Consider the following 72,089-nt stretch of genomic DNA (forward strand, 5'->3'; position numbering starts at 1 on the left):
GCAAAGCCAACTTTAACTGGAATGGGCACAGAATATGTCAACATGATAGGTTATAAACCTCAAGTCGTGTGCTAGTGAAGAACTTCAGGTTTTATTCTTGATTTGTTCTTGATACTTTCAAGACCTTTAAGACTCCCACTGTCCTCTTGACATATAAGACTCCCTTGTCAAACATCCGAGAGGTAGTGCGGATTCTAATCAAGACAAACACTTCACACAATTGGCCTTAGTTGGTCTTTGTTTTATCCAAAACATCACAACTTTCCAATTTCAAATGTACAAGAGTAGAAAACTTTTACTCTTACATTTCACAAGTGTTTTAAACCTTCTTTAAGACATGTCACTCAAGTTACAATCTTGGAGTATGACTCGAAGACTTGTATTGGAACGAAGTATGACTCATCTTGATTTAACCACTTCAACAATTCAAGTTCCTCTTCTTAGTCATAAGAATGCACTAAGATTTCCTTAGAGAACTAATTGTGCTATGGTTTCTTAATCATTAAGATGATCACAGAACTGATACTAAAGTACTCTCCCATCTTTTCAGATTTGAGAAACTTTTATCCTTCTGCCTAATTTGATTCTTCTTATTCGCTCTGCCTTACATTGGAACCTTTTTCCAATGTCTCAGAGTTACACTTAAGCTTGTAAGTATAATCATATTTATTGAGCTTTTGTAAACTATGACGAATAGTTTTATCAATCTTTTGTGGTGGACTTAATCAGTGCACAAGAATGTGTACTCGATCCCTTAGTCCTATTACTTGACTCACACATCCATGTGAACAAGTAATTAGTCTTAATTTTCCAATACTTGAAAGTTCTCATTCATCATGCTATACAACTTGCATGATTCCAAGTTCCGGTCTAATTGAAACTTGGGTGATGAGAATCTTTCTTTATTTGGTAATTTAGACATTACCACAAATGAAAGAATCAATTTCATATTTCCACTCTTGCTCTTAATGGAATCATATAAGCAACAATTTTTCCTCAAATGCCATTGTAAGGATATTTTAAAATAAATAAAATCAAAATTTTTCTTTTATTTTAAAACTTTGCGGAAAAACTTATCCTTACAATCCATATGAAAACTTGTTGTTATCTATTCCTAAGCAATATCTCATAACTCCTAAGAAGTAGCTCAAGAATCCGATCTTCAAACTATGCAATAGAAATCCATCTACGCCATCAGATTCAACATATTCTTTCTTTAAGTTTCTTCAATTTTCTTTGATTCTTAAAACATCACCATGTGACCCAGTCACATCATGTATCAAGAACCTCAGAATAGAAACTTAGCAGAGTTAGATAGTGGACTTTACCTGAAGTAGAGTCAAACTTATTGACATTAACATCCTTAGGTAAATTTGGCAGGTTCGCAACCAATGCCCCTTTCTTTGGCAATATAAACATATGGACCCTTTGATAATGGTACACGGGACTATCACAGACTTAGCTTTTCTCTTTACCATTTGGTCAACCGAGTTGACTATGGCCGATCCCTTTCCACTGGGAAGAGAGAGCTTTACTAGATATCCAATGTCATCATTGTCAATGTCCATAAAGTTTTAAGGAAGTTGATCTTAACAAAATAGATAAGATCATTAATGGTCTTGTCACAGTCTGTTTCATAGGTGTCCCAAAGGAACTCACTATGTGACTTAGAAAGTGATTGAACCACCAACTTTCTCAAGACTTTGACACCCAACTCTCCCGGCTTGTCAATATGTGACTACATCTCCAAGATGTGATCACACCTAGACCTTGCCTTGCCAATAGGGCTTGAGTGACCTTAAACTTTTCAAGAACTTGTGGGTTAGGGAGAATAATTTGAAGAGGTAAAGAAGTATGATATCCATGGGACATCAGCTTGTTTCAAGAGATTTAGGAAGATCATAAATGTCTAAACCAGACATGTTTTTGGGAGATATTCAAGATAGTTGATCTTAAGTCCTTAATATGACACCCAATATGAAATATTAAGGCTAGGAACCAAAAAACTAGTTTATAACTTAGAAGAGGTATGCCGTAATCCAAGCTATAAAATATTTGAAGGTAGGTGAATGACGATTCACCAATTTCCACCAAGATAAACGAAATGTATTATTAGGTTTTAATTGGTTTTTGAAACTCCTAGATCTTTGAGATTCATTGAACTGTTCAATGACATGTTTCAATCTCGAGTGTGCCCTTCAGGTTTTGTGACTGGGATGCCGAGGATCACAAAACAAGGTGTGAAGTAACCATGCAAATTACTTGGTACCCTTAAGTGTTTACCCCTCAATCGATGTGCCGGTTAACCACACACGCTCCATCGATGCTATGATAAACATTAAGTTACCCTTTGCCTACCTTGTTAAATACGAGTTAGTGTGCCGGTTAACCACACACGCTCCACTAACTGACTTAAACAAAGTGCAAAGTGTAATTTCATGGATTAACACCTTATTCACATTTTCCTAAGTAACTAAGATTGGGTATTATTAAGAGTTTAGTTACTTAGTATTTATCATTAATACTTTTAGTGAAGGGAGAATTATAGTCCTGTCAAACCCGTTCGGCTAACGACCCTCCACCAGTCAAGCAAGCGGTGGGTGAGAGTGGACACCCATTAAGTTGCCATTTTATAGGCAACAACCTTATACCCACCTTATAGACCGGCTTCATGAATGAGGCGTACTAGCGGTAAGACTGACTTTACTCTTATACATATATATATTATTAACTTATAATATTATAAAGTATAAGGGTTGAATTTTAACTTTTAAAATTCTAAGGGCTAACTTGGAATTAAAGAATTCATAAGAGAAAACTTTACAAATTGCAAAACTTGAGGGAAAGTTTTGAAACTATTCAAAACTAATTAATTCCATGATTTATGTGTTTAAAGTAGTTTTAATCCAAAAACTCTTCAAGTTCCATAACTTGAGGACAAGTTATGGAAGACTTTAAACTAATAAAAGAATTAACTTTTCTTTATTTTATAACTTATGGAATTAATTAAGGTTACACTTTTTTTTAATTTATTATTTAATGAAGAGACTCTTGAACCTCCATAACTTAAGGACAAGACTCTTCATCTTTTGTAACCATTGCCAACTTTTATGAGTTTTATGAAACTTAAATGTGACTTTTCATATAACTTGAGGACAAGTTACAAAAACACATTTTAGAATCACCTCTTAGATTAATTTGGATTGAAAACAACTATTTCACTCAACTTTCTATTAATCTAAGCAACTCATAAGAACAAGATAATTCAAATCAAACTTTTTCATGTAATTAGTCTAAACCTTAAACTAATACAAAACATGAATCTATTGACAATTATCTTTGAAATTGGATTAGCATGAACATTACCACATCAAAAACAAGTTTATAAGTTCAAAAACATCTTAGGATAATGTTCCTAGTCCAATTCCAACCAAAAAAGTCGAGTTTATGATGTCTGGGGGTCCAACTCGTCGAGTGCATGAACCAACTCGGCGAGTTGGATGCTTTTTGCCTTGGACTCGACGAGTCCATTCATGGACTCGGCGAGTCTGCTAGGCAGACATCATCAAAACTCGTTTTTTCAGCTCCTTTTGCAAGTATAACAAGAAAACAAGCCTCGGCTCTGATACCACTGTTGGGTTTTGAGCATTCTAACACTCCTAAGTGTACATGCAACCCTAAATACCTTGGATCTATGTTTTCTCTATTATACATACAAATATGAACATCCAAGGTATTATCCTAATCTAGCAAATAAAATAATGAATATAACAAGATAGAATACATACCTCTTTCATGTAGAAAGTCTTCATGAAGCTTGAGTGCCAAGTGCCCCAAGTGTGACACCTCAAATGGTTCACACAACACCAAACACACTTGGAATAACTTGAGAGAATTCTACACTTCATGAAAATCGGCTAGCCCTCTATTGCACATTCTAGTGTCATACTAGTGGCCGATTTTGTCAAGAATAAGATCTTTATATAGTGTTACAATTAGGGTAAATCATGACTTTCCATTTCCTTGGATCCATGGGTTCAAATACACCATGGAGCATCCATGGACCATCCTATGGGTTTTAGCCCAACTTGATTATCCATGGAGCATTAGCCCACTATACAAGTATGGGTGATTTACACAATCAACCCATATATTTAATTAGTCTTCTTTTGATCACTTAATTAATCCTAGATTAATTCTTGATCAATACTAATTAAATAATCTTATTATTCTTATTATTAATATACTAGAACTTATAATATATTAATAACCATAAGTGTCTTATTTCTCTCATTATAGTCTATCCAAATGCATGATGCCATGCAACCCAAATGGACCATGCCGGGTCGGGTCAAGTCTTACCAATTATAGTTATGGACTTAGACATTAATCCAACAGGAAGTGCCTAGTGGACGATTCAAAGGTAGTGCCGTTAGAGGATATACAGGTTGATGACAGCCTGAATTACATTGAGCGCCCAGTCGCAACCCTCGACAGGAAGTCGAAGGATTTGAGGAACAAGAAGGTGGAGCTAGTGAAGGTGCAATGGCAGCACCACAAGGGTTCGGAATGGACTTGGGAGCCGGTGGACGAGATGATGGAGCATTACCCCGAGCTGTTTCAGGATCGAGTAGCAGACTTCGAGGACGAAGTCTAAAATAAGTGGGGGAGATTTGTAGCACCTGGTTCCTGGTACGTAAATCTTATTTGAGTATTCTCTTTTTTTTTAGCCTTGGACTCGGTGAGTCATAGGTCCGACTCGCCGAGTAGATACGGGACCCGGGACATGTTTAAGTTGGCGACTCGGCGAGTCCATATCCTGGACTTGGCGAGTCACCGCTGTTGGATGAAACCCTAAGTTTCAGGGGTTTGCACCCTATTTAAACCTCATGTCCGCCCCAAAGCCAGCCCCCATTCACCTCAGAGCTCCCAACCCTCGTTCCAAAGCTTATTTCCTTGAGAGTTTGAAGCATTTTGTGTGTTCTTGAAGGATTTGAGAAGGAAGTGGAGTAGATCAAGAGGAAGGGAAGGAAGCCAAGCATCTTAGTGTTCTCTCAGTGATTTCTTTGAGGTATAACCCGTTTTCCCTCTGTTTTTATGCTTATTGCTTCATTAAGTCTTTCTTGAGCCCTTCCCCAAGCTTGTATGTGCAATATAATTCGTAATAAGTTGATTGGCCTTTAGATCTAGGCATGATTGAGCCCCAGGAGCTCAGATCTGTTGCCTTTATGGAACCATGTTGCTTGTTCACCTTAGATCTACCCTTTTGAGGCATTTTGAGCCCTAAATCCCTCATTGGTGAGTATCTACACGTAAAGTTGGAAACTTTACGTGTCATTCATGCTCTAGGAACCCAGATCTGTGAATAGCATGGACTGGAATCGAGAAAAATTGCGTATATAGTGATTGCATGGCGACGACTCGGCAAGTCGTTCATCTGACTCGGCGAGTCTGCTCGCGAGTCTCCGAGTTGTCCCCTTTTCGTTGTGTCGAGTGTGTGTGGTGAGTCATGGGGTGTGACTCAGTGAGTTGGAAGCCAAACTCATCCATGGAGGAACTCGGCGAGTCCATGCCCTGACTCGGCAAGTTCAAGGCAATCTCCTTAGATCAAGAACAGACTCGGCGAGTTGTTCATACAACTCAGCGAGTCGCAACATAAGTGTTCATCGGATGAAGATGAACTCGACGAGTTGTTCATACAACTCGGTGAGTCTCCGCATAGTGTTCTTCGAATGAAGATGAACTCGGCGAGTTGTTCATACAACTCGGCGAGTAGGATGAAGGACTTGAACCTCGGTTTAGAAGAAGAACTCGTCGGGTCAACGCCTAACTCGACGAGTAGGGACGGGATATAGGACATTCGATTGGATAGGGACTCGGCGAGTTGGAGAGCCAACTCGGCGAGTCGGGTCAACTAAAAATTGACTCTGGCTTTGACTTATGACATGATCAGGGGTAAAATGGTCATTTTACCCAATGGACAGTTAGCAGTGATTGATTGAGTTTGTTGTGGGAATTGCAGCCGAAGGATTTCCGGAGCAGTAGTAGGCAGTCAGTTCTCGACCAGATCAGCAGCTACTTCGAGGTGAGTTACCTTCCAGTAGCGGTGGGTCTACGGCCACAAATTTCGGCCCACCAGTAGGAATTGTATGTGGATGATCGTCTCCGTGATAATCATCTAGGGTTACTACTACTTGTTCCATGCTTATGTGTTAGTATGATGTGATGCTATGTGTTAGTGGTAGTAGGGGAGATAGTCCCCAAGATATCCGGTCGATAGGGCCGAAGGGGTAGTTATACCCAGCCATGCCAGATAGATTCTTATATTGTGGTACGTATTATGTGGTAGTAGTAGAGGGGAGAAGTAGTCTCCGGTACCCGGTCGAGAGGACCGAATGGGAGGCCAGCACCCAGATATGCTAGGCAGTATCCGGTCGAGAGGACCGAAGGGGAGGCCAGCACCCAGGTATGCTAGGCAATATCCGGTCGAGAGGACCGAAGGGGTAGGTCGGGCACCCAGATATGACTGACAATAGATGTATGTTATGTGATTATTATTGTATGTGGTATAGTGGGGGAACTCACTAAGCTTTGTGCTTATGTTTTTCAGTTGTTGTTTCAGGTACCTCTTTAGCCAAGGGGAAGGAGCAGGCCCGGTAGCAGCATATCACACACACTTTTGTTTCCGTAGTTACGAGTTTATTCTGGGATTGACACTCTGATATTTTGGTTGTTTAAATGTTGAGGATTTCAATTTGGTTTTCGATGTGAAATGGTTTAATTATACAATGTTTTAATTATTAATGATTTCCAAGTAATGTTTTTACAAACATTAGAAATAATTCATACACCAAAAGTCATATGCCTTAAGCCTTGGTCTATATGTCATAAGTCATAATACATAATAAATAATTCATACACCACATGTCATAAGCCCTAAGCATAATCCCTAAGACATAATACTTAATACATAAGCCTTAAATCATAAGACTTAAGCCATAAGCCATAAACCATAACCAATATGCTCTAAACTCTAACATATAAGCACTCCTTAAGCCACAGACCATAAAGTCATAAGCACTAAGCCTGAAGTCCTAAGTCATAAGCACTAAGCCTGAAGTCCCACCTATATCTACACCCAACACCACCCCTAAATGCTAAGTGTCACCACAACCAGACACCTCGACGTACAAACCTACACCAACACATCCCCACCCTACACACACACACACACTTCACCCCCACTCACACATATAATCATATCCCCACCAACATTCCTTATATCCACTCCAACCCGCCCATACATATACCTACTTCACCATACTCCCACCTATACCCATATACGCATCCACACCTAGACTCACACATTTCATTAATGTTTTTTTTATTTATTAGTTGCAAATTATTAGAAATATAGTTTTAAATTTATACATCATATGCCAAAAATAGTATACTTTTTGTTAATTGTTTTATAATAGCATATTTATGTCACAAACTCATATACACATATACATACCCACATACATATTTACATACATATACAAAAAACAACAACAACAACAACAATAATAATAATAATAATAATAATAATAATAATAATAATATTAATAATAATAAAGTTAATAATAATAATAACTAGAATTTAAAAAATTAAAATGTTGACATTTATTTTTAATTCAGTTGGATATTTCCAACATACTCCGCTCCCCCAAACTTTGGCTATAGTTTAGATTTCAAAGTTCCCCCAAAAATTTGACTAATCTCTCACCACCCGCCAATTGATATCAGTTCCCGCTCACACCGAACTTCAATGTATGCTTCACATATTCTATGTTGTGTTTCATATTCAACTACGGCCTGGTTCGTCGTTCTATGCACCACCATCGGTCTAACGCCTCACCACCGCTCAACCAAAGCTTCGCCTTGCTGGCAACCTTCACTGATCCACCTCGCCTTTGTTGTCATCGATTGAGGAAGGCATTAGCGCAACATTCAGTCCCAAAAAAGGAAAAAAAAATCAAATTTGAATACCTAAAATCAAAATCAGTTACACCTAAATCCATTTTTTTAGTGTTTTTATGGTTATAGTTGAAGCTTTATAAGATTTATTGGGATTCTGTTTCTAGATTTGCAATTTGGAATCCATTGATCCAAAAAAGTTAATTACATCTAGTGGTCTGTTGGTACGAGCATCTATTTTCATTTGTAAATTATAGTTACTTCAGTATCGCATATCAACTGTTTGATGATTTGTCCAAATGAAAATTTAGATCACTAATAATGAAGTGTTGGTCAAACTTAGTGCTATGTTCCACCTATTTAACCAATTGTAGCATTGCTTTATGATTTGTTTTTCGGAGAACTAATCATTTATGGCATTGCACCTTAGTGTTATTTGGAAAACTAGCCAATTGTACCAGTGGATTTTGAGTTTTTTTTTAACCAACCCAATTTTAGCATTGCACTTTGTGTTTCCTTTTTAAGATCATATCACTCATCTCTTACCACTAACACCACCATCACCACGAGAAGATCTAAAATCTTCAATCAGTTTGATGACCAACAACATTGACAACAATGATAATTCTTTCTATTTAGGTTATCAGGAGAATCATTAGAGCATGTACAATACCCCTATGGAATGCCACTACCCTACAACATATGTGAAAGAACCGATGCTAATGTTTGGAAGTGGTGGGGAGGGTCATAAAGTGTGCACAACTGGTTCCTCCTCTGAAGCATGGAGTTCTTTGAGTCAAACTAGTTATGAAAATTTCAATAAAGATCATTATCACAAGAAACAACAACATCAGATCAAACAGGAAGAATTTACTCTTCAGGTTTTTAAAGATCACAACCAGAGTTTCATCATTAACCACGACTACACTAATCAGAAACAAAAATTTTATAATTTAAATAACTTTGAAAGTGGTCTTGAGGAAGTGGAATAACTCATTGGTGACACAAACAGCAACAACAACATCAGTTAGATGTTCCATGATGATGATGGATACAAAACAACAGATGGTCATAGGGAGATATGTTATCGTTACTAATGGGTACATTTGTAATTAAGGGAAAAGAAACAGAAGATATACTTTAAGATAGTTTTTGGGGTTTGTGTTGATTGTAGTGGAAATCAATGTAAAAAAATCACAAAAAGAAAGAAAGTTCTTTCTTTGTTTTCAGTATCTTTCTGTGTGATAGTACATGTACTAGCCTTTCTTTTTGTTTAATAAAGGCCTTACATTTATAATATTTTTTGTAAATACATTTATGTTTTATTTTGAATTTTTAATTAAATAGGTTAACCAATAAAAATACTAAATATTTAATATATAAATTATACACTTACGAGCTGTTAAAGAGTTTATCTAATATTCGTATCAATATGATGCATATGGTATTCTTCAACTAAATTGATTTGGCTTGGAGAGACAGATTTCAATTGGTTATATTTGTGAAAGAAAAAAAAACAAGGTATTGAAGATTTGTGGCCCATAATGTATAAAAATAATTGTTTGTAAATTTATGATGTATGTTTATAATATTTATAGTTTTCGTTAGAGCTTGCAAAAAAGGATAGTTGCATAAAAAAGAAGAATATGTTTCTTGAAAGTTTGTTTTAGTGTGCATGCTAGTCATTAAAAATAAACTTTAACTATTGGTTTTGTACATGACATCACTCCAAAATAGGTCCCAACAGTTAAACTGTAATATAACCAAAACTCATTTGATAGGCAATTCCAACAATCTTCAAACAAAAAAAATGACATTTTTTATTGCAAAAAACCATCCCAAAGTCTAATCATATGTAATGCAATTTGGGTGGGACTCAATGACTCTATAGAAGTCAAATCGTTGACTTGTCAACAAAGGGTATTTTGGTGTTATTTATTTTTGTTAACCACATTCTTAATCAAGTTCAAAATATATTAATAAGTCACCAGTAAATACTTACAACAACACATTTTCGTTTTATGATGACTATTCTTTAAACATATAGTAGCACGAAAACAATGACCATTATATAACCATAGTCATACATTCAACGATCATACTATAATTATATTGATCACAAATTATTTTTCTTTTATAACTAGATTTACCTATAGACACACATAATAATTTTAACTATAACCAAATTCCACTTACACTCACAATTTTTTTCAAGACAATTCATCATATTTTGACACACATAATAAAAGGTACATGACCATAAATAACCAATACTAACTTGTTTTCTTTTCTTGTGTTAACTAAGTACAACTAGTTTAGAACCCCCTATAGACACACAAATATTTAGTGTGACCATATGTATCACATTTTAACTATTTTGTCTGTTATGTGGCTAAAAAGGCACCAGGTTATAGACACACATACAACTGACACATGTCATAATACGCTTATCTACTGTCTTTCATAAAAAATGTATGACAATCGTAATCGATACATATGGCTACTTGTGACCTATGGCCTCAGTGTTCGAGTGTGACTAATATTTGTCACATTTGGTATAATTAAGTGTGGTTAAAGTTTTGATCATCTATATAATGGCCACATAAACTAATTTAAATGTATCCAAAAACAGTCTCTAAATTTTTTTAGTGACCTTTGGTCACACTTTTAATAAAAACTGTCACAGGCCGTTTTTCGGAAAGTGTGATCGTAGGTCTTTTTTGTACTAGTGATACAACATACAATGAAATGAAGAGAATGGGACGAGTAAAATACCACTCACCTCTACCCTGCACTCCTTAAACCGCACTCAATGTGTGGTGTTTCAGGGGGTGTGGTTCACGTATCCTTCACTATCGACGCTACTACACCCTTCGGCCTTACATTGAGAAAATTGATGAATCGATGATATCTATAAATCAAAATGAGTTTAAATAAAGTAGATATTTATTTTTTGAAATATCATGATAGGTTTAGGTTTGTAAAGAATTTATAAGTTGAATATTATAGCAACTGTATTATAAAAGTAACAAATTAATTTTTTGAATAACACTTGTCATTTTCATTTAAAATACGACTTTTGACAAGCCATCCATTCCAAATTTTCAATATGATTGCGATCAAGAAATTAAGCTTGAAAATAGACAAGTGTTTTCGGGAACATGTTCAGTCGAAGTGGCTGATTCGTAAGGGGGGAGGAGGGAACTTGGGCAACTGTCCATGGCTGATTCGTAAGGGGGGAGGAGGGAACTTGGGCAACCGTCCATGGCTGATTCGTAAGGGGGGAGGAGGGAACCTGGGCAACCGTCCATGGCCCAATTGGATTGGAGGCCCCAAATTAATGTTGATTGTTAACAGGAAGTTCATAAGCTTCATAATTATATTGAAGTGTCAAAATTGATGCATCAGTAGACGATAATTTGTCAAACGGGTGAGCGAAGTGGCAAAGCTAAAGTAAATCCCTCATGGTACTGTGACTTTATTTCTCTCACTCTGAGTTTTTTGATTTATAGTTGTTCATTTTATCAACCGATTTTCTAATCTGTCTATGATGTGGGTTCTAATTTCTAATTTCCTAAAGTTCTATAAGTTCTAATTATTGGTGATTTTTGTGTCACTGGGCATTTTATGTAAGTGGAATTGACATGTGAGCTAAGGGGCTTATTGTTTCTACTATATATTATATGTTTGATGAATGCAAAGTGCATGCATATATAAGATCGAATTATAAGCCAGTAAGACAAAAAAGCAGGGGTCAAGGGGGCGGCGCCCCTTTGCACGGTCCTAAGGGCATCCCCCCTAGCGGGGTCCAAGGGACAGAGCCCCTGGCAGTGGTTTGGGACTGTGCCCCAAAATGTTTTCGAAAATTTGAATTAGTTTTATTATGGAAAAACCGAATTCTAGTAGTGATTACGGTAAGATTGACAAATCTTAACAGTTTTGGAAACCATTAATTTCGAGATTTCCCTAACTAATTTAGAAGATTAAACCTTAATCTTTCATGCATATATACGACTCCTCTTTTGAGTAGTATATAGAACCCTTCTCAGCTCTTCTTCTTCTTGAACAAACTTATAACTCTTTGACAATTTGGCTTGTGTTTTTTTACCTAGATACACAAGTGTCGTTTTAGATTATCCTAGATCGAATGTCCTATAAGTCAGACATAGGGTGGAAATATCAATTCGAAAAGTGAACTTACACGATCCATAAGGAATTTGGTTCTCCACAATCACCCTACATTTTACTCCCCAACACTAAATAATGATTTATGAAATATAAAGTTCTAAAGTTTGATTCTCAACTAAAATTGATTGTTCGGTATCTTTAACATTATTCTATCTCTAAGTCTAAATATATGGTAAGTGAAATATATTAATCACTTAATTTTTATTCTCTCGTCTCTTTGATTTTTAGGTGTATAACATCTGAATCTTGAGGTACATTTTATTTATTTAAGTTTGGTTGTTTGGAGTTTCCACGACATGGTGGAGGCACCACCACGACACGACGAGGCTAATGGCGTAGCCAGGAATTTATTTTATAGTAGGCCAAATAATTTACAAAATACGAACGAGATATGGAATCTGTAGTTTTGAATGGGACGGGTCATATCACAACCTTAGTTCCTTTTATTTAACAAAGTTATATATATATATATATATATATATATATATATATATATATATATATATATATACTTAAATTTTGGTGGGGTAGGCCAAGGCACACCTTTGCCTCAATGTGGCTACGCCTCTAGGCAAGACACTTCTGGACGTGAACTTCATTTAATTCGCCATAGCGTGACCGCCATCTGGTGAATTAAACCCTATTTTTTTGAGTTTGCACCCTATTTAAAGGAATTAAGAGGCTAGGGTTTGTCCATCCTCAGCCTCCATGGACCATAACCCTCCTAAGCTCTAAATAAACTCTAATTTCTTTCCTCCATTGTTGAAGCTCATTTGGTGCTTTTGGAAGATCTTGAACGAAGAAGGAAGAAGAAGTGAGCCAAGATCTAGAAAACAAGTTTTCATTCCTCATTCTAGCATATTTTTTGACCTATGTAAATGTACATAACTTGACCTTTATGTTGTTAGGTTGCTAGATCCTTAGTTTTGTCCCATATTCTTCTTGTTCTTGTTAGTTGGGATTGTGAGACCCCATAAAGTTTGCAACTTTATGAATCTCTAGGACGTTTGGAGTGGTTGATGTTTTGGATCTAAAGTATGGTTGGATTTTGAGCCATGCATGAGATTTTTTTTTATCATAATCCTTATTTTGACCTAATAAGAGTTCAAGACATGCATTGGACATGCATGTTTATAAAGCACCAACTTTTATGTTAGTTTTGGTGTTGGAAACTCTTTTGGAGTTGATGAACTAACAACTTTAGAGATTAAGTGCTTAATGGTTAAGTTCATGTCATGTTTTGCCTATATTGGACCTCGGGTTTGAGATCTTGATCTCTTGAGAGGTCGTAAGGGATAAAGTTGGAAACTTTATACATTAGACCACAGGAAGGACTAGATCTAAACTTTGGTGTTATTGAGATCGAAGAAAATAGCTTAACCCATTAAGTTGTTAAGAACCCAATGCCTACGACGTGACATCCTGATCGCCACAGTGTGATAACTTGGGTGGATCGACTGTTTTGTCGTTTTTAGGCCACGATGTGGTCACAGGTTAGCCACAACATGGCAGTTGGCTGAAGTCAACTTTGACTGTTGACTTTTTTGCTTGAGTTGACTTTTGGTCAAACTCTTAGTTTTGGAAGGTGGGTTAAGGGTTTACCTTGTGTGACTGTCCAGGTGGTGTATAACATGTGTATTTCATCAGTGAAAGCAGTAGTTGTTGATTATCGTCTGAGAGGTGAGTCTTCTCACTGTACTCGTGGGTCGAAGGCACCAATGTCATCCCACTGGATTGTGTTATGTAGGATGCTAGTTATCTTTGTGATACTTTCATGGAAGACCGTAGGGGTAGCCCGTGACATTTGTGTGAAAGACCATGGGGTAGCCTATGACACTTATACGTAAGACCTTGGGATAGCCAAGGAACTACAATGGAAGACCATGGGGGCAGCCCATGGCAATGGTATGAAAGATCATGAGGGTAGCCCATGACACTTGTATGAAAGACCATGGAGGTAGCCCATGTCAATGTATGTATGGTATATGATATTTTGGGGGACTCATTAAGCTTTGTGCTTATTGTTTTGTTGTTTAACACTTTCAAGTACTTCCAATTCGAGAGGGAAGGGATCGACTTGATCGCATAACATCCCCTTATGATTTATGCATCAATGATCATATTACTCTTATGTTTTTGATACATTTGTTTGATGGTGGATTTGAGACACATGATGTATGGTTTCGACAATTTTAAATAAAAAAATTTATCATTATTTTGGGATGTTACAAGTTGATTCACGTTAGGCTTAATTTAAGAAATGATGAAAAATATTGAAAAGGCAAATGTAATGTGGGAGATACACCATGTGCATGATATGGGTGGATTGTTTATGAATGTTGGTTTCATTTCAACTATTTATTTAATGAGTATGTAATTATTTATAGTTTTGTGGTTATCATGATTTCTGTTACATAATCACTTGCTAAAAAGGATGAAATTTTATTAGTTTAAAGGGTATTAAGTGGTGATTCGTTACGAGGTTTTTGAATTTGGTATGATTTTCAGGATTTTGTTTAATAGATGTTGTTTTTTATTCAATTTCTAGACTATAAGTTGTAATTCAATATGGATATCTATAATTGGTTGTATGATTGTGTTTTTGTTTTACCTATAAATATAATGTGAAATTAGGTTTATGATTAAGTAGCTCGAAGTTGTTCAGGATCCTAATTTGGCCCTAATTGCATGGGTATAAAAGCTAGTAACTTTGTATAATCAAGATCTTAAATCCCCCATTTAACATCGTGATTTTCACCATGCAAGCTTTATTTATTTTGATGAACATTTAACAAAAAATTGCAACGAAAGTCTTTTAGACATTATTTCAAAAACAATTACTCATGTTACCTTAATTCCAAAAACAACCCAAAAGAATCAGTTTAAGTTTTAATGAACCAAAACGATCAAATGACCACCATAACAATTCCAAATGGTATTAACTAAACATAAAAAGGAACAATTTACCTAATAAGCTTGTAACATCCCAATACAAGGCTAGTAACATCCCAAAATAATGATAAATACAAGGAAAACATGACAAACAAAAACAAGAAACAAGTGTCAGCAATTGTTTAGTGAGCCAACAAGTTATATAGTGTCAAAGTGAAAACATACAACCCCCCTAACAGGTCAAAGATTTGAATTTTCAACACACAACAAGTTTTCAGCTTTACAAAGTACATATCATCGCATACAATTATTATACATTGCTTTAACGTTGCATTATATATTTTACTTGTGTTTTTCAATTTTGTAATTACTTGTCCTAACTCCTCATTATAATTATTTAATAATAATAGTTCATCGCTATAATTACACACTCTGGCTCTTTGTAATTACTATTATTATTTCCACTGCTCGTAGGTCCCTACGTCAATAATTGAGTTTCTACATCGCTCAACCCTAAAAGGATACCCAATTCACTAGTAGCATGTTTAACTTGATTGATTCATGAGGTGAGGCGCAACTCTCACCGAGACATGGTCGTCTTGTTTCGTAATGTTTGCTACTTTGATACTGATGGGTTTTAGCCATAAGGACATCCTATGTGCTCATGCAAACCCTAATGCTTGGACTAGGTTTCTCTATTGTACATGCAATTCATCCAAGACTTTAAACCCTAGATTTAGCATACAAGTAATCAAATTAACTTATGAATGGGGTTTAGATCTTACCTTGATTGTTATGTAGCAATAACAATCTCAAATCCTCCTTATAATGACTTTAGAAAGCTTAGAGTCACAAATGTCACTCCTCTAATGGTTCACAAACACCAATAGCAAGAGGATGAAGAATAAGGAGAGAGGAGGCTACCCAAAACGTGTGGAAACCCTAAGGAACAAGTTGACCACGTTTTTGAGTCTCAAGGGTCCTTTAAATAGTGAGGCTATTAGGGTTATCTAACAAGGAAACCCTAGTTTGGATGCTTAAACCCTAAGCAACCCATGGACTCCCTCCTTAGAGGCCTAGGACGATTTCTAATGGGTTTCCCCATAGAATTCGTCCACCCCTCTAATATAGAGTCCATTAGCCCAATATCCAACTATCACACAATTGACAGTTCTAGTCCCTTAAGTTTAATTAATGTCTTTTTTCCACAAACTTAATTCTTATTAATTCTTGACTAATATTAATTAAACAATACGATTTCTCCTTTAATATATTATTCTCATAATATATTAATAAATCATAATTAATCCTCTCTATCCATAATTCATCATATCAAGTTGCTTTGGTGAAGGCAACCCAAAAGGACCATGCACCATCGGGTCAAGTACATACCAAAATAGTTATGGACTTAGACACTAATCCAACAGTCTCCCACTTGGATAAGTCTAATAACTATTATGCGTATGACTTCATATCCTGATCTGCAATCGTAGCTTTCAAAAGCTGCTGTCAACTATGATCTTATCAAATACGCGTGTCCTTTTGATAAGGGATCATATATTCCTCCATTCTAGATATCGTATAGATATAAGACATGAATTCTAATCATTCTCTCTATACTATTTCCCGACTTCCGATTTATGACGATTGAGAACATACTACAATTGAACTATCAATTTAGTCCCGGCTTGGCCAAGCACTTAGGTGCCATCACTAAATCATCGAGGGGCCCAAAGATATCGCTTTTATCCTACTTTGGATAAAAGGAACGGATAAACTTTGACTCAATGCTCGCTTGCACTCACTTACCAAATTACACACAACAATATGTTTTATAACACCAAGTTATTGGTGCGTTTACATATTATCAATGTGCAACCGATTCGCAAGATACAACTCACACATCTCGGTTTTAAGAATATAAGATATTATCGTCTCACTAATCACTTGTGATAAAATCCATGAAGTGATTCAAGTGAGCGTGGGTTTAATCAAATGCTCAAATCATATTCGTAAGCACTCATGAACGTTGCAGTAAACATTTGCTTATGTCTAATACACTTTAGACAATCCACACCCCAATTCATGACAGTCTTCATTCATACCTACTTCCAACATATGAACGACTGTGGCCCGTTCGAATAATTTGACTGTTCTGAACCAATTAAATTATTCAGGAAGTCAAAACATGCAAAGTGAAACACAAGAATAATACTAATCCTAAAACACCTTTTATTTATCACCATATCGATTACTCATTATTTGTTGTTTCGGTTAATCAACTTCTTACTTGAATTATTACAACACTTGTCCCATGCTCTTAGCATGCACACAATGTTTACCTATGGTTCTTACTTTGTGAAATAGATCAAATGAACTCATTTCCAATCATACTCATTTCATGTACAACTCCCAATCTCTATCACAAGTGTAAGAATATCAAATTCTTGTTACTTATAGAATATGCTAGATTCTAACATTTTATGCAATGATCCTTTCGTAATGTCATAGCACAAAAATCACAATGACTACTGCCAATAAAATTACATAGTTTCTATTTGAGATTGTTACAATACAATTCCATAGACATGATGTCTCTCACTCAAAGTACATTCCTTTGAACATCCTTTTGCATAAAATTTTCTAATCTAGACATAGACTCTCAATATCCAACTCCCAATATGGAAACATTTCCATATTTTCCATATGACAACTCATTCTTAATAGATTCTTATCTATTCGTAATAATGTCGATATGGTCCATCCAATATCATACTTCCAACTATTCACAAGCGACCAATCCTCAGCGAGCTTTGGATCATCCTTTGATAGTTGTTTAATTATCTTAGTCAAAACCGATTCTTGTCCTTTTTCCCTCTAAATGCGCTAGACATTTGGAAAATTTTAGAATGGTCAAATATTATAGCATTTTCAATCAATCCTATACCCAAAGCGTATGGGACACGATGCATAATGTCTTACATAAAGATACGATACTTTATCAATCTTTTTCTATAATATTTTATGTGTCACGTTCTCACAATTTGAACTATGAAGAGGGATGCCATAATCATAATCGAAAATTGAGAATGCACTATGTATCCTTGACTAAATTTATTAACATTCCACAACCTAAGCCTTTAGATTTGAAATGAAGCATAATATTCTCTCCCTTAATTATAGCAAAACAACTTTTCAACCCTTACGACTTAGCAAAGTACAACTCTTGTTTCTATAATTAATATTGCTAACTTGCAATACTTGCCTTAATAATCATACAAGCACAACATTTATGCTCCCACTATGATGATTATTATCACATAAACATAACTCTTATGCTCCCACTAGCTTTGACATGTATTCAGAAATAACTTAACTTCCAAAATACAATTCCTATTGAATTTCTTAAGTTCATATTTCTAATGCTTTGATAATCCTTTATCTAAGCTTCTCAAACTTATACACCTTTGCCTTAGATAGTTCATATGTGTGTCTAAGCAATTCAGACTAATTGCCAAGTCTCACAATTCGAATCATGGAAAGGGATACTGTAACCATAATCGAATTCGAGAATACAATATTCACAATCATTATCTCCTTAAAATCTTTCTCAGTGAAAGCATTTCCTTACAGTCATTTTCATGAAGGAGGAAATCTTATGACACTTAGATTTTAATGGTGTATGTGTTCCTATCCATGTGAATTTGTCAAAACCAAAGTTTATGACAAATCCAAATTCATATGGACCGAACTTTCTCAATCCTGATTTCTTGCCTTATGGTAACACGAGTGCCCACCATGTCTTCCAAGTAGTTAAGCAGCTCACCCTTTCCTATCAATGTACTTTCCATTGATCATGGTGCTTGCCTTTTATGCGCTCAAATGAGAACTCATAGAACTCATATGCAAAATTAACTCAATTGAAACGGCCACAGAAACAAGATAGTGTCAACACGATAGGTTGTAAACCTCAACTCGTGTGCTAGTGATGATCGATAAGGTTTATTCTTGATCTATTCTTGAAACCTTTCAAGACCATTAAGACTCCCACTGACTCCTTGACATATAAGGTTCTCTTGTTAATAAACATTTATCGACAAACAAATATTCAAAAGTTAGTGTAGCTTTTATCAAGACAAAACACTTCACAAAATTGGTCCTAGTTGGTCTTTGTCTTATCCAAGACATCACAACTTTCCAATTTCAAATGTGCGAGAATAAGAAAACCTTTTTCCAAATTCTACATTTGATGAATGTTATAAACCTTCTTAAGACTTGTCACTCAATGTCACAATCTTAACTCTAAGACTTGTTTTGGAACGAAGTATGATTGACTTCTTGACTTAACCATTTCTTCAATTCTTGATTCCTCTTCTCAGACATACAATTGTACTAAGACTCACTTAGAGGATCAATTGAGATATGGTTCTTAATCATTAAGACCTATCATAAAACATAATAAAAGGCATTCTCCCTTCTTCTTAGAATAGATAAACTTTTATCTTTCTGACTACTTGATTCTTCTTATTCGTTATGCTATTGATTTAAACTCTTTCAATCAATTCAGAATTACACTTAATCTTATAAGCATAATCATATTTACTAAACCTTTAGTAAATCATGACGAATATCTTTGTTACTATTATGGTGGACTTGATTAACACACAACCTTGTGTACTCAATCTCCTAGTCCTTCACTTGACACTTTGTCAACGAATTAGTCTAATTTCCAAATATGAAATTTCTCATTCATCATGCAACCAAGTTGCATGATTCCAAGTTTCTGTCCAATTGAAACTTGGGCGATGAGAAACTCTCTCTATTTGGTAAATTCTTGACATTTCCACAAATAACATAATTAAGAATCAACTCCATTATTGCTAATAATAGAAACATTCAAACATCAATTTTTTCATACACGCCATTGCAAGGATAAATAAATAATATAAAATCAAAATTTATTTTATTGCGGAAAAATTTGTCCTTACAATGCAATTCATTGAAAAACTATGCTAATACATATTTCTTAGCACTCTTATTCTAACTCTAAGTAGTAGCTCAAGAATCTAATCTTCAAGTGATGCGATCGAAATCCATTTCTTCACGATTAGATTCAGCTTACTTCTTCCCTTAAGCTTCCTTTCTTTTCTTCAATCCTACAAAACATCAATTGTAATCTTATCACATTATGTATTAAGAATCTAGAATAGGAACTTAAAAGAGTTAGTTAATGGAATTTACCTAAAGCAGAGCCATACGTTTTGACTCTCCAATCTCTTAGATCTCTTAGGTAAATAGGGCAGCTTCATCTCCAATGCCCCTTCTCTTGGCAATAAAAGCAAATTGACTCTTTTGGAACAGCACACGGAGCTACTTCTGACTTTGTCTTTCTCTTATGATCAAACTTTTCGATCATGGCATGCCTTTGGTTGCCATTGCCTATATCCATAGAGGTCTGGAAGGCCGATCCACCAATCAACTTTGCTTTTCCAATGCGCCAAATCATCGCTGATTCAGCAACAATAAGCATGTAGGTGAGATCTATAAGGGTCACGTCCTGGTTCATCATATATTACTCTCTTATGAACTCACTATACGAGTCAGGAAGTGACTGAAGAACCCAGTCAACAGCCAGCTCCTCACAGACAACGGGTCCCAGCGTTCTTAACCTATCAATGTGTGACTTCATCTCTAGGACGTGTGCACACACCGACTTTCCTTCTTCATGTTTACTTACCAAAAGGGCTTGAGTGAGCTTGAACTCTTCAAGTCTTCGAACTTGTGGGTTAGGAAGAATAATTGGAGGAGGTGGAGGAAGTGAAGCATGATCTCTTGTTCCTCGATCGAATCGTGGAATATCATCTTCATGTGGAAAGCTTGTTCTACGGGATCTGGGAAGACTATAGTTGTCGTACTTTGACATCTACAAAACGGGAGAAAACAAATTCAAGTTAGTTGATTGATTGAGTCCTTAATAAATCACCCAAATGAGATATTAAGGCTAGGACCCAACACAATACGCTACAACCTAGAAAAGGGATGCCGTAATCTAGTTACATATTATTTGAAGGTAGGTAAATGACGATTTACCAATTTCCACCATGAAAAACGAAAAGGAAATTTAGGTTTTAAATCTATTAAAATTCCTAGATCCTTTGAGATTCATTGAACTTTTCAATGACATGTTTAAATCTCGATATGCCCCTCGATTTGTGACTGGGATGCCAAGGATCACAAAACAGGGTGTGAATAACCATGCAAACTTACGTGGTGCCCCCACATGTTACAGTCACCTATTCGATGTGCCGGTTAACCACACACGCTCCACCAAACTATGAAAAACATTGACTCACCCTTTGCTACCTTTTCTTAGAACCATTTAGTGTGCCGGTTAACCACACACACTCCACTAACGTCTTCGCAAGGGTACAAAGTGTAACTTCATGGAATTGCATCAATTCACTTTTGCCTAAAGTAACTAAGATTGGGAATTTTGTAAAGGCATTTAGTTACTTTTGTACTTCATTATACTTATAATGGAAGGTTTCTGTCATATCCTACCCGTTCGACTAACGACCCTCCACTAGTCAAGAGTACGGTGGGTAAGAGTGGATACCCATTCAATCGCCATTTTATAGGCAATTTCCTTAAACATCCCTTATAGACCAGCTTCGTGAATGAGGCCTACTAACGGTAAGACTGACTTTTACTCATACATATATATAATGTTAGACTTTTAATGTTATATATAGTATAAGGTGTATTTTACACTTTTAAAATACTAGGTGGTCAATTTTAACAATTATACTTTTAATTCAATTAAATTGTGAACCAAAACTTTATGGATTTATTAAACCTCTTTTAATTATACACTTTAATTAATCAATAAAACCATAAGGGTGTGATTTGAACTTTTCAAAACAATACTAGGGTTTTAGAATTTAACATTTCTAAATTAAACTTTTAATCAACTTTTAAATTCCAAAACTTGAGGTCAAGTTTTGAAACATTTCAAAACATTTGGGTTTAGAATTTAAATATTTCAATATCAAACTTTTTAATCAAAAATTTAAATTCCAAGACTTGAGGGCAAGTTTGAAACTTTTCAAAACACAAAGGATCAAATAGCAAATAATTTAAATTAAACAATTAATTTAATGATTATCTAAATTTGACCTAAAATCAATTTCTTGCAAGATAAGTTACCCAATTAATACAAATAATCAAAATTTAATCATATAAGGAAGTTATTATCTAATCAATTGGTAATTATCTTTTGTTCAATCAAGGATATACTCAAAAATATGTTTAAAATCGGATTTTAATGACCAAAACAGTTAAGGCGAGTATCCATGAGTAAAACAACAAGAAATCTCGAAACTGCCTCCTTCTGACGCTCGAACTCGCCGAGTCCCTCTATGGACTCGCCGAGTCCATATTGGAACTCGTCGAGTTCAGCAATCAGGGAGCCAAAAAAACGATTTTGCAACAAGAATGAATATGATAGGCATCAATACAATAGAAACCAATCAAGGCTCTGATACCACTGATGGGTTTTAGCCATAAGGACATCCTATGTGCTCATGCAAACCCTAATGCTTGGATCTAGGTTTCTCTATTGTACATGCAATTCATCCAAGACTTTAAACCCTAGATCTAACATAAAACTAATCAAATTAACTTATGAATGGGGTTTAGATCTTACCTTGATTGTTATGTAGCAATAACAATCTCAAATCCTCCTTGTAATGACTTTAGAAAGCTTAGAGTCACAAATGTCACTCCTCTAATGGTTCACAAACACCAAGAGCAAGAGGATGAAGAATAAGGAGAGAGGAGGCTACCCAAAACGTGTGGAAACCCTAAGGAACAAGTTGACCACGTTTTTGAGTCTCAAGGGTCCTTTAAATAGTGAGGCTATTAGGGTTATCTAACAAGGAAACCCTAATTTGGATGCTTAAGCCCTAAGCAACCCATGGACTCCCTCCTTAGAGGCCTAGGACGATTTTTAATGGGTTTCCCCATATAATTCATCCACCCCTCTAATATGGAGTCCATTAGCCCAATATTCAACTATCACACAATTGACAGTTCTAGTCCCTTAAGTTTAATTAATGTCTTTTAGCCACAAACTTAATTCTTATTAATTCTTGACTAATATTAATTAAACAATATGATTTCTCCTTTAATATATTATTCTCATAATATATTAATAAATCATAATTAATCCTCTCTATCCATAATTCATCATATCAAGTTGCTTTGGTGAAGGCAACCCAAAAGGACCATGCACCATCGGGTCAAGTACATACCAAAATAGTTATGGACTTAGACACTAATCCAACAGATATTGTGTAATACAAGTCTTTCATGATGTCATTAAGGATTGATACAAACTATGTCGAATCCAACCATGACACACCTCCCATATCTCGTGTGATGTTTACGTCATCTTTTCTTGTAAAGCCAACACCACTCTATTTTACATATCCTTGGTAAACCATGTGTCGAATTGATCTGATAGAGAAAACATTCGACTGACTTTCCTCGTATAACCAACATTAACTGACTTCCCTCGTAGATTCAACATTACTTGGTTGCCCTCGTAGATCACACCATTACCTGGATTTCCTCATGGAGCTAACATTACTCCTCGGGTATCTTACGACACTTAGGCAGTTGCATAATCCAGATAAGGTATGCACCTACTTAAGGTCACTACCATCTCCTTTTTATGGATATTCCCCCTTACTTTTAATTATTTATAATTATATATAAAAAAGCCATTTTCATTTCATATTATTATATATAATGTCAATGTTTAATTATTACATAATACATCACTAGAATATGATTTCCCTGACATATTTGACAATACGCCCTAAATAATTATTTCATAGTAGAGCATCAACTTTTCCAGCACATATATCATACATAAACATGGACACACATCACAACATATCCAATTTGGATGAACTGGTCGTTTAGTCTATCTAGCATGGGTTTAACATCACCTAGCATATCATATCATCATAGATATCATCTAGCATACATAGCACCCTAAAGTTCATACCACAACCACATAACATATTTCTAGCACATAACATAAACATTCCATATCACACACAAGTTATACTAATTCGGATCAATCGATTCGTTGTCAAGAATTGCATATTATCGACCTTGTACTAAGGTTGTAAAAAGATTGATTTGTCTCTAATCCAAGTGTAGTGAGTTAGGAACATAGGAAATCAACACTTCAACAAACAAATCAAACACCCTAAAAGACGATATAACAACAGACAGGAAAAAAAACGACACCAAAACAGCAAAATAACATTGTTATGTTCCTCAAGAATGTCACATATAGAAAGAAGCACATCAGACCCGATCAACGATCGCGAAAACCATAAACACCAAAAACCTGTAAGCGTGTCGTGACTCTATCATGGCGTGTCGCTCCTGGTCGTTAAAACCATTCTCTAGACTTTCAATCTTTATTGTTCTATACCAAACCTATTCCTACTTTGTGGTTAGTTCAACCTCAAGAACCCATCTTAGGATTGTTGGATTGATTGGGGAGTTCGTGATGGCATCAGGGCACTAAAACAACACCAAAACCCCACACACAAGCCAAGACTACCACCTACATAACTTCTAATGAATTGGAAACAAAAGTAAGAGATGAGGGAGTGATTCATACCTCCTAGAAAATTTGTGATGATGCAAGGAGCAAGGTAGGACAGAAAGAATCGAGCAACACACCAAGAATCCACCAACAATGACCCCTGCCACTCTTCAACTTATTACAATACTAAAGATAAAAAGGCACCAGAGAACTCTCCCTCACTCTAGGATGTGTTGGATGCAAATAGGATGGAAATCTCATATTTTAGGGTTAGCTACATTAAATCACCCCATAACTTCCTCATTTGGCTCTTGAAGTATCATAAAATGCCTCATAAGCCCATGTACATAACCAAACTTCATTTTATTACACTTGACCCCAAAACGAACTTTAAATCAATGTAAAATCTAGTTTAAGATTAAAAATTAACAAAACCCTAACCCTCAATAATGGAAGGAAAACTCAGGACGCTACAAGCATCCCCTCCTTAAAAGGATTTCATCGCAAAATCAATTGCCAACACGAACATGCGAGGATAACAAACCTTCAAGTCCACTTTAACCTCCCAAGTCATTTCGACTCATGCTTGATCTTCCATTGGACCTTAATGAGCTTGACTCATTTCTTCTACAACTGCTTGATCATACTATCCAATATAACTATCGACTCTTCTACCAGGCGCTTCGTCTCATTGACTCACAACTTGTCTAATTGTAAGGCAATTAATCCTAACTTGCCTCATTTTCCAAAAAGAATAATTCCTCTCTAAGATGAGACTTTTAGCATCGCTTTCTCACCCACCTCTAAGGTCTTTGATCAAAACTCCATGACATAAAACTCTACCAGACGTGGCGGAGGTACACTTAACAAATATTCAGGGAGAATGATACGTATTTTATGTACTAAGTAATAAACCTACTAATCTAGACTAACTAATACACGATAGGCATTGTACCTAATTGAATAACAGGATAGTTTGGGTAAGCATGGTATCGAACACAAGGAAGGGAAACAACAGTTAAATTACTACTAGATGTTAACTAATTTAAACAATTAATAAAATAGGGTGGTTTTATAGTTTTGAATGTCTAGAAACTTAAACACTACTTATCAAAAAATCATATTAATATTAGAGAAGAGAACAAAGAAACGAGTTAACCAAGAATTTAAAGAGTCTTTTGCTTAGATGTGATTCACTTGCTCCGATGGTTGATTTAGTGGAACGTGCAATGGATTGAGTTGTTTGTTGCTTACCGATTCCTAAGTTGATTAAACTTTATGATCAAAAGAATAATCCTCTAATAAAACTAATTCATTCATACATTGATCATGTGGATAAACAAATAAGATTACTAGTATTAAGTTTGAGTTAAGCTAGACTTGAAATAAGGATTGACATTAATGGATAATAACATCAATTCAACACATGAATGATCATCACATATTAGCTTCCACATTAATTTACCTATTTATCCCTATGTTTATGATCAAAACACTAGTCTTATAACTTTGATGGACACAAATTCATAAGATTCAAGTTTACCAAATAAGAATGATCATCTAATTCAGAAAAACACAGTAATAAACAAAAAAGTAGTTATCATTAACACAAAAGGGTCTTTGACAAGCTATCATAACAAATAAACAACTAGCAAGAATCCAAATCCACTTAATCAACACATAGCATGCAAGTTCATATACTCTAAACGAAAGTTAGGGTTTTTAGCCCATAACTACAATAGACAAACACATAAAAACGAAATCTACTTTGCTAAACATGATCAAAACAAAGTAAATAAGTAATTAAGAGTGATGTTGCCTTTAAATCTCATCAAAATCAAGCCTTCAATCGATCTTTGTGTACCAGAACCTCCAAGGAATGTTCATGTCCTCCTAAAGTCGATAATAACTTCCAACATTCATTAGGGTTGAATATATACGATTAAAATAACTGTTACCCCCCTAATTATGGGATGTATACCTATCTAAGTAAAGGTCTGATCGTAATCACAAAGATTACGGATCATATATATAAAACTACCGAATATAGAAAAGATCATCAAGAACATTATCTTCACGTTGACACTAATAAGGTCTTGTGTTGGCAGTGGCGCTGGTGGTGACGTTGGCGGTCTGTGTGTAATGTTTGATTTATCAGATCATAAGGTATGACCTTATGTTTATTACAAAATTTATTGTTGAAGCGATAAAATAAAATGTAAAAATAAAATATTATTTAGAATAAATAATCTTAACGAAAGTTGTAGTAATCGTGACGACAATTTTATGAGTATAAAGAATGCAAAAAATTGACTTCTAATGAGGAAGTTATGATTTTGTCAAAGTTTTGCATTTAGTCCTAGACAACAATGGAGAGCAATTGTTTGTTAGTCAAAACAATCTAAATGAAAGTTGATGTCCTCGTAAATACGAATTCGTTATTTGTCGATATGCAGAACGTCAAGAACAGAGTTCGTATGAAGAAGTTATGATTTATAATAACATATTTATGCAATAAAATAAAGTATAAATCATATATATATATATATATATATATATATATATATATATATATACACACACACACATACATACATATTTATAGGTCATCAAAAATGTATCGGCGATGTGGTCGATATAAGACTAATATTGAATACATTCAACATTAGTTTAGTACAAATATGTGACATCCCCAAAATCACGGCCAGAAAAGACCGATTTCATTTATGCTTTTTAAAATAATTTCAGAGTAAATCCTTTTGATTTAAAAGTGTTGCGGAATTTGTTCCCAAAACAAACATGATAAAATAATATTTATCAAAGCATTTCATCAAGAGATGCATTTTCATTATACAATCAAAACTCGGGATGTCATGTTCCAATACAGACCATAATGCATAAACGATAACATTACAAGTCATTCAACAAATATATACATATACAGACTTGTAAACAAAACAACTCGATGATTCATCCATCTTACGCCCTTGCGCCACTTCCTGTAATACAAATAAAACTGAGTGGGTCAGGCTTGGGAGCCTGGTGAGCATATAGGGTTTTCAACCCACAATAAATAAATTATATTTAATTTCACCAACCAATCACTATCCCGATTACCCATTCCCGTTATCCTCACTTTACGTCCCTAAAACAACATCTATTTCAAGGGACCTAATCAAGGATTTTCATCGGGACGGACATTACTGCTAAGGGGTTTCCTCAACAATAGATATCCTAAAGGCAACCATGAGGGGGATAGAGTACACCGGTGAACACATCGTTCATAATACCTACAGGTTATGAACCTGCTAGCGTTCCACTAGACTGTCTAGAAAGAGTCCGTGGTCGTTATCCATACTCCGCTGAATAACTAGATCAACAACAACAACAACATCGAGGCCTCTCATCTGTTTATTACACACCAACTATCTACTCATCTTCTACCCAACATATTAGTAGATAAAAATATATATTTTCATACATAGTTTAAAACCTGTATATCATTTTCATTCAATACATATTCCACATAACAGATGAGGCACACCCACATAACACGTATTTCATAGGAAATAAATCAGATCTATGAGATAGAAGAGAATGAATATACATTCGCACATATAACAACAAAATTATACACATAAACAACAATATACTTAATACACTCAAACCATACTTGTATTATTATCGTGTTTATGAAAGGTAGTATACACTCACTTGATCAGAAGATGATCGGACAACACTACGACTTGCAGAAGTAGTAATCCTCAGCAGATCTGGAAGATCTCTACAAAAATCGAACTTCTCGTGGGCTGAGCTTCGGCTCGGGAATCGCACTTCTTGGGATCTTCGGGATCTCGGGACTTGCTTCGGGGCTCGAGAATAATACCGGGGCTTTGGGGTATTTCTGGCACGCAAATCGTTGCAAAACGGGAGAGAGAAGAGAGAAAATAGCAATTGAGTCGGCTGCCTTCGGATCCTATTTATAGGAGGCTGGAGCCTCGGAGTACGCGGGGCGTACTGCAGTACGCGGGGTGTACTGCTCCGAAATCGTCACTGCTTACGTATCCGAAGTGCTCGAGTGCGAGTGTCGACATTCCTCGGTGTACGCGAGGTGAGTACGCGGGGCGTACTTCGGATGAGTTCGATGACTCCTCTTCGGATAATGCCGGATTTTCCAATTAAATTTAAATACAAATTATTTAATAAACTTCGGAAATTCATATATTTTTCATACGAACTCTGTTTTCGACTTTCTTTATATCCACGCGAAGGTGAGACTACGCTCTACAACTTTTGTTTAGACTTCGTTGGCTAATTTTAACTTTATTTTTATTATTTATTTTTAATAGGCCGGGACAGAAAAACTTCGTTATAAATTCATAACTTCTTCGTTTGACGTCCGTTCTCGCCTAACTTTTCATCGCTTCGATACCAACAACGAGACCTGCGATCCTCATTTAGATTGCTTCGGCTAAAAAACGCTCGATCTCAAATCGAGTATTTCAGGCTGCATACCGCTAAGTCGAATCTTCGATAAATCATAACTTCCTCATACGAAGTCAGATTTGGGCGTTCTATATATATATATATATTCGGAAACCTCGTTTCAACTACTACAACGTTATCCAAAGATATCAAGTTTATTTTACACTTAAATTTTGACGCTTATTTTTATTCTTAATTAATCAAACCACATAATTAAGCAATTAAGCACAAAACACATAATACTCAAATAATACACTCTTATTATTTCAAAACGGGTTACAAAGGTTAACCTAGACTATTACATTGCTAAAAATGGCAAGCCCGGAAACACAGGCGTTACAAAATATCATTACATCTATTTAAAATGGTACTATTAAGGGTCGTTTAAGTAATTATAAGGGTGCTTTTTTGAAATTTTGTTTACTATAAATAAGAGGCTATGGGCTCTGATATTTTTTGCACAGAGTCTCTTTCAAGATTCTTACTCTTCTTACCCTCGAGCATGCGGTTCCTCGTGATTCGACATCTCTTTTTGTAGTTTTAGTATAGTAACCTGAGCGTTGGAAGAATCTTCTAGAAGAAATATTCAACAATGAATTTCTACCCACAAAGTTTCTAAATTTTCGCTAGACGATCTCGTAAGGTTGTTTAAAAGGAATAGCTGAATTATTAGTCATGGAGCTAGCTTTCCTGTGGATCTTCCACCCAATCAAGTAAGTGCATAAGTACTTTCATGAGCATGATTTAATGATTATACCACATGACAATCTTAATACAAGTATTATTACTTAGAAAGCTTTAAGGTATATTGAATACTTACCGGTTAAATGATGTGTTATACATACACACACACATACACACACACACACACACACACACACACACATATATATATATATATATATATATATATATATATATATATATATATATAATAGACATGCATACCGGTAGGATGAAAAATATTTCGTAAATTAGGAAAAAGGTTTTGGAAATTAATTACATGCATCATAGAATTGTCTAGTGATAAAGAAAGACTTATAAGAAATGTTAGTTCAAAGTAAGTTAAAGAAGTACTTAGTTATACCATATGTCCCAATGATATTGCATTTACGGGAAATTTGTATTAAGAGTTGACTATTCATATTATAGTTAGGCCTAGTTATAAACTAAGATTTACAAGGTACGTTGAAATAGAAATAGGTTAAATAAGTGGGTAGTAATCATACAAGTTATGTATGCGAGGTTGGGACAGAGAGTAACACACTATTCTATAACTCTAATATGTGTCAAAATACGGATTATATACCAGACTTATTTGATAAGTTGGATATTTCGTAGACTCATTCTGGGGTGTGTGTAAGATTGGAACAGAGATGAGAGTTTTGTTTCCATTCCACTATCACGAGTCCGAGTGCGGGTTCCATACAAGCCATCTGCCGGAGTAAGATGACGAACACTGACCATTCTAGATAGTTCGGTGGAACACTAGCAAGTAGGGGTGTTGATTGAGTAATTTTTGGATTTCGGGTAATTTGGGTTTTTCATGTAAAAAAATAACTGTTGCCTGACCCAAATTAAATTCGGGTAATTTGTGTAGTGGGTCGGGTTTGGGTAATTCGGGTATTACCCGAAATATATACTTTTTTTTAATGGAACTTGAAATAAACTTAATGAAATAACTATGTCATGCTCTATTAGTCTTGTTTATATAAACAAACGAGGCATAAACGAAGTTCCTCAAACTTTGAACATTGAGATTTTTTAGTCAATAAGATATCAATATGTTAAAAAACAAATACTTAAGGATCTTAGTTTAAAAGTTTAAAATGTTTAAGATAATTGTATCCATAAGTTTTGTCATGTTCTAAAGTTTCGTCAAGATAATGAGTTTGTTAGCTGCAATAAAAACTATAATCTAGAAAACAGTTAAGTTTTAAAGAACATGGTGATATATAAACAATTGCTTTTAATATTGCTGGTGTCATACTATCATAATAAAAGAGATTCAAGTTTTACAATAATGACAGTTAGTTTAAGCGCGATTAAATACCTGCTACAAAGTACAAGCTCTACGAAAGAAAAAAAAATGAATTTTTAAAATAATTCGGGTAATTCGGGTATACCCGAAACCCAACAACCTTATCCTATACCCAATCTAAAAAAAATCAGGTTACCCGAAAAAATTAACCCGATACCCGAAAAAATCGGGCGGGTAATTCGGGTATCGGGTATTTTCAACAGGGCTACTAGCAAGCTCACTACGTGTAGGTGTTAATGAATCATGCTATCCGAGAATAAGGATTGTCTGTTTATTCGAGTACTCCATCCTTTTAGGGTTGCTTGAATGACTTAAACCGACCAAGGAACCCCATAGTTGTGTAGTCAAATAGTTTTTTTTTTAAATCATTCATCAAGCAAGGTGATTCTTTCACATGATTGTATATTAGGATTCGTGAGAATCGACTGGGCGGGGTATGTATGGGTACATTGTTTTATATATGTCCTCGTTAGGATTATATATCTATAGTGTTTGGTAACAATTGGTTTTGCAAGTTTATTGATTATGGATTATTATCATAATAACATCGTGGGATTGAAAACCCTATGTATCTCACCACGCTTCTCAACCTGACTCACTCAATTTATATACATCACATGTAGCGATGTTAAAACTGTTGTATGCTTGAATATGATGTTGAATGGTTTGAATAGAATACCTACAATATTGTTCAGGACCATTAGGTCTTTATGTTGTAACATATGTTGTGTATTGATTATGACATCCTTAGATTTTTTAATTTCGAAACAACATTTGGACTCAAGATATTTTAATAAAATGAGATAGTTTATGCAAAATGTTTTATTATATTGGGATATTTTGCAAACAAAGATATTATGAGCTTTAAAGCGTAAAGATTTTTTTTCGTTTTTGGAAAAAAGGGTATGTCACACGAACCATTTGAGATTTTTAGAAACTGAAGAATATTGTCTTTGAGTTTTCTTGAAATAGTGATCGAGAGTGGAGTTTGACCTATTATGTAGTTAAAATCGATGAAGCCTAAACCATATGTTGTATGTGATGATGTTTTTTTTTATAGTTACAATCTTTAAATACGGTAATTGTTTGGTTTCATCATCATCTTCATCCGGTGGGTTTGGTTTATCTTTAGATTTTTTTGATTCATTTGTTGGATGTATAAACATTGATGAGTGTGTGTTTTTAATCAAAAGTTGCTTCAGTTTTAGGTAAAAATGATTCATATTTCATGAGTGAGTATGTGTATATGTATTTAATCGGGAGATGGTTCTGATTTAATCCAACTACAATTTCATGCATAAGTTTATTAGAGTAAAAAGGCTCCAGATTAGGTGTTTATTGTATGATTTCGGTAAGAAGGATGAAAACAAAATCGAGTTAAGTCATATGTGTGGAATAGGGAAACCCAATATTTGATTTATAAAATAGATTCCAAGCTTCGATTATCTGAAATGGTTTCAATTGCAGGACCTTAGGTTCGATCTAAAGGACACTGGGATGAATGTTTCATATTTATTAATGGTGGAACAAAAATAAAGTGATAGAGTTTAGATTTTGTTTCAGGTTTCTTAATATGCATATTTCTCAGCTACTGTGTGTAATCGTGATAATAGAAACAAAAAAGGGAAGGGAAGAATCGATTGGGGAAATATATACAAAAGAAATAAAGAGAGGTCAAGAGGGATAAATTGATGGAACAAGATTTACAAAGAAGAGGGTGAGCTTAATATCTGATGTGTTTTCATTTAATCATGAACACAAGAAACGTAGTTTAGATTAGAGAGATTGATATGATTAAGATTGACGGAGGAGGCGAGACTGAGAGAGAGAGAGAGATGTGAGCCCATTTCTTTTCAATATTTACTTAATATTAAAAAATCTTTAAAAAAATAAGAAATAGTGGTATATTAGTTTTTTTTTAGTTTGGACATGGACCAAAACCGCAAACAACTTGCTTGAAAGGACCATTCATCCATTTTTTGTCAAGGTTTAGACCATTTTTCTGAAAAACTGCATACCATGTAATGCCCAAATTTCCGTACTAAGTACACACAAAAACTTATTTATTTATAAATGTATAAAACAATGTGGTGTACACTAACATACTGAAATACAAAAAGTTATCACCATGAATTGTACTGGTATAAAATACAAGATTTGTGTCACACCCCAAAACCAGACGGCGGAAACGTATGAGGGCTTGTGCGTGACCTCATCTTGAAATATCATTACAGTGAATATAATTGAAACATAACATCATCATCATCACACATGTAATATACCAACATTCATTGTTTACATCGAGTATTGTATTTGAATATTACATGCCAAAATAGTTAGAGTATGATGAAACAAAATATAACACAATATCCATTAGTTTGTTTCGTTCATTCTGCTTCAATGGTTTCCTGAAAATACAAGTTAATTTAAAAAGGTCAACATAAAAATGTTGGTGAGTTCATAAGCATGTTTGTGAAAATGATTTGTTTGACTTTGAAACCACCAGAAAATCTTATATTTTTTGAAAACTGTTTAGCATGTTTGTGTCAGATCTTGTATTAATGCATGTGTATTATTGTTTATGAGAATGTAAAGAGCATGTAAATAGAATGTTCCAAGACAACCCGATGTTGTTTATAAAAGAGAAAGCCACCATATCAACCCCCAAGGTTGAGTACCAATACGAGTATGTTTCCGAGTAATCCAAGAGAAAAGAGAATGGTCTTCCGTAAACTTCATAACGTTAAGTCCTCTAAGTGAGTCGTCATAACCATACTAAATAATGACAATTTCGCCTGTCTTGATGTTATTGGACACCGGTTTTGATTATAAGGTTTTTGTCACCCTAGACTGAGTTAGTCTAACTGTAGCGAACAACTCAAGTGTGGGGTGTCATCCCCGTATAGATCTATACACAAATCCTCGCTCTCCCTCCAAGAGACTCTGGTTATAACTACAGGCTACAGTCGTATACTTAATAGGTGCCAATCGACAAAACTCACTAGATCCTTAATCGAATTTACGCGAAGAAAAGTATAAACTCATTCCAGGCCCAACAAACCATGTAAGTGAACCACTAAGGCATCGCTAAACATGTAAATCATTTCAAGGCCCAGTTGGAATGAGATTATATAACATGGGCCCGAGATATATATGAAAGGACAACTAAAGCCCATTTCACATGTAAGGTATTTACATGCCCAAATAGCACATAAATAGTATCCAAGGTCCGTCGCACATGTTAATGGGTCAATGAGGCCTAATAAACATATAAGTAGTATACAAGACCTATCAAACATATAAATGGGCCACTAAGGCCCAATAACCTAGAACATGATTAAATTAATCCGTTTGTTAGTTTATCGTTGGTTTTGGTTCAAGTATTCACCAGATAGCATAAAAGCCCACTTTTTTTAAAAATGACGTTCTTGGCCCAATGAGCCAAAAATTTACAATTAAGGCCCAATTTTTGTAAGAATAACACTTAGTCTCCATTTTGTTCAAAACTTGTGTTGATGACTATTTTGTGGTAAAAATAACATTTTAAACCCATTTTTGTCAAAAATATTATTTTTGGCTTGATTTTTGTGAAAACACACATTTTTCTGGTTTTGGGCTTTTCTGACCTAGTTGTTGGAAAATTAATAGAAAAATCATCTTAAGTTGAAATTTGGATCCTTAAATTCTAGAAGTTTAGAAATGTTGTCTATTTTTCTCATAATTTTTAATGGCTTCTAACAAGTGTGAAATTGCTCACCTTCACAGGCTGGTCCGAAATTATTTCAAATCTGATAGGCAGTTTTGTAAAATTCGCCAAAAATTGTAGAAAAATCGTATGAAAACGTGAGAGTAGTCATTTTAAAGGTATAAAACTGAAGTTTTTGCATGTAAAACAATTTTGAAAAATATCATCATTTAGGTGGTCAAAAGATTGGACCAAAACTTTTCTGTGAAAGGCTGATTTTTTAGTTTAGTTTATAGATCTTGGAACACAACACTCATTTTTACTATTTTAAGTGTATAATTCCCAGATCTACTTGTTTATATGTATTAGATGTGATAACACATACTTTTCTCAGGATTTTCATGTAGATTTAAGTGATAAACTTCATGTTCTTAACATATTCCTAGGTTTATGAAGTAAACAACACATAACCACCAAATAAATCATGAAAAACACACATATTCATGCATACACACATAGATCTACACAACACAACTTGTAGTCCCCCCCAAAACATAGTAAAAATCGAAAATAGGGGGTATGAACTCACATTTGCTTGTTGTTCCTGGTTTTTGGTGAAGATGTGAAGAGATTTTGGTCCTAGCAAGCTTCTTGAACAACTTTAGAACTTAGATGGCTCAAGGATGATGATATTGGTGAAGGATCCTCTTGAAGCACTTCACAAATCTCGAAATTTGATGGAAGAAGGAATTGTTCTTGAGAGATTTGAGAGTGTTTGAAAAGTTGAAGATGTGTGTGTATACTTGCTCTTGGCCGTAAATAGAAGGAGAGATGGGAGAGGAAGGTAAAGATGGGATGGGTACTTGGATGCATGAGATGTATGAGTTATTTAGTGGGTAAATTGCATGGAAGTCCATTATACAATAATGAGGTGTCTAATGCTAGTTAATCCCCTTATTTTCCTTTTTTTTATTAAACATGGGCCGAGATTTGGGCTAGGAGGAAGCAGGGTGAATTAGTTTGGCTCAATTCTTTCTTTGGTTCGAAATTATGAAGCCCATAAAGAAAATTTTCGGCCCATTTGGCCTTTAGGGTAGTTCACGACCCAAATAGTATAAAGAATGGGTTTTATGGTCCATTAGGGTTAATTGGAGTTGTTATGGCCCAATAAGGCCCATTAAGGGTAAACTAATTTATTTTGGACCCAAAATGGCCCAAAATGCTAAGATTTATGGAAGTGGGTCCAATTAGAGCCCATTTAAGGGTCCTAAGCCCAAAATAGTCGATTCGGAAGCTTATTGGTCCATTTGGCCCAATAAGGAGATCCTAGTCCAATATGGACTTAAACCGAGATTCTTGGGGTTTTCAGACTATTTGTTGTACATGAGAGGTGCATTTTCATGAGCATAGAGTAGGAGATTCGCTTAGAGTACAAGTTATTGTACTAGGTGAATGATTACATGAGAGTAGATTTTCATAGCAAAAATACCAGTTGTGACAATTTGAGTCGGGCACTACAATCAACATAACCTGCAAGTCTGCAATACAATATTAATGAAAACATTGTAAGTTATAAAGCTTAATGGATAACTATTAAAACAACATAACAACATATATCATTAGATATTAAAACAACTTATTATAAACAAATAAACACCACATCAAATATGTTAATTAAACCATATATATTTGTTATTGTTTTATAACACCGTTAAGGTTAAGAAAAAAAATCATCACTACCATTATGCACTCCTTTGAATATACTTCATCCAAGTCAACACCCTAATTATCATCTGCTACTTATTTCACCAGACTATAACATATCATCCTCGATTATATAAATTAATATCACAATATACTTAATCTACATATTGTGCAACAAAACACATCAACAATAACCGATGTTAAAGTAGTGTTACTCACATGGTTATTTAGTAGGGCTAATTCATGCTTCGGTCTCTAGCTTCCGTTGTCACTTAGTTTTCTATATACTAACACCTATTCAACAAACAAAAAATTCCTCATAACATGTCACAACTTACTACAAGCTAAACTTCATGACTATTTGTCACCAAACTAATCAACTCTATAATATAGCTGCTAAATGTGACTTGAGCATTAGAAGTATTCTCATGGAGCATTTAGAGCACTTGGAACTAAATGGAGCACTTGGGGTTCATGGAGCATGTGACAAAGGAACGAATCATGTGAGAAAGGAATGGATCGTCCGACAAAGGAACAAATAAAGTGCCAAAGTAACGGATCATACAGAAAGGGGTTTAGAGCACCTGAAAGAGGTTTGGAGAACTTGGGAGTGATATGGAGCAACAAGGGGACCGTGTTGCGTCATCTAATGAAGGGATGGGCTAAGAAGGATGTTGTTGCTGTTGGATTAGTGTCTAAGTCCATAACTATTTTGGTATGTACTTGACCCGATGGTGCATGGTCCTTTTGGGTTGCCTTCACCAAAGCAACTTGATAGGATGAGTTATGGAGAGAAAGGATTAAATATGATTTATTAATATATTATGAGAATAATATATTATAGGAGAAATCATATTGTTTAATTAATATTAGTCAATAATTAATTGGTAATTAGTTTTGTGACTAAAAGAGATTAATTAAACTTAAGGGACTGGAATTGTAATTATAAGATAATTGCAATTTGGGCCATGGATTGCCTTATATAATAAGGTGGATGAATTCTATGGGGGAAGCCCATATGAAATCGTCCAAGGCCTTATGGAAAGGGCTCCATGGGTTGCTTAGGGCTTAAGCATCCAAATTAGGGTTTCCTTGTTAGATAACCCTAATTGCCTCCTATATATATGGATCCCTTATGACCCAAAAACGTGGCTAAGACTTGTTCTAGGGTTTCACATGTTTTTGGGCAGCCTCTAACCTCTCTCCTCTTCATCCTATTGCTTATGGTGTTTGTGAACCATTAGAGGAGTGACAATTGTGACTCTATGCTTTCTAAAGTCAATACAAGGAGGAATTGGATTGTTATTGCTACATAACAATCAAGGTAATATTATAAACCTATTCTCATGTTAATATGATTACTTGTATGCTAGAATTAGGGTTTATAGTCTTGGATAACTTGCATGCACAATAGAGAAACCTAGATCCAAGTATTAGGGTTTGTATGAGCACATAGGATGTTCTTAGGACCAAAACCCATCAGTTGCACCAAGGGTACTCCTTCTTGCGCCAAGGTACTCCCTCTTGAACCATGGGGTATCCTTCTTACACCATGTGATACTCTTTTTGCGTCATGGAGTATGTTGTTGCGTTAAGCATGGTCTTGTTGTGCCATGCATGTTATGGTTGTGCTAATATGGTGTTGTTATTCGAACCTATAAGTTTTTGTGTCACACTTGATGCCACTTCCGCTATCCATGTTCATGTTGCGCCATCATGGCGTAAGATGGACCATCTTGGTCCATGATACGCCAAGTATGCTATGAAGTCCTCTACGATGCTTAAGATTGTTCAAGGATGCTTTGAAGTTGGTATTGCTCAAGGATTACACCATGTTGTGCCACCATGATGGATGTTGGGCCATTAGTGTTCATGATGCACCACTTGTACAACATGATGATCTACTATGACACAAGGCGCTCCATTAAGTGTGTTGCTGATGCTCATGGGTTGTATGACATGGAAGAATGTTCTAGAAGATGCTTCATGGCAAAATATGATTCGTTGCCACCTATCATGGGCTTATGGGCCAATAGGCTTGGCTCATTGGGGTTTTAGGTCTTATCCCTCAAGCATAAATAGGGATGCATGCTAGGTCATTTTGTATTTTGAATTATAGAATGATAGGTGAATCTATGTGTAATTGTACTTTTAACCTCTGTTTGAGAGCTTTGAAATAAAAGAATACCCCCTTATGTCCGTGGACGCAGGTCACCTTGACCAAACCATGTAAATACTGTGTGTAGCGTTAGTCATATTTCTAGCAATTCCACAAGTTAGGGTTTATAACCCATATCAACCATTCGGTAGAACTCACTTTTTAGATTTACAACAAAGTTCATAATAACACTATATTATGACTTCTAACAACTAACTCGGGTTCCAACAACCCATCAAAATTATGTCGTAAAACACGAAAACATAATAATAGAACAAGAGGATACTTCAGCCCGGTCGACGACTCGTACCCTTGTGTTCTGGCACTGACTCTCCGAACATCACCCCAAGAACCATCTCCCTCTAGTTTTTTTTCTCTTTCTCTCCCTCTCTCTGATCTATATGTGTTCAAACCCTCTAAATGAACACAAGATCCTATTTATATGCACCAAAATTCTAATCAATCGTGCCACATGTACAAGGCCCTCGTACCATGACTAAGGCTACACATCTTTGTCATATGCCATGTGTCGTCTCCCGTTGCCACGTGTCTCACTCACTTAACACATGTCTCCTCCTATGAGCACGTGTCTAACATCAGATACCCCGTCAGATCGTGACAATAAACACTTGCGCCGCTACCTAGTCGTTGACTTCAATTGATCATAACTTCGACCATCACGCTACACCATCTACACAATCACATCATGACTTTCCAACAATAACAATCTACTTATAAATATATAATCGTATTTATCTCAAACGTATTTAGAAACATGTGTATAAAATATATAAATACGTATAATTATGTTTAATATATATATATATATATATATATATATATATATATATATATATGTGTGTGTGTGTATAAATACCTTTATGATAACATATGAATACATTCTTAAAATATATAAATGCATATAAATATGTATACACATATTTTTAAAATGAATAAATACGTACACATATTTTTATATATCTTTACAGACTTATTTATAGATTATGAAGTATCATTATATATTTTTAAAGATATAAGTGCGATTTTAAACATATAAATATGTTTTTTTGAACGGCGAAATATATTAAAAGCTAGCAAGAGGCTAGAAACAGTACAAAGAACAATTAAAAAAACATTACAAATTACAAGACAAAAATAGTAGAACAACATCAATCATTCAAATCCAAAGAATTCAACTTAGCCTTGTGCTTAATCCACTCGTAAGCCGTGAGTTGTATATCGGCTGCCGTCTTCAAAGGATTGCATTTAATCTTTTTGAAAATAACAAAATTATTGGCTCTCCAAATCACCCAAAACACCGAATAAATTAGACTCAATATCAGATTGCATTCCTTTTTTTTTTTCTTCAGAAGCAACGTAATTTAACTTGGTAAACCAACTCAATTATGTTTACAGGAATCAAGACAACACTCCAAGAATTGAACCATCTCCAAATAGCACCTGAAAAATAGCAATTAAAAAAGAGGTGATTAATGTATTCATCGGCTTCCAAGCAAAAGCGACACAAAATACAAGACAACTTTACCCCTCTTAAAATCATATTGCACGCAATAGGAACTCTATTCATGACCACCCTCCAAGCAAAACAATTTACTTTAATCGGCACCTAGTTAACCTAACTGAAAGCCGAATTTACTTCTTCCACCATCGAGTTTGCAATTAACAAACACAAGGAACTAACATAAAACAAACCTGAAGCATTTGGTTTCCAAACCCATTTGCCAGGAACTGCAGATAGCTTTACATTGAAAACAATATCACACAAGCTATCCAAGGCAGTCGATTCCTTTCCTCTTCGTGTTTGTCTTCTCCACTCCCACTGACCAGCAACCTCTTCTAGACCTCCAATCCTATCTGTCACCCTACAATTTTTATTAAACTAAATAGCATAAAGTTCTGGAAACGTATCTTTCAGAACCAAGTCTCCATGCCAATTGTCTATCCAGAAGTAAGTTATATTTCCAGCACCTAAGCGTCTCTCAAATAACGATTCCAAAGAAATATTCCAATTAGCAAACTCCATATTAATTCTGGAAATCGTCAACCACACCCCAGGGATACTATATATATATATATATATATATATATATATATATATATATATATATATATATATATACTATTCGATTTTTCTAGAATAATACATATTTTATATAATAAGTTAGGTTTTAAGACATACAGATTAATTTAGTTAGTGGTTAAGACTCTCTGTTTAAGAATTGAAGACCAGGAGTTTGAAATCCTCCAACCCCTTTTCTTCTTATTCTTGCATTTTTCTAATATATAAGCTATTTGTCAACAATATATTCATAAGTTTATATCCGAATCAGTGGCGGCTATATTGAGTGTATGATGTCGTGGGTTTGATTCCTCGCCTACATCTCTCTATGCATACAATGATTCTTTTTAGTAAGAAGTAACACCGACGTGGCAACCACATCTACGTCAACATGAAGACCCAGTCAACACATATGTGACATGTTGTAAAAGGTTAAAGGGAAAAAATGAACAAGTTTTCCAAAATATTAGGCATTAACAAACCTAAAAATCATTGTAGAGACAAAACCAATAAAAATTGTAAAAGTTAAGAACTTTTATATCAATAACCCATTTTAAAATTATATTTGAATTTATAGTTAAGTGTAATAAGGGAACTAAAGTGAAATATAAGTTAAATAAGATTAAAATAAAAGCGAATGAGGAAACTAAAAGGGTTTATATGAAAATTCTTAAGGTATCAATTAGTGAACGAAAGGAAGGTATGGTAGCTTTTGAACAAAGAGCGAAAGAGAGAGAGAATTATGTTCAAATATTTCTACTATCTATTGTGTGCATGTCCGATTGATTCTGGACCAATCATTTTAGTTATTTTAAGAAAGTAATTAATGCATATTAAATGTTGAGTATTTAATTAATACTCATTATATCTTCAACATGTAATATGCTTTAATTACTTTATTAAAATAACTAAAATGATTGGTCCATAATCAATCCTACATATATATATATATATATATATATATATATATATATATATATATATATATATATATATATATATATATATAGGGTTAAGTTCAAATGAGAACATTATTTAATGTGATAACGTGAGAACACTACTTTATGTTACTATTCTACTATGAATTTTGTATATACAACGATATGACATTATTCATCAACAAATATACTAACAATCACAAATTAATATTCACATTAAAATTTTGTATGTACAACTTTATGACATTATTCATCACCGAATATATGAACAATCACATATTTAACATTCACATTAGAATTTACTAAATTACTATATATATATATATATAAATTTTATACAAGAATAGCAATATAAAATTGAATATATTCATATTATAATTACTACAATACTACACATATTAAATCATAGTAGAATAGTAACATAAAGTAGTGTTCTCACGTTCTCACATTAAATAGTGTTTTCATTTGAACTTAATCATGTTATATATATATATATATATATATATATATATATATATATATATATATATATATATATATATATATATATCAGAGGCGACTCAACCAATTTGGGGGCTCTAAACAAACAAAAAAGTTGGGGCCCTTAAAGTAAGCAAACAGTTTCGAACATGTAACTTTTAGTTTTATAAACCAATGCTTTTACCACCACGCCAAACTTCAACTTGTCGTTATAACCCAAGAAATATATATATATATATATATATATATATATATATATATATATATATATATATATATATATATATATATAACTTTAAAATTGGGGCACTAAACCTTTGCTTAGTTTTGCAAAGGGTAAAGCGGACCCTGATATATATATATATATATATATATATATATATATATATATATATATATATATATATATATATATAGCTGGTTAATAATTGTTTTGATACTAATTAGTATAAATCCCCGCACATTGCGGATTTAAAACAGTTTAATGTGTCGGGAAATGATAACTTGTATGTTTGATGATCGTTGATTTGTTTTTTATGTTCTTTATTGGTTGTTTTGTAAAATGTTGGGGTAAAAAGGCAAAAAAAGGAAAATTTATTATTTTAGGAACTAAAACCGTCAAAACATGCAAAGAAATGTGAACAAAAGTGGATGACTAAGCAAATTGAGGTAAAAAAACGGAGAACGTTGATGAGTCAGCGACATAGTCGGAAGTCGACAAATGTTGGGTCGAAAATGAAAAAAAAATATTATTTAAGAGACTAAAACTCTTAAAACAAACAAAAAAATGTGACAAAAGTCTGAAATATAAAAACTTTACTATTTTTAAGGTCACTGGGAGTATATAATTACTTTGAAGATTTATTATTTAAAATAAAATGAAAAATCCATATAAACCATTTGTTAACGATTGTTTTAAAATCCATTACTAAACATCCACAAAAATTATTTGTTACCAAATGTCGTTAAGGCATTTAAACTAACGAAATAAAAACACAAAACAAATTAGAAATTCAAGTAGAAATCTCATATTCCCTTATAAATAAAAAACTTTTTGCCACTTGTCAATTTCTTATGTATTTGGACATATATAATTTTGTGGTTAATTCTTAAAAATTAATTTTCATTTGTCATTTTGTGGTAATTTTTGATTTTCTTAATTAACTTTCTAGTTTTTAGGTTATAGAAAGTAATTAATGTATTATTAATTTGTTTTCTTATATTTTCAAATTTTAATATGTTTCCTTTAATATATATATAATTCAAAATTGACATGTTTCTTTTAAAGTTTTTTGTTATTTTAGACAAAATGGTCTATATAAAAAAATAATCAAACTTTGTTGTTTTTTATTGACAAACTAAAAAATATATTATATGGTCAAAATATTATTATTTTTTTGTAGTTTGTTTTATTAATATAAATTGAATTATTTATTTATTCATTGTTTTGTTTGTATATATATTTTGAAATTTTATTTTAAAAAATACTTAATGTTTACACTTTGATATTTAATGTTTCTTTAAAAAACATATTTAAAGTTTATATCTTCATATATAATTTTTTTAATCAACCCGTATAATACATGAGTTTCACACCTAGTTTATAAAATACAATTAAACTTAAACAAGATTACTACAATCAACCCAAGTATTTTATTCATTCATCCAATATTGCAAATAACAACTAACTATCCTTATTAATAATAATAATAATAATAATAATAATAATAATAATAATAATATCGATACCAATTGCAAAACGAAGATGATAAAAAACCTCTTGTTGTTAGGAGCAGTTCATCTCACAATCAAAATATCAACACACTAAACACACTCTAATTAACATCAACTAAAATAACTAATCCATAAAGATAAAGGATGTAATAATAATAATAATAATAATAATAATAATACCTAATGCCGAAAGCTGACAAGCTGTTTTTTTTCTCCAGCACCCTCATAAGACCGATGGGCTTTTACTTTTATTCATTTGGGTTGTAGTAAAAAGATATGGGCTACCAAGCAAATCACAAACTGGGCTTTTTTATTGAAAAAATGGGCTGCTGGACAGCCTTATATGGTGCTATTAATGAGGCCAAAAACCCGACCAAACGACATCCAAATCCACTCATGTTCAGTGATCGAAGCAACGAGTTAGAAATTTACCTGTAAAATTTCAGCTCAACTGGACACCGTTTTCCTCTCCATCTGATCACTTGAAGAAGACCGTGTAATGCTCCAAAAATCCGACACCACGGTGTTTTTTTTTTGAAGACTTTTAAATACAAATATTTTTTATGAACACATCTTATTCCTCAGTTAGTATTTAGTTATTTACATCTTCAAAAACAAACACTTCCTAGTCTATGCTACTCGATCTTCTTCCCTCCATTTCTTTCTTGTTATTTGTTGCCTCCTATTTGTTCTTGATATGCACCGATAAGATCTTCTACTTTCGATTTGCTTCCCCTACTCCACCGTATTATGTATCTCCTCCCAAGGTCATATGATTTGTTATATATATATATATATATATATATATATATATATATATATATATATATATATCCCTATCTAATAAAAGAATATTTTTATTCTCCTTCTAACACGTGTTATCTTATTAGGCCTCCTAATTAATGCATATTTTATTCTTCTTTCGCCATGTGTCACCATAATATATCTCCTAATTAATGCATGTCATTTGTAAACCTATTGATTCTCCATTTTAAATTTCTCACTCTAATTACATTAAATTAATAACATTAGAATAAAAATTAAAATAATCTTAATACAAATTATAAAGTGATATAACTTTCACATATTTATTTAATTAAATTAATGATTAAAATTTATATAACTAAAAAAATCTCTTAATTAATAATTTATTTAAAATAATTGATTAATAATTTTTAGTTTTTATTTTAAAATTTTAATTAATTGTATAACCGTGGTTCCCACGGGTTATAAACTAATATATATATATATATATATATATATATATATATATATATATATATATATATATATATATATATATATATATATATATCCCTTAATAAATGAAGGTTTTCTGCCATGTGTCACCTTCTCATTCAATATGACACATGGCATTTTGATAATTTTTTCAATTAAGTTTATTTCCACTTGGCAAATTGTGGATTTTTTGCTATTCTATTAAATTAAAAAATATCATAAATTAATACTACTAAAAAAACGTATACCATCTCTGCGTCTTCTTATATACAAATAAAAAGGAAACATGAATATCCCTCACGGTTTTGTCAAAAAACACATTAAATCCAAATATCTCTTCGTAAATTACATACATAATTCTCGGAAATCACCACCCAAATTGATTTTTAATTGCAGAAACTTAACAAATTTCAATTCATTCTATTATTCATATTCATATCCTTTCCAAATTCAATTTTGAAAAATATATACAGCTACAATCTCCTTCATATGTCGACTTTTATTGAGAGATTGAAGATTTACAGCATCACCACGTTCATCATCATAGTTCATTATCGACAATATCTTCATCAGGTTAGCAAATTTAATTATCGGTACAATTAGTGTTCTGTGGATTATGATTTGATTCTTTTTTATTTGAATATTTGAAGATTTCATGTTTTAAACTTCTCCTTTCCATGATAATATCGAATTGTAGAGATTTATGTACTAAATATTTACTCATGTTTCACTGCATATAAGCTGTTTGATTAAATGTCTCAAAGATTTTTTTTTTTTTTTTTTAGTTTTACTTGCTGAATTCGAATTCATTTGGTTTTTCTTCAAACATTTAGTTTTTCATTATCAAAATCGACTACAGAAACATCTTTACAACATTGACAAATCATTATGGTTTAATGATTACCTTAGTTTGCAAAGCAGTTTATTGTTGAATCAATGCAAATTTTGTGTATTTTTTTTTTTATCTTTTTCCTGCATTTTTTTTTTATCTTTTTGTTTGAATCTTTGAAAGTGGATGGGATTTAGATCTTTTGTCGAAGTTAAAAACTTATCTGTTTAAGATCCTATCTCAAGTATTGTTATTATTTTTTTGTTTCTCTACTTTTTTTTTTATCAACATAAATAATGGGTACTGTTATGTTCGGATAACAAATTATATTTTCTGTTCGAAATTGATCAATCTTTTCATAGAGTAGTTTGTTGAAGATTTTAACATATTCTTTGTTCCTTTTTCCATTTTTCAAAAAATTTCAAATGCTTTAGTTCAAGTTTATATAGATGCTAAATTAATACAGATGATCAAAGTTTAATTTGTTGAGAGATATTATAAGCTTTAATTTTAGAGTTTCAGTTGGATATATGTTTTTTTGGCAATAATCGAATCCAAACAGATAATAGGTTTTTTAAAAAGCATATATGATATGCAGAATTGCAGATACTTAGCCCTTAAACTAGGAATGGTTCAGTTTACTACATATGTAGAGGTTACTACATCTGTAGAAGAAAAACAGTCTCGTGATTCAAATAAACTGATATTTACATTATTTTCATGCTTTAAGAATCAAAACAGATATTTACATATCTACCATTTTATTAGATTTATATGTACAACGATATTGACTTCATGATTCTTTCCATTTATGACCTTTTTGTAAATAAATTTGTATAAAATTTGTGAAAAATGGAATCAAGGGCATAAATGTCCATTTTAGACCTGCATATGATATTGTATGTGAAAGGGAAATGTAACTACATTAATGGAAACTGAAATTTACCTAATTACCCTTTTATTATAAAAAATTGCGTTTATAGCAACCTACTTTCATTTAATAGCAGCCTACACATTATTTTGATGCTTTTTAAAATTATTTTTATCAATTATTTATAGTAGTTCTCTATTATATAACAACTTATCTTCGTTACTACATTTGGTTTACAGCGTAATGGAAAACACCAACGTTACCATGATCAGTGACTTGACACTTGCACAAGATGACTACACGATCAAGGTTCGAATCATTCGTCTGTGGAAACAGATTCGTATGATTGGAATGATATTGATGGACGAAAGGGTATTATGGATTTTTTTAGTTTTTTGTTTTAATATTATTACTTTATACATGTTAAGTTATAATTATTTTTATGTATAGTATAACTTATTATTATATTTTTTTCATCTATTTATAGGGCGCCAAAATTGAATGTAATGTGGATAAACCATTTTCATACCTACAAGGAAATAATTTGGAAGAATACGGTGATTACTACATTCAAAAACCCACAATAGGTTTAAATAATGGTGTTATAAAGTTTGTTGATGGTCCACATAAACTCTATTTCCAGTATAGCACTAAGGTTATTAAATGCAAAGACTTTTGTGGCCCCCGGAATTCCTTTGCTTTCATTGATTTCAAACAACTTCATTCTAATTCGATCCAAGCCAATTTGTCATTTGGTTAGTGTATTCCTAAAATGCCTTTGCTAATGGATTAACTTATCTAACTTTAATTTTTACACAATAACAGATACATCCTTACACTTTTCATTTTATATAATATAGATATTATAGGAAACGTTTTCCAATGTTTTCCATTGGAACCTCCAAAAGACAAACAGGAGCAGAAAATCACACTAAAAATGGAGGATTTAGAGTGAGTTTCGTTATTTATAAATATATTTAATATTGTAATGATGCTTTGTTTTTTAATTTTATTTCTTTTTACAGAGGACATGAAGTTTTTGTTACTCTATGGGGACGTTATGCAGATGAAATTGTTGCATATGTTTCAAAGCATCATGGTCATTTTGTAATGATTATTCAACTTGCTAAATTCAAGAATATCCGAGGTACGTATTACCATGATACTAATTTGTAATATTTCTATTATCAAAATCTTGGTTTTATGAAATTGTTAACATTCATACAAAAATTAAAATATCCATTTCAGAGCGTCCATATGTCAACAAAACCTACTTAGCTACAAAGCTTTTTATTGAGGACAACATTGACGAGATAACTGCTTTCAAAAAAAGGTTTCATGAATTTTCCAAATGATTTCTCATTTCAATTCAATATTTTATTAACTCTTGTTTATGATATATAATATTTATTAAAATTCTAAAAAAATAGTTTACAAGCAAGAAAAACCTCTTCGTGTTCTTCGGTCTCACGTGCATCGGGATCATCAATCATGTATTCACTACATGATGATTTTCTTCAAAAGAACTCCTTTTACAAAATATCCACTATTCACGAATTGAATGAGGTACATAATTCATCCCCTATTAATTTAATTAATCCAATACTATAATATTAATCAACCCCATATACACCTACTATCATAGGGAAATTGTGCGGTAATTCTTGGAACAATAAAGATGTTTGAAGATATGCGGACTTGGTACTATAATGCGTGTACAAAATGCAAGTCAAAGGTTATTTTAATGGATGTTCCAAATGAGGCGGTCAATGACTTGGACCGCTTTGAAGAGAAAAAGATGATGTTTTGTCCAAAAAAAGATTGCAAAGGCAAAGATGTTATTGCTGAACCAAGGTATGTAACAAATAAAAACTTAATATATTCTAATTCAATGATTTTAAATTTATTTTTAATGTTACAAATTTATGTTTATATATGTTCTTTTTAAGTTACATGATCAAAGTTCGAGTTCAAGGTTTAGTTGGAGTGGTCTTACAATGTTTGATCGTGAAGTAAGAAACCTTCTGAAAATATCTGCTGCTGAATTAATATCAAAATATGAAAGGGTATATGTATTTTATAATCAATACCATATTGCTAAATTAATGTTGTTTTTTAAACATTTATTTAATTCATATTGTTTACTACTAATTTTTTTAGTTCGACAACCCAAGTGACTTTCCAAATGAGTTGAACGCCATGCTCAATAAAAAATTGGCTTTTAAGATCGTTGTCAAGACTTTGAATTCCTCAAAATTTGGTCGTTATTACAACATTTCCAAGATAACAGATAATTTCGACATTATTGTTGCTTTGGAAAACATTGAGAAAAAGAATATCATTGAATAGGTAAAAATACACCATAATTTGATTACTTTACTACATAATATTTCATAGAATCCTTAATGTAACAATTTTTTTTACCCGTAATATTATAGGATATGGATAATGATTCTGTTAATGCAGTTGGCTCAGAATTTGCATCTCAAGACACAGTGGGTTGTAAGGTAATCAACACTTTTATGTTTATATATATATATATATATATATATATATATATATATATATATATATATATCATTTTCATTAATAATTTATCTTATTTTCGCTTTTTAATTTTAGGATGTTAATTCCCACACTGATGATAATACTCCTGTGTCAAATATTCCATCTGGTAATAGTACAAGTCCATCATCAGTAACCGCCACCAACAACCTCAATTCTCCACCTACAAGTGTCAAACGTAAACTCGTAGATATTTATGATCTTGATGATGATGTTTATGAATCTGCAACAAAACCTAATGCATCCTGTGTTGACAATGACAAAGCTGGAATAACAACCAAATTGTTGATTCCTAAGGTGGAAAAATGATCCTAAACAACAATCGTTCTTTGCTAATCATTGCTTTCTTTTAAGATATTTTTTTTTTATATTTCCTTCTTTTACTTGCATATTATTTTGGATTTCTAAATTTTGTGTTTGGTAAACTATGAATACTCATTTGTGTTATCTTTTACTTTTTTAATTGAATATCGGAATTGGGGTTTGGATGTTTCCTTGTGGTAGCTTCTACTAAACAGCAGTATTGTTTTCTTTGTGTTTGTTCATAACAATATATGGTTTGATCCATTTTGGTTTAATGATTACCTTATTTTGCAAAGCAGTTTATTGTTGAATCAATGCAAAGTTTATATATATATTTTTTATCTTTTTGCTGCATTTGTCCCTGATTATATAACTCTACTATTTGAATCCTTTTGTATGTTGAGGTGTTCTCATTTTGGCAATGAAAATATCTACAACGGTATTGACTTCATGATTATTTCCATTTATGACCTTTTTGTAAATAAATTTGTATAAAATCTGTGAAAAATGGAATCAAGGGCATAAATGTCCATTTTAGACCTGCATATGATATTGTATGTGAAAGGGAAATGTAACTACATTAATGGAAACTGAAATTTACCTAATTACCCTTTTATTATAAAAAATTGCGTTTATAGCAACCTACTTTCATTTAATAGCAGCCTACACATTATTTTGATGCTTTCAGAATCAAAACTCATATTTAAATATCTATCATTTTATTAAATTTATATGTATACTATAGCATCTAATTTCCTAATTATGTCATATTATATGTAAGCTATAAATTTAATATTTTTAATAAGTCACAGTGTCATCCTATACAATTTTACGTAATTTCCCTTTTATTAGCTTTATTAACAGAACTGTACTTATTGTCTTTGGCAAATCTTCACAACGGTATTTTATTAAATTTACGGTATGCAAATGAGGGAGAAAGAATGTTGAATTTCCGTGTATAAATACTTTTTTGTTTTGGTTTTTTCTCTGCCATCAAATTATAAAAATTATATCACATAATTTTGACCTAATAATCTACAAAATAACTCATATAATATTGCATATATAAACTGCAAAATTCTTAATATTACGAATTTAGACGTACAGTGTGTGTTAGTTCAAGGCTTTATGCGGCCCTTTTTTTCCAACATAACAAAAGAAAACTACAAACATGTGACAATATGTTTTTGATAATATATGATACATTCTTCATTTTCACTTTGCATCTTCATCCGGTTTAAATACAAAACAATACCCAACTAAATTACAACTTTATTTTACAAAATAATAATTCCATTACACCATATTAATTAAATTTACAGAGTATTTTCATATTGTACATAATAGAATTTCTTCTTTACAAATTTTTTTCATATTGTACATTATAAAATTGATGAATTTTCTTAGTTTGTGCACTGTGGTGATATGCATGCTACTTAGCCACGAAATCAGTCGCATCCTTTACAACATTCACAGCAAGATCCTGAGCATTATCAAAAAATAAAATTATCACCATTCATACGAAATTTAATTATATATTCTTCAAATTTTAATAATACTAATAAAAACCTTTGGAATTATCAACAATCACTCATCAAATTCTGCAATCGCCAGCTGTTTGCGGGACCCCAAAGTTGTAGCTAGGTACTCCAAAGTTGTAGCAAGGAAGGGGTGCAGTTGATGCTGCTTTATCTGTGTGGACATTTATGCCCTTGTAGCAAGGTACTCCAAATACACATGGCAGTAATCGTATGTGGAAATTTATTCCACATGGCATAAATACATACCTAAATCGACAAAGTTGGTTACCATTGTCTATAACTTATCAGTATAATTATTATACACATAACTAAATCGACATTATTACTCACAAACCCTAGAACAAAGCCCTTTAACCCAAATAAATTTAGCCATACCGACGGATTAGCACCATCCCACATATCTTGCTAACTTTATGGACCCTCCATTTATCATTTTATCATTAATAAAAAGCGAATCATACAACTATGCATCACAATCTCATGAAAATTAACTGAAAAAATCAAAACCAATTCGTGATTTTTAGAAACTAAATCTCTACAAATAAACCCAAAATAATGTTGTATTTTACTTTCTATTTACGCAATACTTCATAAAATATTAAGCCCTAACTTAACAATAATCGATGATCAGAAAATTTGAGAAGCTAATCTCGAAGAAAAAAGATGAAACCCTAATTAAACAAAAAATACCTTTTGTTTTCGTCAATGACATTGTTGCTGAACCCATCTCCGCTCCGATTAGTTTGTCGGCACCACCTCGGTGCTCAACATCATCCTGCAGTTTAGTACACTTCTGCTACACCTGACCAGTTCTTCCATTTCATTGTATCGGAGACGGCTTCCTCCTACCGTGTCTCCTCCCGTGTCTTTTATTTACAGGTGTTATTCTCATACTCTCATTTTCTCTCTGTTTTAGTATTTAATCATTTAATGTATTCCTTATAAAATAAAGCAATTGTAATCTATCGGTCAAAAAGCCTATTATCTATTGGAGTAAAATACTTTGAATAAATAATTTATACACGGAAATAAAATATAAATATTTTATTTATTTAGTTTGTATATGATGTTGGGTTGGTTTATTTCGCAATTAAAGCTGGGTGATAATTACGAGTATTTGCTTGCAACCCATTTATTATAATATATTAATTTTTTTTATCATTGTTATGTTATAGTTGCATTAAGTTCATTATTGACAGCCCGATTACATCACTAAAATTTTATAAGTCGTTTATTTTTATACGTCATTCAATTAAGACACATGTGACTTTGAATCCTAATATCGCCGTTGTCACCAACAGGGTCGTGAAATTACTGAAATTGTCACCGGTTAACAGCGTTGCTACCACCGGAGTGCTCATCAATCCCTCTATCCTCTTTGCCCTTGCCTAATTTGTGCTTTGTCGATTATTATTAGTAAAGTTTTTCTATCTTTCTCGATCTCATTATCACTCTGTATAACTATCTTTCTATTTCTATCTTTTTGTTGAATATTATGGTCAATATAATTTTTTATTACATAAATTGCTTTTTGTTCTTAAGCTACACAGACGATATGAATTCAAATGAGCATAAAGATAAACGAAGACATAGAAAATTATATTTGGAAAATAGAAGATCCAATCTTATGTCCACCACGTCAATTGGTAATTTTTTATATATAGCCCAATTTACTTTTATTTTCAATCATGTTTTATATTTGACTTATGTTGTGCAAATATTATTTTATATCTTATGATGTATTATATCACATAACTATCACATCATGTAATAACACATTCTTAATATTATATATACATTGTAGGTATTCCTCAACAACATTCACCCCGTTCAACCAATTCTACATATGTTCGCATCGATAATGAAAATGTCAATCCAAATATATCATATGCATATCAACATACGAATTTCCAATCTACTTCAACTTTTAATATTAAGAATCCATTGTCTGTTGCTGCCAAAGAGAACAGAAAACTTAGAAAATTATATTTGGATAAGAAAAGATCCAATCATTTATCCACAACGCCGTCTGGTATGTCTTTTTATTCCTATGACATCGGTTTTTATTGCATTTTAAACATATTTTATTTTATACACATTCCCCAAATTCTGAAATCCTATTGTCTTTTACCTATACTCTTCTATACATTACAATTTATATTTCATTAAGATATTGTTATAATTTCACACCTAATACCTAGCACGGTCAAAATTTATTTCAATTTTTTTTACATTGGTATTTCATAAATCCCTTATATAGTAGGTGTAATTATATGATTACATTTATTTTTTTTATAATTTTCTTATTTATCTTATCTTAAAATAAATGTTATGTGTACTATAACTTACATATTCTTTATTTTTTTACAGTCATTTCTAATATAACTACCAACATTCAAACACCATCATCAAACAAGTTGGCATATCATGGTGGTAACAATCAAAATGTCACCACAACTTCTTCATATGGATATCAACAAACACGTGTTCAATCTACTTCCAATATCTATATCGATAGTCCATTATCACACAACGCCAAAGACAAACGAAAAGAAAGGAAAAATTATTTGGATAAAAGAAAATCCAATCACATATCCACCATGCCAATCGGTATATCATATATATCATCTTACTTCTTTTATTTTATCTATCTATAGTTATTATAAATATTTTAATAAATATTATGTTCTTATATGTGTTTCTTTATTATTCCATAATTAATACATATTTATATTAACATATATTACAATTATAGGTAATAATGGTCGTCATCAAGAACGTTTTGAAGACGCTTCTAATTTTACTACAAGAACTCTGTTGTCCAACATTACCAATGGTATAACTACGCTTTTATCCAGCATATTGTTTCTTACTATATATGGTATACATATTATTATAATATGTATGCATTTTTATTTTTTCATTTTTATCAATTTACTTTATAAATTTAATACTAAATATCATACTTTTATTTTTAGTCAACGGAGAATGTTCAGTCTTGTGTCGTGACATGAGACCTATGACTTCATCTTCAATCACTCGAGACTATTCCAACAATTTATTGCGCAAAAATATAAATAAAAAAAGGAAGTTTCTAAATACTACTCACATACCCATTTTCGACCTAACGTCAGAAGAAGAGTTTCGTGATCAACAAATCCATAAACTAACTTTAACTTCAGGTGCCACAAAAGGTAACATTTAATTTAAATTTATCATCCACCTTTCTTTATAAACTATTACTCATCTAAACATTAATTTAGTTCAAACTTTATCATACATTTTTATTAAACAGATTACTTGGACCATGGTGATCAGACTTTTGTGTGTACGATGTGTCATGCACAGTTATGGAGGAATGAAGCACGTAAAGGCAATGCTTCTGGAAAGAAAACTTCTTTTTCCCTTTGTTGTGGCAATGGAAAGGTCGAGCTTCCTCAACTAAAAGAACCGCCTAAAAATTATGAAAATCTCTTTCGTGTTGTTGATCCAAAAGGAAAAAATTTCATGAAGAACATCCGTCGATTCAATTCGATGTTTTCCTTTACTTCAATGGGTGGAAAAGTTGATTCTTCAATTAACAAAGGCAATGCTCCATATGTTTTTAGACTTAGTGGTCAAAATTATCATTGCATGGGAAGTCTTCTACCTATAGATGGATCGAAACCAAAGTTTTCGCAATTATACATATATGATACTGAAAATGAAGTTTCAAATCGACAACAAGCGTTCATGTATTTCTTTATACGTTTTTTTTATAAACCATTAATTTTATATATTTCATATAATTATTAACTTTCTAAATTTTACTTATAACCGTTATTCTTAACAGTACACAAAAAGAAGGGTGCACATCAACTTCTCATTCTTTTGATATCGAAATTATACAGTTTTTGAAGGACATGTTGGATTCAACGAATGAGTTGGTTAAGTGTTATAGAATGGTCAGAGATTGTTTTGATGAAAATCCTCATATAGATGTAAAGTTACGTCTTATAGGAAGAAGGCAACAAGATGGAAGGACATATAACTTACCTTCTGCTTCTGAAGTTGCTGCTTTAATTGTTGGTGATATTGGTGATGCAATTGATAACAAAGATATCATCGTAACAACTAAATCAGGAAGTCTACAACGTATAAACGAATTACATCCTTCGTACCTTGCTCTTCAGTATCCACTACTATTTCCATAAGGGGATGATGGATATAGAGTTGACATCCCTCACAGAGATTTTGATGATTCAACGAATAGCAAACGTCGTAACTGTACAATGAGAGAATTCTTTTCTTATAGAATTCAAGACAGAGTTAATGTTTTTTCATTAATTCTTAATTCACGAAGGCTTTTTCAACAATTTTTGGTTGATGCTTATACGATGATTGAAACTGAGAGACTATATTACATACGTAGTCAACAAAAAGTTCTTAGATGTGAATCGTATGAAACATTATGAAACGTACAAAGTGATGGTCGTACTGATATTTCCAACATCGGAAAACGTGTTATCTTGCCTTCTTCATTTACGGGTGGTGCACGCTACATGATGCAAAACTATTTAGATGCCATGTCGCTTTGTAAGTGGTTTGGATACCCAGATTTTTTCATAACCGTAACATGCAATCCAAAGTGGCCTGAAATTAAAAGGTTTCTTGCTGACACCACACTTAATCCCGAAGATAGGCCTGATATCCTTTCCAGATTATTCAAAATCAAGTTGAATTCTTTGATTAAAGACTTAAAGAAAAAAGCGTTATTGGGTCGGGTCCAAGCAGGTACCTTATAATACAACAATACTTTTTATCATCATGTTTTTTATTATATTATAATATTATATTTATTTTAATAATTTACAGCTGTTTATACTGTGGAGTTTCAAAAGCGCGGTCTGCCTCATGCACATATATGTTTATTCATGCATTCTGATTACAAACTCCCAACTGTTGAACATATTGATCGAGTTATTTCGGCTGAAATTCCAAACAAAGAAAATGATCCAGAATTGTATGCACTTGTCAGTGAGTTTATGATGCATGGTCCATGTGGTTCTGATAATCCTAAATGCCCATGCATGATTGACAAAAAGTGTTCAAAAAATTTCCCAAAGTCATTCTTAGAAAATACCTCAGTCGATTCTGATGGTTATCCTATATATAGGAGACGTAATGATGGATCTTTTGTTGAAAAGTCTGGTGTTAGGTTAGACAACAGAAGTGTCGTTCCATATCATAAAGCCCTTTTGAAAAGATATCAGGCTCACATTAATGTTGAGTGGTGCAATCAAGCGGCTTCCATCAAATATTTGTTTAAATATATTAACAAGGGTCCTGATCGGGCTACTGTTGCAGTTGTTCAAAACAACGGAGATGATAATGATGATGTTTCTGTTGATGAAATACAAAACTACTATGATTGTAGGTATTTGTCTGCATGTGAAGCTTCATGGCGTATATTTGCATTTGATGTTCATTACAGATATCCTTCTGTTGTAAGGCTTCCATTCCATCTTCCTGGAAAACAAAATATTGTATATGGAGCAGACGATGATATTGAAGATGTCGTCAATAAACAATCGGTTTCTTCTTCGATGTTCTTATCTTGGATGAGCTGTAATGAACATAATGCTGATGCACGAAAACTTTCTTATGTTGAGTTTCCTACAAAATTTGTATGGAAACAGGAAGATCGTTGTTGGGAGCCAAGAAAACAAGGGTTTTCTATTGGAAGAATTCACACAGTCTCGCCTAATTTGGGTGAAACATATTTCTTGAGAATTCTTTTAAATAAAGTCAAAGGGCCAAAATCATTTGAAGATATTCGCAAGGTTAATGGACAAGTCTGTCCTACTTTTAGAGATGCATGTTATGCGCTTGGACTTTTAGAAGATGATAGAGAATATATTGATGCCATCGAGGAAGCAAGTCACTCAGGATCTGGTTATTATTTACGGTTTCTATTTGCAACTATGCTAAAGTCTAATAGTTTGTCTAGACCATATTATGTCTGGGAAAATACTTGGCAATACTTATCTGATGGAATTCTCTACAATCAACGAATAAGATTAAAGACTCCAGGTATTATTATTTTTTCCATTATTTACATTACACACGTTATTTATATATTTTTCATATGAATAATTATACAATTATTTTTAAATTAACTTTACTATTGTACAGGTTTATCACTTAATGATGATCAGATTAAAAACTTGACGCTATATGAGATTGAAAAAATTCTACTCCAAAATAGTTCAAGCCTAAGAGATTTTGTTGGGATGCCTTACCCTGATCATGATTTGGTATCTTCTACAAACAATCGTTTAATTACTGAGGAGTTAGATTTTGATATAACGATTCTACAAAAAGAATCTCATCAGCTACTTGAGTCATTAACAATTGAACAACGCTCAATTTTTGATGAAATCATGACAGCTGTTAAACAGAAAAAAGGAAGAGTGTTTTTTGTTTATGGCTATGGAGGTACTGGTAAAACTTTCCTTTGGAAGACTTTATCTGCATCTTTAAGATCTAAAGGTGATATCGTCCTAAATGTTGCTTCAAGTGGTATTGCTTCGTTGTTACTAACAGGAGGTAGAACAGCAGACTCATGCTTTATAATTCCTCTAAATCTTACAGAGGATTCTTTTTGTTCTTTTGGGAAAGACAGTGATGTAGCCGAATTGTTAAAAAAAACATCATTGATTATATGGGACGAGGCACCTATGATTCATAAGCATGCATTTGAAGCCTTGGATCGTTCTATGAAAGATGTATTCACTTGTGATCTTCGTACCAACTCAAAGTTGCCGTTTGGAGGAAAAACAATTGTTTTTGGAGGAGATTTTAGACAAATTCTACTTGTTATTCCTAACGGAAGCAGGCAAGAGATTGTTAATGCTTCATTATGTTCCTCTTACATTTGGTCAAATTGCAAAGTGTTAACATTGACAAAAAACATGAGGTTAAGTGTTCTCGCATCCAATATTCAAGAAACGACAACTTTTGCAAAATGGATTTTGGATATAGGAGAAGGAAAGGTTGGTGGTTTAAATGATGGAGAGACAACTATTGATATTCCTGATGATCTTCTCATTGTTGATTCTACTGATCCTATTGGTTTATTAATTGAATTTGTCTATCCTTCTATCGTTGAAAATGCCAAGAATCCGATTTATTTTCAAGAAAGAGCAATCCTTGCACCGAAAAAGGAAGTCGTTCAAGAGATTAACGAGTGTTTGTTAAAATTATTTCCAGGAGCACAACAGGAGTATTTAAGTTCAGATAGTCTTTCACATGCAGATTTTGTTCATGATAACATCGATGAAACTTTATACTCCCCTGATGTTCTAAATGGTCTTAGACCTTCAGGTATGCCAATTCATAAGTTGGTATTAAAAGTCGGTGTTCCAGTTATGTTACTAAGAAATATTGATCAAAAATCTGGATTGTGCAATGGAACAAGGCTACGGGTTATTGCATTGGGCAAACGTGTTATAGAAGCTGAGATAATATCTGGAAGTAATATCGGAAACCGTACGTTTATTCCAAGAATGTCTTTGACGCCTTCGGATAAAAGGATTCCTTTCATATTTCAAAGACGACAATTCCCGTTGGCTGTATGTTTTGCGATGACAATAAATAAAAGTCAAGGACAATCACTATCGAAGGTGGGGTTGTTTTTGAGACAACCAGTATTTACTCATGGCCAGTTGTATGTTGCATTGTCGAGAGTGAAGAGTAAAGATGGATTAAAAATATTAATTTTAGATAAAGATGGTAAACTTACCAATAAGACATCTAATGTTGTATTCAAAGAAGTCTTTGGAAATTTGTAATTCATAAAAATAAGTCTCATTATTTCGATGTTTGTTTTTATTATCTTACCTACTTATTCATCATTTTGTTTTTTATATTTAGCAATTTTTATTTAATCAATATTAAATGTTTATAACATTATTGTCATCATCATTTTATAAATACGTACGTTTTTTTTATTTATTATTTTTTGTCTTTATGTTAAATTAATACTACAAAACATGTAATGTTTAACAAAATATATTAATTTTTTTATAAAAAACCCGTATATTACACGGGTCTCACACCTAGTATATATATATATATATATATATATATATATATATATATATATATATATATATATATATATATATATATATGTTTTCCAATACTTACTTCATGGCCAATTTGATCTCCACCTCGTCGATTGCTTTCCTTATATTTGATTTTTATTAGATTTACTAGGAAAGAAGAAGAGATAAAAGGCAAGATAAAAGGTATATGGATTATGATCTGCCACTCAAATCCACAATCGCATGCTTCCCTTATAGGCTTTCAACTTAATTTTTTAACTAAATTTAATTTACTTATCTGACGAATTAGGTATAAATTCTAATCCAAAAGGACATATTTATATGTGAATGAGTCAAGATTGTCTTGTCTATAACATATAAAAACACATGTTAAAAGTTTAAAAATGATGTTTGGTATAAAGGATCAACCCATATCAATTACCACCATGTTTCTATCCTAGGACTTTTACTTCTATCGTGACATACAGGTCCTTCTCGACAGTACGAAAACATCTCCCGAATCCACTCCAAGCAAATGAAAATTAAAACATTAATTATTTAATACTATACTAGGTGTAAGACCCATGTGTTATATGAGTTAATTAAAAAAAATTAAATATAAAGTCTAAATAGTTAAAATTTTGGATTTATAAGAAAATAAAAAAATAATGAATTATTAAAATTGATTTTTTTATCTTTTAAATTTAAATAAATATACAAAATAAACTAATGAGCTTTAATTTGAGAATTTTGAAATAGAAAATAAGTCTATTAATGAAATTTATATTCATTTATTACTACATTTATTGTAATTATATTACATTAAAGTATTATGCGGAATTTTGTTAAAATAAAAAAACTCATAAAATAACATGTGAAAAAAAATTAATTTAAAATAACCACAAAATTACATTTTGCAAATTGAATAAGAATGCGACATGTGGTAAAAAAAACTTTCACTTGTTAAAATAGATATATACCATAATAATATTAAATTGTAATTTTAAACATACTTTAGGGTTCCAAGACATATACTTTAATAGCTTTTCAAAATCATAAATTTTTGTTAGTGTATATTTGTAGAATACATAGTATAATAAACATATAATTACAATTTAAACATACTTTGTAGAATAGTTAGCCATCCTATTTCTTTGTATTCGTGTGTGTATATAGGATACCGTCATGAGTTTTACATGTTTACTTAGTCAAATTGGTTAAAATGGTGAAATCGGCATTTTACAAAAAAAGATAGAATCTACTATAATAAATGAAGGTTTTTTTGTCACATGTCCTCTTCTCCTTCATTTGGACACATGACATTTTCTAGAATTTTTAAATTTTCTATTTTCCACTTGTCATTTTATTGTATTTTTCATTTTATTAAATTAAAATTCCACATTTAATGTGTAAGATAATATATATATGTAAAGTATTTATTAGAAAAAGTCTTTGTATTCGTGGTGTATATAGGATACCGTCTCATTTTTTTTATAAATTCAAACTTTTCAAATTGTTAAAATTTTATATATTTTTTAATTAAACCCATGTAATACATGAGTCTCACACCTAGTAATTAATAAATTAAACAGTATAGTGGCCTATTGAGCTAAAACGTTATTAGTTTAGTAGCGTACTTCACTCCTTTTACCCACAATAACAATGCATTTTTGTATTTTACCCGTAATAATATTATGTAACCCATAATAGGATTGTACTTCTATTTCCTCTAGGCATAAATAATAACATTGTACCTAAATTTGTTTTTTTGATGTTTGCATGCTCTTTCTTCGTTTTGTATTTTTACATTGGTATTTTAAGTCTAGAATTGTATAAGAAGCTATCTTTGTTTAATGATCTGATCTGTCTATATGTGCTAATGGATTCCTTTTTTCATTTTTAGGGTAAGATGTAACTTTTTATTGGAATCATGGATCGAGATCTTAAACCTGAAATCATACTCACTGATGTTTATGGAAACGCATGTAATTTTCATTCCCTCATAAACTCAGTATCATTTATTATCATATAAATAGATTTATGTAAATTTTGATCGGGTTATGCTGAATGATTTTGGTCTATCAAAGTAAATTGATTAATTTGCGTCAAGTCGATATCTTTTCGCTTTGGTTATATGCACATTTGGTATAATGGTGTTTGTTATAACATTTGCTTTGGTCTAAATTGTATTGTAAGAAGAAAATGTAGGATGATATTTGATTTTCTCATAACAAAAATGTAATATTTTTTCATAAATTTTGAAACATTTTTTTCATATATGAGTTTCCTTGCATTTTAGATCATGTAAAATTTGGCCAGGCTTTACGAAACGTTCCACTTAAAAATAATAAATTAATTCCAAACATTCCACTTAAAAAGAATAAAATTTGGAATTGAATGTGGAAAATATGTGCTACTTATCTATTTATTAATAAAAGTCATAATTAATAAAACCTTTTGATACACACAGATTAGGGGTTAGATGCGTCTTGGGTTGTACATCAAATATTTTTTTAATGCTTATGCTTAAGTTACATTTTTAGGGTGAAATTCTCTATTACATTTATAAATTTAAGTGGACTTCAATTTCATAATATATTAATATTACCCATTTTTCACAGGTAATTTTTCACTTTTCATTCATGGATACAACAATATATACTCACAGAAAGAAACCTATGATAACTTTACAAAAATTCCAGTATAACATTTTAAGTCATGGTCAGTTTTTGTTTTAATGAAATTAAAATAATGATTGCTTCCAAACCTATGACTAATATTACTTCTCTAAAGTTTCAATGGTATTTTAGTTTGTATACCGTGTAGTACACGGGTTATAACCTAGTATATATATATATATATATATATATATATATATATATATATATATATATATATATATATATATATATATACACGAACGAGAACAGTTTTTAGATTGAGAACATATGATAACAAATTTGGACCATTAGTTTTAAATGTTGAAATTTTAACCGTTTGATAAATGTGACTTCAATTTCTCTCTTCTCTTTCTCTCTCTACATCTCTCTCTAAATATCTCTTTACTGTTTCTCTCTCTCTACATATCTCTAATATCTTAAAGGTAATGTCAACCACCTTCACTTTCACCGGGCCGCTGCCGGAACCACCCTAACATCACCGATACCACCCTAACATCGCCGAAACCACTAGACGAGTGCATCTTCCCACTCCCTAGACCTGTTTGCTCGTCACCACCCTCCGCTTACCACCATCAGAAACCTTCTCCTCCATCTCTCTTCTTCCTGAATCGCTACCAGATCTCGTTTCACCGGCCATAATATCTCGTTTTCCCCAATCTTGTTTCATAGGAACACTAAATCTGGTTTCTAGATCTCCAACCCCTGACAACAACTCACCGAGAGAGACACTTTCATCGCCGATATTCGCTCTTCTTGGTTCCTCGATACACCGACGAACATCTTCATGACATTACATGTTTTTCGGTGTACTTTTATATAAAATTGCTCCGTACAATAGTTTACTTTGCAAGCACCAGAACACAACCATGGATGTAAAGCCCCGTTTATTTATTAAATCAATAAATAAAATAATGAGCGAATAGTAGCCCTAAAATAAATAATTATATATCAATGGATGGTCTTGAGGGGCTAATTGTCATAAATTTAGAAGTGGAGGGCTGAAGGGTGACTTCTGGATTAGCTTTGTAAAGATTTTAGAAGATAGGGGCTATATGGTAACTTATGGGGACTTGAATTGTTATGAATCTTGAATGTTGGGGGCTGTTTTGTAAATTGCAACCTTGAATTGGGAAAGATCGCATGGGGAGGGACTAAATGTGTTAAGTAAGCATAAGTTTGAAAGGAACACGGGACTTAAACCCGTCATTCCCTTCCCTCCAGTTTTCTATAAACACGCCTAACCCTAATGCTTCACTAGCCGCCACCATGAGAGACCTTCCAGCTGCCATCGGTCTCCTTGCCGGCGAAGCCAAGGAGGTTGCGAGCCCGAGCCGACCACCACATCTCTGTTGCCGGTGACACCGTGAACGACCAAGAGGACCATCAAGATTGAAGTTTGAGCTGTGAACGACGAAGAGAAGGTTGCGAGCAACCATAATCCCCTGGTAAGATCAACCTCATCTCGTATTTTCATTTCCCTCGAGCTGTTGGACGTGGTACGCGCCACTGTTGCCACCACCTCACGCCGCCGCAGCTGCCGGATCTTGCTACTTCTGTTAAGAAAATTTCTACATCTCGCTGACGCCCTCCTCCGTCGCTGATGTTACTGTTGATCGTTTCATTCTCTCTTCTCAGATCTTCGGTGCTTCACGTAGTCACGACTCACTGCCGCCTCCTGTGCAATTCTCATGTGCTTCGGTCATCATTTATCGCCCCAAAGGACTGCCATGTCCGTGTTTCTCATGAGTTCGAGTCCAAGTAGTGTGCGTTATTTCATGGGTATGTAGTCGGGTGTTCATGTAATTGTTGTATTGTGAGGATTATTGGAGAGATCTTGGTCGGAAAACCCACCGCCACCACCTCAAGGTGGTGGCTGCCACCGTTTTTGCCGCCGCCGGCCACCACAAGGTGGTTGTGTGTATGTGTGCTTATTTGTTTAGTGTGTGTTATTGTGATATTTAGCATTGTAAAATGTAAATTACAACTTGGAATAATAAAAGAAATTGAAAACCACCACCTTAGGGTGGTGGCTGCCGCCACCGGCCGCTGTGTCGGGTGGCGGTGTGCTTGTCTTGTGAGTTGACTCGGTTGGGGATGCTAGAAACCCTAATGGGCCTTGTTAGCCTAATGGGCCCAATGAAGCCAAATAGGCTTAGTGAAAGCCCTAATGAGCCTAATGGACTCTAATTGACCCAATAAAACCCTAATGGGCTCAATGATATTCTAGTGGGCTTGGTAGGCCCAATAAAGCCCTAACTAGCCTAAAAGTCCAACAAATTAATAATGGGCTAGTATTTGTGTTGGAAAAACCCTAATGCCAATAAATCTTAATTTGGGGAATTAAGCGTGACACACGAGAATTATTTAATAACTTGGAATATTAATTAATAATCATTGGCGGGAATTAATCTAAGTAATATTGGACTTAATGGATTATGTCCTTACTGGATTAAGTCCTTAATGGGTTAAGTAGGAAACTTAACCCTAATCATCATTATATGTGAAACCCTAATTTCACTTGGGTTTATTGTTGGGCCTTTCTGTTGGGTCTTGATGATTTGGGTTATTAAATGGACTATCCAAGATCAAACAAATAGTCTAGAGTAATTTAATGGGCCTAGGGTAAGGCCCATGTAAGGGGCTTGGGCCCAATTTGGAAAATTAGGCCATAGTTTGGGCCTTAATGAGTATATGATGTTGGGCCTTAGAATGAGACCATGTATAGGCCTAGGCCCAATTTGGAAAATTGGGCCATGTGTTGGGCTTTGATTCCTAGTTGACTTTGGGCCTACAGATTGGGCCTTGGGCTTGAATAAGCCAAAGCTTGGGGTAATGTAATTATCCAAAGTAAGTGTTTATGGTTATGTAGTGGGACCCAATCATTAATTGGGTGATATTTTGATATTGACAGATCGTGAATCTGTCATCCAGCAGCTGGGGTTGAGTCTGCGGGACTTCAGTAGTGTGGGATTGTGTCTACGGGACTTCAGCAGTGTGAGGTGAGTTACCTTCCAGTAGCGGTGGGTCTACGGCCACAATGCCGACCCACCAGTAGGAGTTGTATGTTAGATGATTGTCTTTGTGATATCATCTAGGTTTGCTACTACCTGATATGTTATATGATGGCATGATATGTATATGTGATAGTAGTAGAGCTCGGTTGTTAGGACCGAAGGGTAGGTCAGACACCCCAGATATGTCTGACAGTATGTGATGATATGTTTATATGCTGGCATGATATGTTATATGTGATAGTGGTAGTAGGAGGGGAATAGTCCCCAAGTTCGGTCGTTAGGACCGAAGGGTAGATCGGACACCCCAGATATGTCTGATAATATGTTATGTTATGATATATGTGCTAGTAGCAGTAGGGGGTGAAATAGTCCCCGAGGATCAGTTGTTAGGACCGATGGGTAGTCAGCACCCCAGAATGGCTTGACATGGGTAGTCAGCACCCCAAAACGGCTTGACACGGGTAGGTCGTCACCCCAGAATGGCCGTACCGGGTAGGTCGGGCACCCCAGAATTGCCCGACAGTATGTATGATATGTGATTGTATGGTATGTGGTATGATGGGAGAACTCACTAAGCTTCGTGCTTACGGTTTTCAGTTTTGGTTTCAGGTACTTTGTGTTTAAAGGAAAGGAGCTAGCTTGATCGCAACACATCACACTATGGTTTTCCGCACATGAGATCTTTGGGATTACACTCTGATATTATTCTATGATAACACGTTTGATTATTTCTACTTTGGTTTTGACATGACATGATATTACAAATGTTTTATTACACTGTTGGTTTTATAATGACGTATTTAAAAATGAAATTTTTGGTATGTATTTTTGGGATGTTACAATGGAGGCCAAAACTCTCCAACAATTAGGTTTAGTTTTAGAATTTAATCGGGTTAAATTAGATAATCACTTTTGATTACCTGACAATTAGGGAGCATGCTTGGTGAATTGAGCAATGAAGTGGGACTAATACCACAAGGTATTATAGGAATCAGAGGTCAGTCAGTAACTCATGAAGAAGAAACCCAAATTTTGATACTGAAGCATTACTATCATAATCACCATTTACCACACATTAAATGCCTTGACAATACTAAATGTTATACTCCAAACTCTATCTATCTCTATCCTCCGAACTACTCACATTGTTACCCTTTCCGTCATCTTCATTACAGTCGTCTATTTTTTCCGGTTACTTGAATGACAGGTGTAGATAGGATGTTGATTCTGGTTCCTTTGAAAATGATTGTGGCTTTTGGGAGCGATTTGGATTTTAAGCTAAAGTGATGTATCTTCTATCATGTAGCTAGAAGATACATCGATGGAGGTTGCAGGTAATATTAGAAATTATATTATAAATAAAAAAATAAAGTGTTTGTGTAACATCGCAAATTTCGAGGCCAAAGATTTTCATTTTTAATTAAGCAATTCATAAAACGGTTCACCAAAACATGGTCAATATTACATCAACTTATAAAAACCATAATGTCTTGTCTCAAAACCCTATCATCAGAAGTAGTGAAAATTAGAGTACAATCCCAGAAACTCAATGCGTAAACCATGTGTGTGTGATGTGCTACTACCCCGCCGACTCCTTCCCCTTAGACGAAGATGTACCTGAAACCAAAACTAGATCTGTAAGCACGAAGCTTAGTGAGTTCCCCCATGATACCCATACCAAAATAATACATGACCCTCGGTATCTTTTAACCGGTAACTGTCAAACATAACCGGGAGCTGGAATCCCCCTCGGTATCTTTCAATCGGTAACCGGGAACTACCCTCCCTTCAGTATCTTTCAACCGGTATCTGGGAACTACCCTCCCCTTCGGTATCTTTCAACCGGTAACCAGGGACTATTTCACCCCTCCTACTGCTAACACATAATAAGCACAATAAGCATAACAATCATAACCATATCAAGCACAGTAAGCATAACACATATCAAGTCCCAGATAATTATCACAAAGACAATCATCTAACCAATACTCTTACTTGTGGGCCGACATTATGGCCGTACCCACCCCTACTAGGAGAAGACTCACCTCAAAGTCGTGTAGTGTCTGAACTGTCATCGGCGTGAAAACCGACTCTCCTCAAATCCTCAATCCCTACACGACAACCCCATCCAAGTTATCCACTTGAACTTGCAACCCTAACCAGGGTCAACTCAAATCTAGTCAAAGTCAACATCCAGTTGAGTTGACTCGCTGAGTTGGTCTACCAACTCGTCGAGTCCATACTTCCCTAACCCAAACCAATCCCCGTCTCTACTCGTCGAGTCTAGAAAGAACCCAACAGGTTCTTCTTCAATCATACCATCGGGACCATCTTCATTTGACTCGACGAGTTCGACCTTGAACTCGTCGAGTTCATCTCCCTCATAAGAATGTGTCTAGTCTATGACTCGCCACGTTATATGAACAACTCGTCGAGTCCATCTTCAAAGATTGGGAGATTGCCTTAGACTCGCCGAGTCTTCTCAAACACTCATCGAGTCCCATGATTCCCAGGTCTATAATCCCGTCCATCTCTGTTGAGTCCTTCTCTAGACTCAACCAGACCCCCAAAACAACAAGAGTTGGAGAACCACTACCCGACTCGTCGAGTCCCAAGAACAACTCGCCGAGTCCACTAAATTCCATGTCCATAAACTCGATTTCTGTTAAGCTCATCTCATCCAAAGGATAGATCTGACCTCCTAGGGGCGATATAGCACGTGAAGCCACAAACTTTACGTCCATGCATGGGTCTTTTAGCCCTAAAGGACTACAAATGATGTCTAAAAGATGCATGGGGCTCTCATGGCCATAAAGTTGTCACATTTATGCAACGAGACCCCTCCAATGACCCATATCTGAAGTCAATACTCCCTATAACACTTCACAACCCAAAAATGGCTTAGAAAGCCCTAAATATACCCAAAATCCAAGCCCTAAAGATGAATAACACATGAAAGATCAAGGCAGGAGCTTTTTACCTTAAATGAGCTGGAAATGGAACACAATCTTTGGATCTCCAAGCTCCTAATTGAACTCCCAAGCTCCTTTCCTCTTCTCAAGCTTCACAATCCACCAAAATGCACCAAAATGGCCTTATAATACTCAAACAAGGCTAGGGTTTCGATATGATGTCTTTTGGGAGCATAAGGGACGATGGAGGCTGAGATAAGTTGTTTAAATAGGATGCAAACCCTCAAATTTAGGGTTTCACTTAAACACCACCTACTCGCCGAGTGGGTCCCCTGACTCATCGAGTAGGTCAATTAAACTGCCCACGGATCACGACTCTACTCGACAAGTTGGGCCACTAGCTCGTCGAGTCCCAGAGAAAAATACATGAGATTCTTGAATTAAATATGTACCAGGAATCAAGTGTTACAGTTTGCGTACTCACTTTAGTTTATATTAATTATTTAATTTACTTCATATGGAAGTACATATACGGTGGCTCTCTTCCATTCATTTCCAATTAATTTATTGTTTCTTTTACTTGAGTGGCTTGTGGCAGAACATATTAGCATCTATTACAACACCTATATTGTTATTTGTAAATTGAACTACTTAATATATAAACTGAATTAATTAATAAATTTAGTTACGTTGTTATTTGTAAATCAAATTACTATAAAACTTGAATTACTTAATTGTATAACTAATTTTGATTTCAAAATTTGCTTATTTCATTATATAAAATTTGTACGTTTATTATACTATGTATCTGATTAAATACACAAGATCAAATATTAAATCGAAAAAACAAAAATAAATTTTGTCCATATAAATCATATATGATTAAATACATATAATCACATGTGATTAAGTACATGTAAATTGAACTACTTAATATATATAAATTGAATTAATTAATAAATTTAGTTACATTGTTATTTGTAAATCGAATTACTATAAAACTTGAATTACTTAATTGTATAACTAATTTTGATTTCAAAATTTGCTTATTTGATTATATAGAATTTATATGTTTATTATACTATGTATCTGATTAAATACATAAGATCAAATATTAAATCGAAAAAAAATAAATAAATTTTGTCCATATAAATCATATATGATTAAATGCATATAATCACATGTGATTAAGTACACGAAAACACTTATTGAATCGAGAATGCGAAAATGAAGATTTGTATGTATTTAATAATATATGATTTATATAGACAATTTTTTTTCACGTCATTGATTTAATAGTTGTTCTTGTGTAAATAATCAAATGTGATTATATGCATATAATCACATATGATGCATGTGCAAAATATTTGTTTTTTTGCGTTTTTGATTCGATAGTTGTTCTCGTGTATATAATCACATGTGACTATATGTATGATATCTCTAATCATATATGATTTATATAGACAATATTCATTTTCACCTTTTATATTCAACATTTTTATCATGTATTTAATCACATGTGATTATATATATCAAATCACATATGTTTATATGTATTTAAGCAGATGTGGTTATATGTCTTTAGTCACATATGATTTATGCGCACAAGATTATATGTAGTTATGTAATTAAATGCACTTAATCACATATGATTATACGTATCTAAACACATATGATTTATATGAAAAAAATCTTGTCAATATAAATCATATGTGATTAGATACATTGAAACACATGTGATTATATACATGAGAACAACAATTAAATCATGAACATGAAAACAAATATTTTTCACATAAAGCATATGTCATTAAATATATATAGTCACATGTGATTAAATACACAAGACCAACTATTAAATCGAAAATGTGAAAAATAAATATTGCCCACATAAATCATATGTGATTGAATACATATAATCACCTGTGATTTTATGTATCTAATCACACATGATTTAAGTTGGAAAAAAGGATATTGTCTATACAAATCATATGTGATTACATACATATAATCATATGTGATTATATGTATTTAATCACATATGATTTATGTAGGCAATATTCATTTTCACGTTTTCGATTTAATAATTGGTCTTTTGTATTTAATCACATGTGACTATATATATTTAATCACATATGATTTATGCAGAAAATAATTTTTTTCATGTTCTTGATTTAATTGTTGTTCTCGTGTATATAATCACATTGATTCTATGTATCTAATCACATATGATTTATATAGACAAGATTTGTTTTTTTTCATATAAATCATATGTGTCTAAATATATTTAATCATTCGGTTGCAAATAGTAGGTGGTGGTGGTATGGTAGAGATGAGTAGGGGAGGGTGGTGGTGATGGGGATCATGGGTGATAGTTGGTTTATGGTGGTTGTAGGTGGTGGGGGTAACATGTATGGGTGGATTGGTGGTGGTGTTGATGGGTGGGTGATGTAGGGTGGTGGTTGTATGTGATAATATTGGTGGTGGGTGGTGGGTGGTGATGATGTTAGTGGGTGGGTGGGTGGTGGTGGTGAGGAGTGGTAGTGAAAATGGGTGGTGGGTAGTGGTGATGGGTGGGTGGTGGCGGGTGGTAGAGGCGAGTGATGGTGATGAGTGGTGGTGATGAAGGTGGTGTGGTGATGGGTGGTGGTGGTGGGTGGTGGGGGTAGGTGGTGGGGGTTGATGGTTGTGGGTGGGGTGGTGGTGATAGGTGATGGTGATTGGTGGTGGTCGTGGGTAGGCAGTGGTAGTGGTTGGTGGTGTTCATAATGGTGGGTAGTGGGTGGGTAGTAGTGATGAGTGGTGGAGGTGGGTGAGTGGTGGTTGTGGTGGGTGGTGGTAATGGTGATGGTGGTAGGTGGTGGTTGGTGATAATGGGTGGTGGTTTTTGTATGTAGTGGAGGCGAGATGGTGGTGATGGGTGGTGGTGGTGGGTCGGTGGTGGCGAGTGGTAGTAATAATAGTGGGTGGTGGTTTTGGTGGATGGCGGGTGGGGGTGGTGGAGGTAGATGGTAGCGATGGGTTGTGGTGGTAGGTGGTGGTGGTATGTAGTGATGGGTGGCGGTGGTTAGTGGTGGCGGGTGGTAGTGATGGTGGTGGGTGGTGGTTTTGGTGGGCAGTAGGTAGGGGTGGTGGGTAGTGGGTGGTGGTTGGTGGCAGTGATAGATGATGGGTGTAGGTGTGGGTGGGGGCGGCAGGTGGTTGTGATGGGTGGTGTAGGTCGGAGACGGTGGCGAGTGGTGGTTGGGTGGTGGCGGTGGTTGTAGGTGTTGATTTTGGTGGATAGTGGATGCAGGTGGTGGTGACGGAAAGTAGTGATGGGTGGTGGTCGTGGTCGTGGGTGGTTGTTGGTCGTGGCGAGTGGTAGTGATGGGTGATAGAGGTGGGTGGGGGTGATGGTGACGGGTGGTATTGATAGGTGGTCATGGTGGGTGGTAGTGTTGGTTGGTGGTGGTAGGTGGTGGTTTTGGTGGGTGGTGAGTAGGGGTGGTGGTGGTGGTGGAGGTTGGTGGTGGTAGGTGGTAGTGGTGGATGGTGGTTAGTAGTGGTGATGGGTGGTGGAGGTGGGTGGTAGGTAGTTGTGGTGGGTGGTGTTGGTAAGTGAGTTTTTAATTGTTTGTAACCATTTTTTGATTTATATGAATATGATTTTATATTTTAATTAAAAAAAATTGTGTAGTCCAAATTTGTTCTCAATTGTTATCGCAATAAGAAATGTTCTCGATTGAACGCCCCCTCTCTCTCTCTCTCTCTCTCTCTCTCTATATATATATATATATATATATATATATATATGTTGTAAAAATCGTTCGACGGTTGCTCGACGGTCGACTTGTGTTAATGGATTAATCGGTCTTGGCGAGGTTTAATCGTGGATTAATAGGGGACCATAGATTATTAATAAAATATTAAAATTAATCAGATATTAATATATCTTAAAAAATCAAGTACTTCGAAATTGGAAAATAAGAAATTTTGTAATTTGAAAATTTGAAAATACGAAAATATGAATATTTTGGTATAATATTTGAAATTTTGAAAATTTGAAAATTTTGGAGTAAAAGAAAAGTTGATT

General features: G+C 33.6%; 2 protein-coding genes across 2 annotated transcripts; both read left to right on the plus strand.

The window, feature by feature from the left end:
* Positions 1–47,153: 47,153 nt before the first annotated feature.
* LOC145060305 (uncharacterized) lies at positions 47,154–49,260 on the plus strand. The gene is made up of 9 exons (XM_079007997.1): positions 47,154–47,283; positions 47,399–47,666; positions 47,772–47,862; positions 47,937–48,058; positions 48,160–48,244; positions 48,342–48,477; positions 48,557–48,765; positions 48,875–48,977; positions 49,072–49,260. The coding sequence occupies exons 1-9, from the start codon at positions 47,155–47,157 to the stop codon at positions 49,258–49,260; spliced, it is 1,332 nt and encodes a 443-aa protein (XP_078864123.1). The 5' UTR covers position 47,154.
* A 92-nt stretch (positions 49,261–49,352) lies between these two features.
* LOC145060306 (uncharacterized) lies at positions 49,353–59,152 on the plus strand. Its single transcript, XM_079007998.1, has 12 exons — positions 49,353–49,418; positions 49,534–49,760; positions 52,863–52,966; positions 53,125–53,352; positions 53,691–53,930; positions 54,076–54,156; positions 54,299–54,514; positions 54,616–55,054; positions 55,153–55,491; positions 55,786–56,093; positions 56,175–57,392; positions 57,495–59,152. The coding sequence occupies exons 1-12, from the start codon at positions 49,353–49,355 to the stop codon at positions 59,150–59,152; spliced, it is 5,124 nt and encodes a 1,707-aa protein (XP_078864124.1).
* The last annotated feature ends 12,937 nt before the right edge of the window (positions 59,153–72,089 follow it).

This window comes from Lactuca serriola, chromosome 6 (assembly GCF_051521515.1).
Source record: "Lactuca serriola cultivar US96UC23 chromosome 6, Lser_US96UC23_V15, whole genome shotgun sequence".
Lineage (NCBI taxonomy): Eukaryota > Viridiplantae > Streptophyta > Magnoliopsida > Asterales > Asteraceae > Lactuca > Lactuca serriola.

Coding starts and splice junctions, on each gene's coding strand:
- LOC145060305 (XM_079007997.1), top strand. CDS start 47,155: ATGGAAAACACCAACGTTACCATGATCAGTGACTTGACACTTGCACAA. Junction 48,059..48,159: donor TAAATTCAAGAATATCCGAG/GTACGTATTACC, acceptor TATCCATTTCAG/AGCGTCCATATGTCAACAAA. Junction 48,478..48,556: donor CTATTCACGAATTGAATGAG/GTACATAATTCA, acceptor CTACTATCATAG/GGAAATTGTGCGGTAATTCT.
- LOC145060306 (XM_079007998.1), top strand. CDS start 49,353: ATGGATAATGATTCTGTTAATGCAGTTGGCTCAGAATTTGCATCTCAA. Junction 52,967..53,124: donor TATGTCCACCACGTCAATTG/GTAATTTTTTAT, acceptor TATACATTGTAG/GTATTCCTCAACAACATTCA. Junction 55,492..55,785: donor CCTTCGTACCTTGCTCTTCA/GTATCCACTACT, acceptor AAACGTACAAAG/TGATGGTCGTACTGATATTT.